At 34.4% G+C, this 72089-nt stretch overlaps 1 protein-coding gene and 1 non-coding gene across 2 annotated transcripts; one reads left to right on the forward strand and one right to left on the reverse strand.

Moving 5' to 3' along the window:
* Nucleotides 1–24320: 24320 nt before the first annotated feature.
* LOC130964489 (small nucleolar RNA R71) lies at nt 24321–24428 on the reverse strand. The gene has a single exon (XR_009080580.1). It is a non-coding gene; the product is annotated as a small nucleolar RNA R71 (small nucleolar RNA).
* Nucleotides 24429–37013: 12585 nt separating this feature from the next.
* On the forward strand, nt 37014–37691 carry LOC130962621 (transcriptional regulator SUPERMAN-like). Its single transcript, XM_057888808.1, has one exon. The coding sequence runs from the start codon at nt 37014–37016 to the stop codon at nt 37689–37691; it is 678 nt and encodes a 225-aa protein (XP_057744791.1).
* Nucleotides 37692–72089: the final 34398 nt, after the last annotated feature.

The following is a 72089-nucleotide window of genomic DNA, read 5'->3' on the forward strand; positions in this document are numbered from 1 at the left end:
TAGAACAATAACGTATACAAAATATACCATTTTGAACACCAATAATGTGAAATCATCCCTCTTGTATTAATAGAAATAGAAATTGAAATGCAGAGATTTGACCACTTCATGCATTAATTTTCATCATCCAATCTAGGGGAGTAGCCCACCTAGATGAGAATCCGAAATGTGCAAAGACGGAACAACCATTGCTTTTCCATCTTGTTCCCATTTATGTTATGAACTCATAGGAGTTAAGTTTGTTTCTCCAATAGCGGCATGTTGATCGAACACTTAAAAGTGTTCTTGTATTAGAATGATGAAATATTCTAAGCATGATCTCGTTAGAAAGGTTTCGCAGGATGACTCTCTTAGGGGGAATGTCACTCATTTTTGAAACTGAGAAGAAAAGCAAAGACAATGAAAAGAAAGAGTCTATTCATAGTTATAAGTGTTAGTTAGTTGTTTAGTTTTTTAGTATGAAATGGTAGCTCATTTTAGGCCATTTTATAGCAAAGTTTTTCACTATTTAGGTATGAAATAAGGAAAATTAAGTTAACTATTTTCATGCTTGTGAGGACTCACAAATTTTGCGTAATCATTTTTTGATAAAATGGTAATTTCTCGAAACTAAATAATGATGGCTAATATATCAGGCTTCATATAGCACATACTTCACATTTGTTGGTACCGTCTTTTAAGATCAGTCATTTCTTTCTAGTCAATTAAATGTGTAAGTCTAGTTTTAGATTCAATAATGACGGCTTATCAACATTTTGCTTCAAAGGGTTACCATCGAATGAAATTGTTTATCTGAGTATATTTTACATGATCTATAAATGGATATCCAAATTCTGATTGATTGATGGGGATCATTGCAAAGATTTTAAAGCTAATAAAGTTAAGTGAAGGTTTATATTGACATTAACAAATGAACTCCATAAATGCAATTAATAGAGTGCAGAGCCTATGTAGCAATGGTATATCTTTAAACGGCGTAATCTCTCCCTAGATTTTCCATTAATGTTGACCTAGACTGTTTATTTTATCTATCATTTTTTGTTTTTGTTTTTATCATTCTTCCCTTAAAAATAAAGTTATTCCTTATGTCAGAAAGCATAGATTTTTCATCTTCCCATTTAAAAACATACATATTCCTATATTCATGTATTGTCTATTACATGAGTTAAAATAATCATTTAGGGTTGAAAATAATATACAGTCTAATTCAACGATAAAGACCCTTATTAATTAGTGAAGAAAGTACATAGATTTTATTATAGATGTGGTTTCTGATGTTATACTTTCTATATCTCAAAAAATGTACACAAAATAAATTTGGTTAACCTTAATTAATTACATGTCATATCTTATTGTTGAATATAAACAAAGTAAATGTTTGCACTCTAATTTTTTCTATTAGCTAATAATTTCATACTACCTCGTAAAATATTTCCCAATTAACCTCGTATGGAATTTTGAACATGGGACGTTTTTATTTCACAACTATTTATATAAGATTTTAATAGCTAATGGAAACTAAATACAACTAACAAAAATATTTATCAATGTTCAAAGGCCCTTATTTTGTTAAAATATCGTTATACTTATGCGATTCCATTAAAAATAGAAAGAAAGCTAATGTGCAAAATAATATGAAGGCATAAACTCGAATTAGAGTATAAATACATTAACATGTTCAGCTTATAAGACAATAAACTATAAAATAATATCTTAGTTATTAACTATGCAGTTATGTCCAACTTGATTTTCAGTGAACCGTTTAATATAATCCCTATAAATATCTTTCCTAAAATTGGTAAAAAAATGAACAAAATAACCATAAGTTTTATTTTGTTTTAATTTTGTCCTTAAAGTTTACGACTTGCATAAAATATCTCTCTGACAGATAAATTTCAGATAGTTTAGGATCAATGCTTTCATAATATATGACAATTATATCTGATTTGCTTATGTTGATTATTGTTCTTGCATAAAATATCCCTCTGATTTACTTTCATAAATAACCTGGTCAAGATATATTTGATTCAAGTAGAAAATTTTTGGGACAAAATTAGAACAGTATAAAACTTAACGGTATTTTTAAAACTTTAAACAGAATTTTAAGGATAACAGATAAACTTTAACTTTATAAATTTAAGATGCAATTTAATATGGTAACTTAAGACAGAAGGTTCTCTTGCAACGTTTGATTGCTACTATAAAAGTTTCAAGTTTGTTTTATTGTGCACATTAATTAAATTATAGTTTATTATATTCATTTTGCATACTTTGAAATAATGTGAATATACGTTAAGAATGACATTAATTTTTACAATCTAATAAAAATATTCTTTCTATTTTGTTTGTCATTTGAATACTCTTCGTAGAAAATAGATCTTTGAAATAAATCACTACCTAATGAGAGAAAGCAAACTTTTGACTTTATCATTATGGGTTGCTTATTAATCCTTACTTAATATTATTCCCTTTCACTCTGTCTCTTTATCTGATTCTGAACAAAGTCAATTTAGTTATTCATTAATTTTTTATAACTTAATATTTTTAACCTTCTGTATAATTATTTTTTAAAATTATCTAATGCATAAGAAGGTCTCATACATTTTCTCATTTTTTTTACTTGTTAAAAAAATGTTACAACTTGTAAAATATGATTTAACTTAAATTTAAATTATCTATTACGTAAAATGTTAAATGATAGTATTCTCTCTTTAATAAGTATTTTTTAAATTATCTATTACGTAAAAAGTTAAATTTTTTCATTCATGTTAAAAGTTAAGAATTAAAATAAAATATTTTTTATCAAATTGAAATTAAAACAAAACATAAAAATAAACATAAAATTCATTAAAAAGACAGAGGAGCTCCAGAAAAAGAATAATATTAAATTTCATATTAAGTTTTGTATTCTGATTTGGGTTTACTTTAACCCACTTAATACATATTACAAAATTTTTTATCCTAATAAATATCCATAAAAATTATTAGTCTTATAAGATTATCATTTTATATCCCGCAAGTTGCAATCAACTTAAACATACATGTCTAAAGTTATTTTTTTTGTAATAAATATATTATTAATAATTGTATTGAATAGTATGAGTCATTTGCTATAATTTTTTAATATAAATGTATTAACCGTTTACCCAAGAAACAAAAATTGGCATACTTTAATCTTAATTTATTACTTAAACATACATTTCTTGTAGATTTGTTTTTATTGTAAATTATTACTTAAAAATAACTTTTTTTAAATCTTTTCAGTTATAGTAGTAATGTCGGTCAAGTAGTAAATATGATGTTGACACTCAAATAGATAATTTTAGAACTTTTTTATGAAATATTTAAAAAAAAAACTTACAACTTATAGTTTTAAGAAAAAATTTTAGTCGAAAAATTTAAGTTTTTTTAATCACTCTAAAGATACAAATTAAAATTGACGGAATTTATTGATATTATTAAAAATATGATAATTTTATAATCATTAAGCTAGTTTTTTATTTTCTAGTAATTTATATTGGCTAAAATAAACTCTACTTAAACTTCTATTGATATCTTGATATTAATCCAGACGAGAATCTTGATTTAGTGAATTATTAAGGAATATTCACTACAAGAAAAAGCGTATTTATCGACGCAAAAAGTCGACGGCTATCTCTTCCATCGATATTTTTCGATGGCTTGCTGTCGATATTTAAAAAAAAAAGATAATTAAAAATAAAATAATAAAATCGACAGCCTGGTCATCGATTTTTTGATGATGCATTAAATCCATTTTAACTATCGTCATACCGTCGACGAAACGGGGGTTGAAAATATTTTTATTTTAAAATCGACGGATACGGCGTCTATTTTATTATTTAAAATATCGACAACGTTACTGTCGATAAATTTGAATGGTCTAGATCGCTTTCTAAAATAAAATAAACAGTGCAGATTTAATGTATAAAATAGACGCTATTTGTGTTGTTTTTTTTTTACTTAAAATCGACAAATATACCGTCGATTTTAATCACTAAAAACACATTAACCCGCATCCACCTTCTTCCGCACCACCACCTCCTTCTCTCACTGTCGAAGCTTCCATGGCAGGTTGTGCCCTCGCCGGTTCAACTGCAGGTTTTGGTCCCTCTGGAACCCTTTCTTGCATATCTCGCACGCAAAACGGTTTGTCGCCATCAGCAACTTTGGTTATAGAGCTATTACTTCTGCCTCTGAATTTGCATGCTTCAATTCATCAATTCACATATATAATAACAGATTTCAAGTTATATTAGGTATTCTTTAATTTCTTGCCTGGTCTTCTTGGTTGACTTCGCTTTCTCTTCACTACTGCTGGAATTGAATTAGGATTTCGATAACTGGAAGGAGCTGCTGCTGATAAAAAACAATTGAAATTGGTGCATATATTACAACATATAGCATGCAAAAGGATGCTCATTACTTCCTCAAGTATCTCTGTTTTCAACTTCTCTGCACTCTCAGTACCTTTGATCCCGACTTCTTTTTTTCATACCCAAATCTCGTTCACAACCATATGGTTAGTGGTCAATGTTTCTGTCTTATCTGTGAAGACCAAGGTTGATCCTCTTAACTTCTTCAAGTACGAGCAGAGTATACCTTCTCTCGTGTCCAAAAGTAGCATATAGAAACCTCATATCTCAGGTAAATAAGCTGCTTTATTCTTTTGCTCCTATCTGTTATACAGTGTGTCTCTTCCATAATATTGATGAAGATATAAAATACACTATGCTTTGTATTATGACTTTGAGACTACTAAGCCATATGAAGAAGAGAAGAGAGTAGTTTACTGTTACCTAAAATTTTCCTATAACTGAATAATAAAAATTTCACTTTTTTCATCATTTTGGAGGCCGAATGTGATTCATGAAAAGGTTCTTTTCAACTTCATTGGCTGTGGATAGAGGTATGCACGGATGACATAGCCTTTTTGCTCTAAAGAACTACACAGTAATGGGCTAGTTCATGTTACTGCCCCTTCATCACTTTTAATTACGTATAAATACATAGATTTAATAAATCAATCAAAAGAGAGTTATATAGTAATTTTCTGTTTTTCTGCATAAAAGATTTGCCACTATCCATCTTCATGATGACGTGACTGAATAATACATAGAGCTTTCTACTAGATAGATAGGTGAAATTTATAAGCTCTTAAAACTAGTCAATATCCTAATGTTATAGCCCCAATCAACTAGTCAAGCTCTTAATCATTTGGCAGTCTATACAGTTTTGCTAACCTAACAACCTAACCATTTCAAAATGTATGTTCCCGTGTGTGTAAGTATATGACTTGTATGCATTAGCCATTGTGGACAGTAATTTCGTGATAAAGGCACAGCAAAAAGTGATGATGTGAAGATATTTAATTAGCAAAACACTATCAATCATTTATTATATGCTTAATGATATCTTATGTTACGGATGTAGAGCAGTTGAACAAAAATATAATGTTACATATATACTATTTAAGGTTTTTTGATATGGTAATTTGAATTTAGTGCACTGAATAATTTCACTTGGACTTTATATTTATAAACTACATTCCTTTCTTGGTGATGTCAGTGCATACATCAGCCAGCTATATTTTATTTATTTTTTTATTATTGTGGGTGTCTCGCATCACTAATCTTAAATACTTATCAAAAACCTTCTTGATCTTTGGAAGCACCTTGGATTTCCAATACCCTATCTCTCTCTCTCTCTCTCTCTCTGGGGTCCTTCATTGTAGAATGGTATACTTTTATTTCAAACCGAAGTCAGTGTTGTTTGGTTTATAATAGTCTGCTTCTTGAAAAATAATGCTCAATTTTTCATGATAATACTTTTATGTATTATTTTTAGTGTTGATGTGCCTATATATATTTTTTTTGGTAGGGTTGACATAGTCACAAGTATTATCAAAGTTGCAATGGCATCCATTTACACTATCACAAGTATTGGTAGAGTTTAAGACTCCCAGAAAAGCTATTCAAGGTTTAACCTTCTACTTTTTTATTTATTTATTATCTCTGTTAAACTATTGAGTTTTAATTTATCTTTAACTTTATTATCTCTGTTAAATTATTATGCATGCTTATCTTTACTTACTTATGTATGCTGGTTTGTGTAAACCATTCATGGTGAAAGTATAAATTATATTCATGATAAGACTTTTATTTGTTGTGGTTTCTCGTTGAAAAAAAAAATTAAAAAGTGAATATTATCCCTTTGTTATGTAGGAAATTAAATTCATTAATTATGGAAAACCAGAATCGAAGTTGGATATAAGATAGAACGTATGATCAGAGGTGGGGTCTTAAACCCAGTTTTATTAAAGAGGTAAATAAATTTGTGGATGTGTGTGCTAGAACTCATGAATTTCTCAGAGGAGGCTTAGTTAGATGTCCATGCGCCAGATGTCAATTTGGGATATTTAAAGAGTTTATCAACATTAAGATTGATCTATATACTCATGGGTTTAAACCTAATTATTGGGTTTGGACAGAGCATGGGGAAGAGATACCCACAGAGAATTAGATTAGGATAGATGAAGATATTGAAAGTAGCTCTGCATTAGGTGGTGTTACATGGGAAGAAAATTTTGATCGTTATCATGAGATGGTTGTTGATGCTTTGCAACCTGAGTTTCACATGTACATGAAACCAACAGTGGAGGAACCAAATCGATATGCTAAGAGATTTTATGACCTTTTAGATTCAGTTAGTAAACCCTTATGGAAAAATTGTATTCCATTCACGATTGTCACTTGCTAGTAGGATGCTGAGTATAAAATCAGAGAAAAACCAATCCTATGGATCTTTTGACCAGTGGGCAACTTTGTTTAGAGAAATGCAAACAACTCCAAATAAAATTCCTGCTAATTACTATGAAGCTAAGAAAATTGTTTTCCAGCTTGGGTTTAAGGAGGTTAAGATAGATTGTTATGTCAATGGTTGTATGATATATTACAAAGAGGACAAAGATCTTAGACAATGTAAATTTTGTGCGGAGCAGAGATTTAAGCTTAGGAAGGAAAAAAATTAAAGAGGTTCCATATAAAAGAATGCATTATTTGCCATTGATTCCAAGACTACAAAGGTTGTATGCATCAATGAGTAATGCCCCTCATATGTTGTGGCATCACCAAAATCGTAGAAACGACGACGTGATGACACATCCTTCCCATGGTAAAGCATGGAAATATTTTGATACCAAGTATCCTCATTTTACAAGCGAACCGCGTAATGTTAGACTTGGACTTTGTTCTGATGGATTTTCTCCTAATGTTCATTTTAGCACACTGTACTCTTGTTGACCTGTTATAGTTACCTCTTATAACTTTCCACCTCATATGTGTATGAAACACCCTTTTTTGTTCCTACCGTGCATCATACCCGGAAAAGAAAATTCCAAAGCAAAAATTGATGTTTATCTTTAACCATTGATAGATGAACTTAAAGATTATGGGATGAAGGTATCCTAACATACGACATTCATAGCAAGAAGAATTTTCAGTTAAAGACTGCATTAATATGGACAATTAACGATTTTTCTACTTATGGAATGTTGTTTGGTTGGAGTACGGAGGGAAGATTAGCATGTCCAGTATGTATGGAGGATACCAAGGCCTTTTGGTTAGATTATGACGGAAAGAATTCATGGTTTGACTGTCATAGGAGATATTTACCTGAAGGTCATCCTTATAGGCGTAATAAAGTTGGTTTTAAGAAGAATGTTGAGGAGGATGAAGAACCTCCTATTAGGCTTAGTAGCGAACAGGTATGGAAAAGAGTAAGACACTATCCTAAAATAGTTGACACAGGAGGATAAATGAGATTGAGCAAATATGGGGTGGAACACAATTGGACCAAAAGGAGTATATTTTGGGATCTCCCATATTGGAAAAATCATTTGATTCGTCATTGTTTGGATCTAATGCATATTGAGAAGAATATTTTTGATAACATAATGAATACCATTATGGATACTGAAAGAACAAAAGACAATGAAAAGGCAATGTTAGACATGGCTGTGCTTTGTAAGCGACCAGATTTGAATTTGGTGCAGGTACGCGAAGGTCATTGGGCAAAGGCTAAGGGCAACTATGTCTTGACACTCCAACAACAAAAAACTGTTTGTAAATGAGCACAAGTGTTGAAAATGCCAGATGGATATGTTTCAAATTTACAAAGGTGTGTCGATGTTAAGGGAGAAAAATTGTTTGGGATGAAAACACATGATTGTCATGTATTTATGGAGTGTTTGCTTCCGTTAGCCTTCAAAGAGTTTCCAGACCATGTGTGGAAACCGTTGACCAAAATAAGTCAATATTTTAGGGACTTTTGTTCATCTACTCTTCGGGTTAGCGATCTTGTGCAAATGGAAGCTAGTATTCCTGTTATTTTGTGCAAGTTAGAAAGAATTTTTTCACCTGCCTTCTTCGACATAATGGAGCATCTACCAATTCACTTGGCATATGAGGCACGTGTTTGTGGACCAGCTCAGTATAAGTGGATGTATCCATTTGAGCGTGAAATAGGCACCTATAATAGATTAGTGAAGAATCGGGCTAGATTAGAGGGTTCAATTTGTCAAGCATACTTGGCTAGAGAGACATCAAATTATTGTTCTTATTACTTTGAGCCACATGTAATGTCTAAGAGAACAAGGCCGAATCGGAATGATGATGGTGGTAAAACTTCATCTGAGGCTATCCTTTCTATTTTTTATCAACCGGGTGTTCCTGGAGGAGCCAACAAAGATAGATGGTTAACTAGTATGGAAATGAAAGTCGCTCACTTACATATCTTGTTGAATTGTCCTAAAGTTGATACATTTAGAAGTCAATACGAGCAGATCCATGGGAGCAATAATTCTTTATCCAACTTTTCATTATGGTTCCATGAGCATGTAAGTTATTACATTCTGTTTACTGTATCAAAATATGTCAAAGTAAATCTTATTTTGCTAAATACTATATTTTGTTTGACAAAATCAGGTAAAAAATCCAGTAATGGCATAACTTGTCCTCATTTATTGAGTTTAGCATTCGGTCCAAAAACTAGGCCACGGGTGTTGGTATGTTCAAGGTCAACGGGTATAGATTTCATATTCCTGAGCATGCAAGTGAAAATAAGACAGATAATACAGGCATATATGTTAAAGGTGATGAATGGAATGATGCATCTGACTGGTACGACACTGTTAAATAGATTTTGATTGTTGAGTATCTAAGTCTTGTTAGTTTGAGAGTCACCTTGTTTTACTGTGAGTGGTATGACCCTACGAGGCCTCGGGGAACGCGTAGACATAAAAACTACAAAATAATTGAAGTATTACTCACTAGGAGATATGGGAGTTATGATCCATTCATCCTTGTGCAAAAAGCTAGACAAGTGTATTACATGCCATATCCATAAGGCTGTAAGTCTAATTGGAAAATTGTGATTACATGTAAACCACAAAAAATAATGGAGGAGGCACAAAATGAATCTAAAATCGGGGTGTATCAAAATGATGAGCCTCTACATGCTAGGATCATTTCAGAAACCGAGTTTCTACCATCATTAGGATCTACGTCAGGAGATGTTGATATGATACAACTTCAAGTAGCTGACCTCCAGGTTTCTAATGTAAATAATGAGGAGGACGATGACATTGAGATCTATGATGATGATGATGCTTACATTGATGATGATGGAAGTTCAGAATTCTCGGATTGAGGTTTTAGTTGTAAATTCTTAGTTTGCAAATTTGTTAATTTACTTTAATTGCATATTTCTAATAAATTTGTTAATTTGTTAATTCATATATTTTGTATCGGTTATGTTATGGATAATAACTTACTTATTTTAATGTCTACAGGATATGGTTGGTAGAGACGGAGATCGCAGTCGTCGTCGTGGCCGTGGCCGTGGCCATGGCCAAGGCCGAAAGGGGAGGCTTAGGCTTTCTACCAGTCACCCCCTTGACTTGCATGCGGATCCATACTTTCTCGTTGGGTCATCACCTGGCATGACTACTCTGACCAATGGAAAACCACCACCTATTGCTACTACTACCCCCTCTCGTCAAGAGCCTCAGATACACATGATGCCTACTCCGGGTGTGCTAAGATCATGCACTCAACAAGCCAGTGAACCTTCCAACACTGCCTCACATGTTGTGCAGAGTGATCCAGCTATTATAGCTCCCAGTCGAGCAGGATCTTGTGAGGAAAGACACTACATCTAATAGTACCCAAGATGCTCAGAGTCAAGGAACATCCACTGCCACTGGTCACTCCAGCACAAGTGCTCCCAAGCTTAGATATGATGGTGCCAAATGGTTTGTTATTTGCTTTAAATTTTATGAACTAAGCATGCACTTTAAATGCCAATATATTCTGTTATACTTATTGCAATTATTGTGGTTGTGTTTGATTCGATATGCCTATCTTCTTAGTTCCTTTAGTTGTTATCAAAGCTAGCTTAACTATTTGCTTCCTGTGTCCAAGATCCATAAATTTAAATGGTGTGCTTTTATTTGTTTCTTTGAATTGTCGTTCCTGCACATTCACCTTTTCAGTTTGCTTCTCTGTTTGTACTGTTTGAGGCAACTAGTAGCAATGCGTGCAGTATTATTTGTCAGGATGCTGCTGCTATAGTACTTGTCAGATGGTAGAATTATACTTACATTGCAGTTTTGACTTGTTAGTATCTGATGCAGTTTTTTCGTGCATGATTAGGCTAATGTTGTTTTGTTTTTACGTGGTTTGTAATCAAAATTTCATGCTTTAGTTCTTTGATATTTTTGTTACACTTTAGCTTTGGTAGTTTGGACATAGATTTCATATATTAAGATATTTTGAGATTTTTGTTACACTTTTACTTCTTTCATGTCAGTTCTAAATTTTATAAATGGTGACATTTGGTTTTTGATGTAGTTGGCACCCACCTAAGCCTGAATTGAAGCATATTTCTCAGGTTTTTAGGGAAAACTACAACAAGTCTTGGCTGAGTTTTGATGAGGCAGATGATGATACTCGAAAAATATGATGGACTGAGTGGAGGGTAAATTCTATCTCCTTATGCTCCTTATGAATAGCATTCTTTGCTCATTATGTTATATATATTCTGCCTTCTTGTTATTCTCTTTTTCTTTTTTTAATCAATTAAAGTGTTGTTATTCCCAATGAGGAATTGTTACGAGCTTGACTTTACAGGATTTTCATTTTGTTTACTACAATAATATTAATTAAATAGAAATTAATAATTAAATAGATCTGTGTATGTCTTAGTGTTAGAGTTCTCAAGACACATACCCACAATAGAAGGGATTGGATCAACTAAGATATATATCAGTTTTGTTTAATTAGTTTCGGGCCGGTGTGAGTTAGAAAGTGTTAAGTGAGTCTTTCTTTTGCATTCCCTCTCACCTCGAAAATGAATGATTCATGGAATTTTCATTATGGAATTCTCTATAAGAGCTGCGAAACTAACTACTCTATTAGAAAGTAGAATTTAATTACTATAGCTGTTTAATTAAACATTAATTAATAATTAAAAACTGCCCTGCATAACTAGTTAATGTTTTCTTTATTAGAAAGAAAGAGAGGAAAATTAATTAACATACATGCTGAATCTATATTATATAGAAATCAGTAACAGTGTGTCATATTGTTTCTCTCATTATGTAGAATCATTCGCTTGGAAGACCATCATATATGGATGAATTTTTTGAGCACACTTATACTCGCAAAGAGGATATGACTCAATGGGTTGATGAACACTCCTGAAAGACAAAGGTAACTTACCTTTATTCATTGTAACTATTTTGTTATCTAATTGTTATGCATTATTAATACTTATAGTAGTTTATCAATCATTTTTTCACATTGTAGGATATATTTCAAGAGCATATGTTTCAGGCTGAGCAAGAGCGGTAGGCTACTATAGAGGCTGGTGTAACTGATCCACCGCCTGTCTCTGAGGAAAGCATATAGATTGAGACAGTGGGTGAAAAACGAAAAGGTAGGGTATATGGCATGGGTGAGGTAAGGGACTCTTCCATAGGGCGACCTCGAGCTGATGGGCCAACCATGACCACCAGCACTGATGTTTTGGATCTTAGAGAATGAATCATAATACTCAATAGGGAAGTTGAACAACATGCAGCTAAATATAGAGAGCTTGAAGACCGCTACCAAAGGAAAAAAAGAGAGTGGCAACAGACTGTTGAATCCTTGCGTGAGAATCTCAACACCAGTAACTCACAGATGGATCAGTTTAGTCATCAATTGAGCAGCTTGACTGAGTATGTGAGGGTCATGGGTCCTAGTAGTTCTAGATCACGTGTTCTCCCACCTCCTCCTTTTACTTTTCCAAGCTCTCAGAAAAGCACAGCTCCAGCCCAAGTCCTAATTCCAGCCACAGGTAGAAAACTCCCACCTATTCTGCAGCGGCCAGGACAACCATAGAGTTCTCAAAGGGAGGATGATTCCGACGATCTTGATGACTCGGATGATTATTTAAACGAGTATGAGTAGGTTATTTAATTACTTTACTTTAAATATTTTGTATTATTAGTGGATTGCAATTTAAACAAATATAAGTCTAAGTTTAGTTATTTATCTTGTCTTGAGTCTTTATGTTAGAGGATTATTTATTATTTTGATAAGTTTGTAAACTCATTATCTAATATTTAGTATAAATTTTATTTTTATGTTTAAAAGTTTATTTGTCTTGTTATCTATATTATGTATAAATTTTATTTCTATATTTATTTGTATTAATTGTTTACTATTTTTCAAATAAAAAAATAATTAAAACATATAACTATTAAAATCGATGGAATAGTTGTCGCTTTTTAATTTTAAAATAGACAAAAAAAATCAAAATATAGTCAAAGAATTTGTCGGTTTATAAATAATAAAATCGACGGCAACTATGTCGAATTTATTGGATCAAATATCGACAGCAACTTTGTCGATTTTAGTCAGCATATTATAGACGAAAATGTTATCGATTTTATTGAATAAAATATCGACAGAAATGGCGTCGATTTTACATAATAATATTGATGACAACGTTGACGATTTTAATAAGAATGTAAAATTCTCAAACTCATATTACGGACAGAAACATTGTCGATTTTATTAAATTATTATCGACGGCCACACAATCCATCAATTTTATTAAAATTTTGAAAAATCGACAAGCTTAATAGCGACTACCTCCGCTGTCCATTTTGCCGTCAAATTTAAATATTATCGACGGCTAAGCCATCAATTTTAACGATGTTTCTTGTAGTGATTGGGTATACTATTTTAAGCATTTAACTAAAAAGGGAGTTATTTGGATTCCTTAAAAGTAACTTTATACATATTCTAAACTTTGCAAATGTAAATACAACTTAAATTTTAGGATGATTTTAAAACAATCATTCGTCTAAATAATCATAATCAAAGACACTCAAAGCATTACATGCAACACATGATAACCAAATAAGATACATATAGAATTGCACATCTAAATTTGCTAAACTGGAAAAAGCATATCATGATTGAAATTCAGAGATTTGACAAAGATGGAGGATGGGTGCTCCATGGTGTAAACATGCCTCCTACATGAACTTTCTTGACCAATAGCAGTAAATGTCATCTCTGAATTCTTACCACCATTTGGAGTCTTCATTGTTGTATTAATCTCTTTCAGCAAAATTAACTCCTTACCATTAAACAGTTGAGGAGTTTCTGAAAATTCAACTGATTGGCCTTCCATACAATAATGTCATGAGTAGCTTCCAACATTCTCTACAATATTCTACATGAGCCACCTATATTCATGTGTTTGATTGTATTTGGCAACATAATACAGGGAACCATTACTAACCAACAACCTTTGAAACCTACACCTTGCTTCTAAAGGAATGAGTATGTATCCAAATTCATGATTTAGCACAGAATAATGTATGATACACTGGGTCTTTGTAACTCCATAATAATTTCAGTTCAACCAATAAATAATGCCGTTTGACATAACATACCTCGGATCAAGACCTCGGACATATGGTGGGCGTATACAGTGTCTATCCCACCGACGGGTGACTGATGAATATAAACTAAACCAAGAGTTTGTTTTTTGCTTAAATATACTAACCAAAATATAATCGAAAGAGTTTGGAAGATAAGTGAATGTATAAGAAACTCCACAAATACTACAATGATATTTTATAGGATAAGGGATCCGACTAAAGGTTCTCATCAGTGGATTCAGCACAATTATATTAGCTGGCTTACCTTTGCATGAGTACTTGATTGCCATATTACCATTTTGGCATCCAATGACATGAAACTGACCTCTATTTGCTTACCAAAATGGAATTCTAATAGCTTCTCTTTTGCCAGTTTTTGCATCAAATTGAATAACCCAGCTACCACTTGACCTAGAACCCTTCATAGCTAGGTGTGCCAAGATGGAACCATCTTTTTTATTCGAATGGTTTGAGTGCTTTAGGATGAATTCTCGTGTTAACAAAGCTCTCCTCCAATACGTAGATGTTGTTCTGCATCGACTGACCATTTTAGTATTGGTTCTACTAAAGATTTCATAAATGATATCATCTGGTATAAGGGACAGCAACCTTCTCCTGGCCGGTGAGTTAGATATTTGTATGGTAAATTGTGGTTTGGATAGTGCAGAAGATACAATAAGTTCTTTAAAGTGAAAGTTTAATGGGCTAAAAGTTCTCCATATCTTAAACGACAAACACTGGATTAAATAATATATTTTTTCGCAGTTGAGATCTGGTAAAAAAAGAGTATTTAACTTTATTTAGTCTGACAAATGTAATTTATTTGTTTGCCTAAAATACTAAACTAGTTCTACATGGTTACACAGTACATATGGACAAAATTGATATTGTTGACAAAATTATATATTAACATAACCCAACAAATATATGAACGTGGTATTGTGGAATGGTTAAACTATTATGCATGGCTTCTTTTCTCCTTATGTGATTTGACAAATTAAAATTAAATAAAAAGATTTTTTAATGCTCTTAAAAAGGCTTGTGTCACTTTTATCAACAAATCAATTAACTCAAGTTATGCATAAACTTGATTAGACATAATTGACTAAAAAGAAATATGGTTGGTTCCCTAAATAAATGTCTTCTGATTGAAAATTCAATCACTTAACTTCTTGTGAGATAATGTATCTTTGAAAGTTGATGCACTTCTTTTAATGAGTAGGCTCAATTTATTGGTGTTCATTCTAACACCCCTGAATTTAAAATTTAATGAAAAGCAAACAAATAGAAAGGATAATTTTGTTTACCAATATACTGATAATGAGTTTTCTCTTGAAGCTTATATTATTTAATATTTAAGATTGTCAAAAATCAGTTATTTCTGAATACAATTTCAATTACAAACTCCATTAAATTTTGTTCCATACGATTAAAATTTAGTTTTAAATACATGAAAATAATTTGATCTCGCAGACATATATAATAATAATATAATAAAGATTACCAACTACATTTTCAACTATAAATGGAACTAATTTCAGAAATCATGTCCTTTTAAAATATAATTTATAGACGTATAATAAGGAATTCTTATTCCATGAAAAAATAGTTACAAAATAAATTCAATACTTACTTACATTTTGTTTGTATGTATATTTTTTTATAAGTGTATTTTTTCTGTTATGTCCTTTTTGTAAAATTAGCTTAAATCTTGTCATTTTTGGTGCCATAATCTATAATGACAAGAATGACGAAATTATTAAACATTTATAGAGAATTGACAAATTCTCTATGAAATTAGAGGGAATAGTACTTTGAATCAAGAGAATAAGTGCTCTATTAGTTACTATATTTTGACTTAATATGCAGATAATTCGCTATATTTGTTTAGCATTGGGTTAATTTATCTATAACTTAATACTATTACTATTTTAAATTAATATTTAACCTAAGATTACAACTGAAGTAAAACAAACGTAAGATGTAACCTTCATAAGTTACACCATTTTATATATATTCATAAACAATAGTAACGTGAGTACACAAATTTTTTACCAAAAAATTCCTGTTTTCAACCGTGCATATATATATATATATATATATATATATTAGAGTGATACTTATAAAGTTGTATAAAAAGTTTATAATTCTTTTTGGGTAGGCAGTTGCATAACTTTTTATTATTAGGCTATTGCTTCATTTTCATTTAGCATGATAAGAATCCTATTTTAAATTAATGTTGAACTTCGAATTTCAACTAAAATAAAGCAAAAGCAACATGTTTCAGACATAGAGTTTATGAACATAAGTGGCAAGTAAATGTTATAGGTGTGGCCAAAATTGGTAAGTTTTCATTGCACAGCTGTCTCTGGATTAACCTGTTGAATATATATATATATATATATATATATATATATATATATATATATATATATATATATATATATATATATGATGTAATAGAAGGTATATAAGAAATAACATTTTTACATAACATGTTTACTTCAATAACATTTAACCATAAAGGCTTACACTCAAGAACACATATTGATACCAAAGCATACATGGTTAACGCATTACTTCATACTTAAATAAACAACACTAAGACATATAAATTTGAAACATTAGCAAAAGACATTTTTCTGGGCTCTAACATATGACCAACTACATCTAAAACTATAAACAACAATGACTATAATAGATTTTCACTCAATCTTTCTTTTTCCAACTCCACATCTTGTGGTCTTGTTGCTAGAACCTTGCACATCTGGACTATCCATCCCGACAATTATTGCAGAATGCGAAATAAATTCAACATCCGTAGGCTTGGCAAGAGTTTCAGGTTTATCCATGAAACTAGTAACTTTATCCATAGATTTACCAAAGAGGGTACACTTCATCCTATTCTGCCTAAACAATGACATGATGATTATTCACAATGATAAAGGAATTTTGGTTAAGGACATTATATATAAACAAACTCATTAATAACACAAAGAAACTAACTCTAAATCCTCCAGGTAAAGTGCAATGCATTTACTCTGCTGGCCGAATTTTGTAACCATAGCTTGAGCATCTTCCTTACCCACCACATGAACAATGAAGTATGTAAAATGACAAAAAAAAACCATAATTAAAACCAAATTATGAAACCAACATAAACAAATGGATCGAACACAACACATGATAGAAAATTACCTAACAGGTGACACCGATTCATTCCAACAATTGCCTCAATTTCAGAAATATAAAGAAACTAAAAGAATTAAAAACAAATGTATCACTAGGAAGAAGGGAAACACGTCTTCATGTAAAAACTCAGTTTATATTTGTGCCCTGTTATCTTCACCAGTTTGTTATTTTCTTGAACAATAAAATTTTCCATCGAGTATATTCCATTCTCACGTATCAAGGTCTTGAACACTACGATATTTGCTTTTGGGATTGAACAATGTATCCGATCATCCTAAAAACAGGAAAAATTACTAACAAGACAACAAATACCAACCAACTTTATAACCACAATGCCAAGAAATTACAATCAGCACAGAAATAAAATACCTATTCATCCTGCAACACCATCTCTAAGCTATAAACATCGGCAGGATTGGATTGGCTACATAACTCGTATAAACGGACAACACCAACCACTAAATTTCAAGCTAACTTTTTTGGATTGATATCTGCAATACGATCAATAATTTAATTCATGCTACTCCTTGGTTAACTCAACGACATTTAGAATTTAAAAACCTAGAAGCCTCCGTTTTCAAACCACTTATGTGAGTAGAAGATACACACTATTTTGAAATGGTGAGGTCATTGCATAAACGACATGCTCCATTTATAACCTTGAGCTCATTTTGAAAACCACGAATGCGCGGAAAAAGAAAAGCATCATTTACACCTTATTATCCAATCTTACCAAAAGGATTGAAATTCGAAAATTTTTTAAAGATCCTCGCTCAAAATTGTTGAAACTTCTTCCCTTAATCCTATTAACCAAAGATTAGAACAATTACCTGGGAGATAATTACTCGGCCATCCTATGTTTATACCACGAAACCAATCACAAAGCAACATTTGAACTTGAAATAGTAATTTAAGGATTACTGAAACCAGCTCTGTATTTGATCCAGCAGATAAAAAGGGACCTTACAACAATTCAAAATATTGCAAGAAAAAGTTTGAGAAATAGGTAGTTCCCTCACCTTTTTAGCTTCAAATGGGTTAAAAGAAAGATAGAAAAAGGGCAGAGGTTGTAAATAACAATGGATATAGTGGATGTAGTTTTACTATTTTGCTAGCCATCTCTATAATTATAAATTGATAGATAAATATTGTTTCTTTATTGTACTATTTTGAAACACATTCTCAAGATATCATTTTATCAAATAATATAATAGTTCAATATGCAAAATATTATCATTATTGTTTGTACTATACTAAACAATTAATAACCTTTGATTACTTAATTGTTATTTAATAATATTGATAACATTAATATTAATATTACCAATTTATAAATACCTTCACAAAATCTAAAACTCTAATGGCGATAGAAATACCTAAAAGTGAAAAGAGCGATAATTAGTTAAGGCTGTATGTAGAGGTAAAATGTTATGCAAGTAAATAAATTAAGTGTTAATTTGCAACTAAACTCGGACAAACAACTAACAACTAATAAAATTTGGAAGAAAAAAATGTCAGAATTGTTTCATAATTGAATGTTAAGATTTTAAATAAACATATATATAATATACCTATTTGGTTTATCACAAAAAAAATTATTATATTATTGTAAATAAATTTAGTTATTAGCCTATGGTAAGTTTTATTATTTTGCTATGACAAATTTAATAATTCTAAAGATTACTTATTTAGTTTAAAAATTTGTTAATTAATATGCATAAATATACATAGATACATAATAAATAATTTAATGAGTGATTTTTAATGTAGATCATCAACTAATATTGTATAGAATTACTTAAAGAAATAAAAACCTTAACTAAGAAAATATTATACTAGTTGTATACTAAATTAACTATTGAGATATAAAATTTATGTTAGAATATAAAATACACATTAAGAATGAACTAAATAATATATGTATTTATATATAAATAATACACAGTGCTTGATTTTGGTGTTAATATAGGCTCCACTTTTCTAATATAAAAAGTTTATTAGTGTTTGAATGGGAATTGGAGTTTTTGGTGTATTTACATGTTGGTGGACATGTCAGATGAGCAGCCTCACCACGTGGAGGGCGTGTTGCTGACGTGTCAATGTCTGATTCGAGGGCAGCTTCAACAAGTGGGGGATGTGTTCATGACGTGTCGCTCTTTGATTCGGTGGCGATGCAACACGTGGTGTGCGTGTTGAGTGCTCTCTTTATATAAGGCCAAGCTCAATACCATTTCATTGTGAAGAGAAGAGTTGTTGAGTGTGTTTCTGGTATGATGGAGGGTACCGTAAACTTGGTAGTGTATCGCAACAATGAGATTATACGGAATACTCATGAGGGAGTGAGGTTTGTGTGTCAGAATCCATTTTTATTTGTGGTTCCATGCACCATGACGTTCATGGAGCTTCAAAACGCTCTATGTCAAAGCATGGAGAACGGTATGTGAGGAGATTGAGCAGTATTATGTACCAAAATTTCGTTATAATTTTTTGTGGTCTAATACAGTTTGATATTATGCCGATCATTGACGAAGAGAGTATGCAGGATATGTTTCATATTCATCGGCAGACTCAGGTGCAACAGCAAAGATCAAGTTGTATGTTGAGTTTAAAAATCTAGAGGTAGATAGGATTCAAAAAGATTCATATATAGAGGATGATAGAGCTAAAGTTTATGAAGGAATGAATAGTAACAGGGAATAGGACTTCGAAGCTACATATGAACCCGGCCACAAAGATGAGGATGGTGATGTGGGAGTTGAGGCAGCAGTGGAGAATGTAGTGGTTCCTTCCGCAGTTAGTCAATCGATGGACGTTCCACCTTTTATGCGTAACTTGGATCTTGACGTCATGCATGCACCAAAATTTTTGAAACATGCAAATATAGGTATGTGATGAGTGAATAATATGTTTTTCTTAATTTATATTTTGGATGGATCAATGAATGATTATTTCTGCTTTCTATAGGTGTTGCTGGTCCTAAGGATGGAGAGTTCAGGATTGGAATGGAATATAGTTCTAGAAAGTCGATCGTTGCAGCAATTAGAAGTTACACTATCTCTAGAGGAGTCGACTACAATATGTATGAGTCTGAGCCACAGACGTTCCATGAAAAATGCAAGATGTATGGGCATGGGTGCGACTGGCTTATTCGAGCTAGCTTGATAAAAAAGGTTGTTGGGAGATTGATGAGCGGATAATTTGTACGCTTTTTGGCATTGTTTTTAGTATGTTTTTGGTAGTCTTAGTTGAGTTTTTAGTATATTTTTATTAGTTTTTAATTAAAAATCACTTTTCTGGACTTTACTATGAGTTTGTGTGTTTTTCTGTGATTTCAGGTATTTTCTGGCTGAAATTGAGGGATCTGAGCAAAAATCTGATTCAGAGACTGAAAAGGACTGCAGATGCTGTTGGATTCTGACCTCCCTGCACTCGAAGTGGATTTTCTGGAGCTACAGAAGCCCAATTGGCGCGCTCTCAACGGCGTTGGAAAGTAGACATCCTGGGCTTTCCAGCAATATATAATAGTCCATACTTTGCCCAAGATTTGATGGCCCAAACCGGCGTTCAAAGTCACCTCAAGAAATTCCAGCGTTAAACGCCGGAACTGGCACCTAATTGGGAGTTAAACGCCCAAACTGGCACTAAAGCTGGCGTTTAACTCCAAGGAGAGTCTCTACACGAAATTGCTTCATTGCTCAGCCCAAGCACACACCAAGTGGGCCCGGAAGTGGATTTTTATGTCATTTACTCATCTATGTACTAGTTTTCTATAAGTAGGACCTTTTACTATTGTATAGAAGGAGGACTTTTGGTAGCTATCTTTGTTTTATGCTATCTTAGACCTTTGGGAGGCTGGCCATTCGGCCATGCCTAGACCTTATGCTTATGTATTTTCAACGGTGGAGTTTCTACACACCATAGATTAAGGTGTGGAGCTCTGCTGTACCTCGAGTATTAATGCAATTACTATTGTTCTTCCATTCAATTCCGCTTGTTCTTTGTCCAAGATATCACTTGTTCTTCAACATGATGAAGGTGATGATTGACGCCCATCACCATTCTCACCCATGAACAAGGTGACTGACAACCATTCTTGTTCTACAAGCATCTGAGGCTTAGTGAATATCTCTTGGATTCCTGATTGCACGATGCATGGTTGATCGCCTGACAACCGAGTGCTCGCCTGACAAACGAGCCAACCATTCCGTGAGATCAGAGTCTTCGTGGTATAGGCAGGAACTGATGGCAGCATTCAAGAGAATCCGGAAGGTCTAACCTTGTCTGTGGTATTCTGAGTAGGATTCAATGATTGAATGACTGTGACGTGCTTCAAACCTGTAACCTACTGGGCGTTGGTGACAGACGCAAAAGAGTGATTCTATTCCGGTAGGGGAGGGAACCAAACCGGTGATTGGCAGCACTGTGACAGAGTGCGTGCATTAGCTTTCACTGCGCGGATGGGAGGTAGCTGCTGACAACAGTGAAACCTTACACGAGCTTGCCATGGAAAGGAGTAAGAAAGGATTGGAAGAAGGCATTAGGAAAGCAGAGAGACGGAAGGGAAGGCATCTTCATACTCTTGTCTGAAGCTCTTACACCAATGATATACATAAGTATCACTATCTTTATCTTCTATGTTATTTTCGTTCATCATCATATACATTTGAGTTTGCCTGACTAAGATTTACAAGATGACCATAGCTTGCTTCAATGCTAACAATCTCCGTGGGATCGACCCTTACTCACGTAAGGTATTACTTGGACGACCCAGTGCACTTGCTGGTTAGTTGTGCGAAGTTGTGTAATGCCATGGAATTGAACCACCAAGTTTTTGGAGTTCATGACCAGGGATTATGAGAGTTGTGAAAAGTATTGTTCACAATTTCGCGCACCAAGTTTTTGGCGCCGTTGCCGGGGATTGTTCAAGTTTTGAGCAAGCTTTTGGTAACAATGCCTAGGATTGTTCTAGTTTGGACAACTGACGGTTCATCTTGTTGCTTAGATTAGGTATTTTTTTTCGAAATTCTTGAAGATGAATTCTAGAGTTTCATGATGATTTGTTGAAATCTGGCTGGCTGAGAAGCCATGTCTAATCTGATTGGACCGAGGTTTCAACTTATCACCACAAGAGCTTGTTGATTCTCATCAATTTTGCTCTTGGAGCAGTGATCTGCTAAGATTTGGCTGACCTTTGGTCATGTCTAGTGTTTTGGACCGAAGCTTTCCTTGAAAGCTTGGCTGGCTGTGAAGCCATGTCTAATTCCTGGACCGGAGTCTTAGACTAGCATTGCACTGATTCCTGGAATTCTCATCAAGGATTTTGATACCTTTTCCCACTTAATTTTCGAAAAACACAAAAAATTTACAAAATCATAAAAACCAAAAATATTTGATGTTTCCTGCTTAAGTTTAGTGTCTCATCTTAAGTTTGGTGTCAATTGCATGCATTCATTCATGTGTCTTAAGGATCCTCAAGTAATTCTTGATGATTTTTGTGTTCTAATCTTTGAATTCTATTGACTTGAAGCATTTTGTGTGTCTCATATGCATTCTCATATTGTTAGTGTCAGTAGTATACAAACTGCTAAGTTTGGTGTCTTGCATGCATTGTTAATTGATTCCTTTTGCATTTTGATTATTAAAAATCCAAAAATATTTTTACTTTGTGTCTTTTCAAGTCAATGATACAAAAAATTGAAGATTCAGAACATACTGCAGAGGAATTATACAGAAAAAGCTGAGCATTCAAAAATGCCCAGTGAAGAAGGCAGACTGGCGTTTAAACGCCAGCCAGGGTACCTGGTTGGGCGTTTAACGCCCAAAAAGGTAGCATTTTAGGCGTTAAACGCCAGAATGTATACCATTCTGGGCGTTTAACGCCAGGATGGTGCTAGGGGGAAGATTTTGTTTTCAAATCAATTTTTTTCAAGTTTTTCAAAACCAAATCTTTTTCAAATCATATCTTTTCAATCAAATGTTTTCAAAATTAATTTCTTTCCTTTTTCAAAGATACTTACTAACAATTAATGATTTGATTCAAAATTTCAAGATTGTTACCTTTTCTGTTGAGAAAGGTTTAATGTTTGAATCATATCTTTTCCTGTTAGGCAAGTCATTAATTTTAAAAATCATATCTTTTAAAATTGTTTTCAAATCATATCTTCTCAATCACATCTTTTTAAAACCATAACTTTTCAATTAAATCTTTTTAACCACATCTTTTTCAAAATAGTTTTCAATCAAATCTTTTTAATTTCTAATTTCAAAATCTTTTTCAAAAATCACTTGATTTCTTTTTCACTTTTAATTTTCGAAAATTATCAATCAAATTTTCAAAATGTTTTCAAAATCTTTTAAATGAATTTTCGAAAATTCTCTTCCCTCCTTCCCACATCCTTCTATTTATGGAGTACCACTCCTTCTAAATGCACAATTCGAACCTTATCTAATTAAAGTTCGAATTCTTCCTCTCCTTCTTCTTTCTATTTCTCTTTTCCTCTGACATTTCAAGGAATCTCTATACTGTGACATAGAGGATTCCACACTTTCTGTTTCTCTTCTCTTTCATATGAGCAGGAGCAGAGACAAAGGCATTCTTGTTGAAGCTGACCCTGAACCCGAGAGAACCTTGAAGAGAAAGCTAAGAGAAGCCAAGGCACAACTCTCTTTAGAGGACCTGACCGAATTCTTCAAGGAAGAAGAACACATGGCAGCCGAAAACAACAACAATGCCAACAATGCAAGGAAGGTGCTGGGTGACTTTACTGCACCTACTCCTGATTTTTATGGGAGAAGCATCTCTATCCCTGCCATTGGAGCAAATAACTTTGAGCTTAAGCCTCAATTGGTTTCTCTAATGCAACAGAATTGCAAGTTCCATGGACTTCCAATGGAAGATCCTCATCAGTTCTTAGCTGAATTCTTGCAAATCTGTGACACAGTCAAGACTAATGGGGTTAACCCTAAGGTCTACAGACTGATGCTATTCCCTTTTGCTGTAAGAGACAGAGCTAGAATATGGTTGGACTCTCAACCTAAAGAAAGCCTGGACTCTTGGGAAAAGCTAGTCAATGCCTTCTTGGCAAAGTTCTTTCCACCACAAAGATGGAGTAAGCTTAGAGTGGAAGTCCAAACCTTCAGACAGAAGGATGGAGAATCCCTCTATGAAGCTTGGGAAAGATACAAACAATTGATCAGAAGATGTCCTTCAGACATGCTTTCTGAATGGAGCATCATAGGTATTTTCTATGATGGTCTCTCTGAACTATCCAAGATGTCTTTGGATAGCTCTGCTGGAGGATCTCTTCATCTGAAGAAGACGCCTGCAGAAGCTCAAGAATTGATTGAAATGGTTGCAAATAACCAATTCATGTACACTTCTGAAAGGAATCCTGTGAACAATGGGACTAATCAGAAGAAAGGAGTTCTTGAGATTGATACTCTGAATGCCATACTGGCTCAGAATAAGATATTGACTCAACAAGTCAATTTGATTTCTCAAAGTCTGTCTGGAATGCAAAATGCACCAAGCAGTACTAAAGAAGCTTCATCTGAGGAAGAAGCCTATGATCCTGAGAACCCTTCAATGGAAGAGGTGAATTACCTAGGAGAACCCTATGGAAACACCTATAATTCTTCATGGAGAAATCACCCCAATTTCTCATGGAAGAATCAAGAGAAACCTCAACAAGGTTTCAATAACAATAATGGTGGAAGAAACAGGTTTAGCAATGGCAAGCCTTTTCCATCATCTTCTCAGCAACAGACAGAGAGTTCTAAGCAGAATACTTCTGACTTAGCAACAATGGTCTCTGATCTAATAAAGACCACTCAAAGTTTCATGAATGAAACAAGGTCCTCCATCAGAAATTTGGAAGGACAAGTGGGTCAGCTGAGCAAGAAAGTTACTGAACTCCCTCCTAGCACTCTCCCAAGTAATACAGAAGAAAATCCAAAAGGAGAGTGCAAAGCCATAGACATGGCCGAATATGGAGAGGAAAGAGAGGAGGAGGACGCCACTGAGGAAGACCTCAGTGGGCGTGTACCAATCTCCTCTGAGTTCCTCAATGAGGAACAATGGGAATCTGAGGCTCAAAATGAGACCATAGAGATTCCATTGGACTTACTTCTGCCATTCATGAGCTCTGATGAGTATTCTTCCTCTGAAGAGGATGAGTATGTCACTGAAGAGCAAGTGGCTAAATACCTTGGAGCAATCATGAAACTGAATGACAAGTTATTTGGAAATGAGACTTGGGAGGATGAACCACCCTTGCTCACCAAAGAACTGGATGACTTGTCTAGGCAGAAACTGCCTCTAAAGAGGCAAGATCCTGGGAAGTTTTCTATACCTTGTACCATAGGCACCATGACCTTCAAGAAGGCCTTGTGTGACTTAGGGTCAAGTGTAAACCTCATGCCCCTCTCTGTAATGGAGAAATTAGGGATCCTTGAGGTGCAAGCTGCAAGAATCTCATTAGAGATGGCAGACAATTCAAGAAAACAAGCTCATGGACTTGTAGAGAATGTTTTGGTGAAGATTGAGGACCATTACATCCCTACTGACTTCATAGTCCTAGAGACTGGGAAGTACATGGATGAATCCATCATCCTTGGCAGACCCTTCCTAGCCACAGCAAAGGCTGTGATTGATGTTGATAGAGGAGAGTTGATCATTCAAGTGAATGAAGAATCCTTGGTGTTTAAGGCCCAAGGACATCCCTCTATCATCATGGAGAGGAAGCATGAAGAGCTTCTCTCAAAACAGAGCCAAGCAGAGCCCCCACAGTCAAACTCTAAGTTTGGTGTTGGGAGGCCACAACCAAACTCTAAGTTTGGTGTTGAACCCCCACATTCAAACTCTAAGTTTGGTGTTGGGAGGTTCCAACACGGTTCTGAGCATTTCTGAGGCTCCATGAGAGTCCTCTGTCAAGCTAATGACATTAAAGAAGCGCTTGTTGGGAGGCAACCCAATGTTTTATGGTTAACTATTTTCTTTTGTTATTTTATCTTTTTTGTAGGTTGATGATCATAAGAAGTCACAAAAACAATGAAAAAAGTAAAAACAGAATGAAAAATAGGAAGAAAAACAGCACACCCTGGAGAAGAAGAAGCTGGCGTTCAGACGCCAGTAATGCTAGCTGTTGGGCGTTTAACGCCCAGTCTGGCACCATTCTGGGCGTTTAACGCCAGAAAGGGGCACCAGACTGGCGTTAAACGCCAGTAAAGGGCAACAACCTGGCGTTAAACGCCAGGAATGGGCACCAGCCCGGCGTTTAACGCCAGAAATAGCTCAAAACGTGATTTTGAGCAACATTTGGTGCAGGGATGACTTTTCCTTGACACCACAGGATCTGTGGACCCCACAGGACCCCACCATCATTCTCTCTCTTCTTCCCCCATTCACCAATCACCTCAATACCTCTTCCCCAAAAACCCTTCACCTATCAAATCCCATCTTTCTCTTCACCACTCACATCCATCCTTCATAAATCCCCACCAACCTCACCCTTCAAATTCAAACCACTTTCCCTCCCAAACCCACCCTCCATGGCCGAACCATTACCCCCCCCCCCCCTCTCTCCTATAAATACCCTTCTCCAACCCTTCATTTTCACACAACCTAAACACCCTTTCTTCCCCTTCTTGGCCGAACACACCACCTTCCCCCTCTTCCTCATTTCTTCTTCTTCTACTCTCTTCTTTCTTCTTTTGCTCGAGGACGAGCAAACATTTTAAGTTTGGTGTGGTAAAAGCGTTGCTTTTTCATAACCATTTATGGCATCCAAGGCCGGAGAAACCTCTAGAAAGAGGAAAGGGAAGGCAAAGGCTTCCACCTCCGAGTCATGGGAGATGGATAGATTCCTCTCAAGGGTGCATCAAGACCACTTCTATGAAGTTGTGGCCTTGAAGAAGGTGATCCCCGAGGTCCCCTTTTCACTCAAAAAGGGTGAATATCCGGAGATCCGCCATGAGATCCGAAGAAGAGGTTGGGAAGTACTTACCAACCCCATTCAACAAGTCGGAATCTTGATGGTTCAAGAGTTCTATGCCAATGCATGGATCACCAAGAACCATGACCAAAGTGTGAACCCGAATCCAAAGAATTATCTCACTATGGTTCGGGAGAAATACTTGGATTTTAGTCCGGAGAGTGTGAGGGTGGCGTTCAACTTGCCTATGATGCAAGGAGATGATAAATACCTTCACAAAATCTAAAACTCTAATGGCGATAGAAATACCTAAAAGTGAAAAGAGCGATAATTAGTTAAGGCTGTATGTAGAGGTAAAATGTTATGCAAGTAAATAAATTAAGTGTTAATTTGCAACTAAACTCGGACAAACAACTAACAACTAATAAAATTTGGAAGAAAAAAATGTCAGAATTGTTTCATAATTGAATGTTAAGATTTTAAATAAACATATGTATATAATATACCTATTTGGTTTATCACAAAAAAAAATTATTATATTATTGTAAATAAATTTAGTTATTAGCCTATGGTAAGTTTTATTATTTTGCTATGACAAATTTAATAATTCTAAAGATTACTTATTTAGTTTAAAAATTTGTTAATTAATATGCATAAATATACATAGATACATAATAAATAATTTAATGAGTGATTTTTAATGTAGATCATCAACTAATATTGTATAGAATTACTTAAAGAAATAAAAACCTTAACTAAGAAAATAATTATACTAGTTGTATACTAAAATTAACTATTGAGATATAAAATTTATGTTAGAATATAAAATACACATTAAGAATGAACTAAATAATATATGTATTTATATATAAATAATACACAGTGCTTGATTTTGGTGTTAATATAGGCTCCACTTTTCTAATATAAAAAGTTTATTAGTGTTTTGAATGGGAATTGGAGTTTTTGGTGTATTTACATGTTGGTGGACATGTCAGATGAGCAGCCTCACCACGTGGAGGGCGTGTTGCTGACGTGTCAATGTCTGATTCGAGGGCAGCTTCAACAAGTGGGGGATGTGTTCATGACGTGTCGCTCTTTGATTCGGTGGCGATGCAACACGTGGTGTGCGTGTTGAGTGCTCTCTTTATATAAGGCCAAGCTCAATACCATTTCATTGTGAAGAGAAGAGTTGTTTGAGTGTGTTTCTGGTATGATGGAGGGTACCGTAAACTTGGTAGTGTATCGCAACAATGAGATTATACGGAATACTCATGAGGGAGTGAGGTTTGTGTGTCAGAATCCATTTTTATTTGTGGTTCCATGCACCATGACGTTCATGGAGCTTCAAAACGCTCTATGTCAAAGCATGGAGAACGGTATGTTGAGGAGATTGAGCAGTATTATGTACCAAAATTTCGTTATAATTTTTTGTGGTCTAATACAGTTTGATATTATGCCGATCATTGACGAAGAGAGTATGCAGGATATGTTTCATATTCATCGGCAGACTCAGGTGCAACAGCAAAGATCAAGTTGTATGTTGAGTTTAAAAATCTAGAGGTAGATAGGATTCAAAAAGATTCATATATAGAGGATGATAGAGCTAAAGTTTATGAAGGAATGAATAGTAACAGGGAATAGGACTTCGAAGCTACATATGAACCCGGCCACAAAGATGAGGATGGTGATGTGGGAGTTGAGGCAGCAGTGGAGAATGTAGTGGTTCCTTCCGCAGTTAGTCAATCGATGGACGTTCCACCTTTTATGCGTAACTTGGATCTTGACGTCATGCATGCACCAAAATTTTTGAAACATGCAAATATAGGTATGTGATGAGTGAATAATATGTTTTTCTTAATTTATATTTTGGATGGATCAATGAATGATTATTTCTGCTTTCTATAGGTGTTGCTGGTCCTAAGGATGGAGAGTTCAGGATTGGAATGGAATATAGTTCTAGAAAGTCGATCGTTGCAGCAATTAGAAGTTACACTATCTCTAGAGGAGTCGACTACAATATGTATGAGTCTGAGCCACAGACGTTCCATGAAAAATGCAAGATGTATGGGCATGGGTGCGACTGGCTTATTCGAGCTAGCTTGATATGAAAAAAGGTTGTTGGGAGATTGATGAGCGGATAATTTGTACGCTTTTTGGCATTGTTTTTAGTATGTTTTTGGTAGTCTTAGTTGAGTTTTTAGTATATTTTTATTAGTTTTTAATTAAAAATCACTTTTCTGGACTTTACTATGAGTTTGTGTGTTTTTCTGTGATTTCAGGTATTTTCTGGCTGAAATTGAGGGATCTGAGCAAAAATCTGATTCAGAGACTGAAAAGGACTGCAGATGCTGTTGGATTCTGACCTCCCTGCACTCGAAGTGGATTTTCTGGAGCTACAGAAGCCCAATTGGCGCGCTCTCAACGGCGTTGGAAAGTAGACATCCTGGGCTTTCCAGCAATATATAATAGTCCATACTTTGCCCAAGATTTGATGGCCCAAACCGGCGTTCAAAGTCACCTCAAGAAATTCCAGCGTTAAACGCCGGAACTGGCACCTAATTGGGAGTTAAACGCCCAAACTGGCACTAAAGCTGGCGTTTAACTCCAAGGAGAGTCTCTACACGAAATTGCTTCATTGCTCAGCCCAAGCACACACCAAGTGGGCCCGGAAGTGGATTTTTATGTCATTTACTCATCTATGTACTAGTTTTCTATAAGTAGGACCTTTTACTATTGTATAGAAGGAGGACTTTTGGTAGCTATCTTTGTTTTATGCTATCTTAGACCTTTGGGAGGCTGGCCATTTGGCCATGTCTAGACCTTATGCTTATGTATTTTCAACGGTGGAGTTTCTACACACCATAGATTAAGGTGTGGAGCTCTGCTGTACCTCGAGTATTAATGCAATTACTATTGTTCTTCCATTCAATTCCGCTTGTTCTTTGTCCAAGATATCACTTGTTCTTCAACATGATGAAGGTGATGATTGACGCCCATCACCATTCTCACCCATGAACAAGGTGACTGACAACCATTCTTGTTCTACAAGCATCTGAGGCTTAGTGAATATCTCTTGGATTCCTGATTGCACGATGCATGGTTGATCGCCTGACAACCGAGTGCTCGCCTGACAAACGAGCCAACCATTCCGTGAGATCAGAGTCTTCGTGGTATAGGCAGGAACTGATGGCAGCATTCAAGAGAATCCGGAAGGTCTAACCTTGTCTGTGGTATTCTGAGTAGGATTCAATGATTGAATGACTGTGACGTGCTTCAAACCTGTAACCTACTGGGCGTTGGTGACAGACGCAAAAGAGTGATTCTATTCCGGTAGGGGAGGGAACCAAACCGGTGATTGGCAGCACTGTGACAGAGTGCGTGCATTAGCTTTCACTGCGCGGATGGGAGGTAGCTGCTGACAACAGTGAAACCTTACACGAGCTTGCCATGGAAAGGAGTAAGAAAGGATTGGAAGAAGGCATTAGGAAAGCAGAGAGACGGAAGGGAAGGCATCTTCATACTCTTGTCTGAAGCTCTTACACCAATGATATACATAAGTATCACTATCTTTATCTTCTATGTTATTTTCGTTCATCATCATATACATTTGAGTTTGCCTGACTAAGATTTACAAGATGACCATAGCTTGCTTCAATGCTAACAATCTCCGTGGGATCGACCCTTACTCACGTAAGGTATTACTTGGACGACCCAGTGCACTTGCTGGTTAGTTGTGCGAAGTTGTGTAATGCCATGGAATTGAACCACCAAGTTTTTGGAGTTCATGACCAGGGATTATGAGAGTTGTGAAAAGTATTGTTCACAATTTCGCGCACCAGAGATACACAGATACAACGGTAGGCACACGTGTACCATGGGAACAATTTCATAGGATCATTTCAAGTTGAACTCGGATATAGCTACTGAGGCTATAAGGCCATTGGTTGAGACCGACCCATCCATCAAGGTGAAATGTATAATTGCGGAAGTCCAGTCAAGGTTTAACTACACCATTAGTTACTGAAAGGCTTGGTTGGCAAAGCAGAAGTCTATAGCCAAAATTTTTTGTGGTTGGAAAGATTCTGATCAAGCTTTTCCATGGTGGTTCTCAGTCACGGTTCAGAAGATGCCTGGCTTAATTGTTCAAATAGAAACACGACCCTTGTATAACAGCAATGAGGAAGTAAACGGTATCAGGATACTTCACCACATATTTTGGAGTTTCAACCCATGCATTAGGGCATTCAATCATTGCAAGCCTCTGGTTCAGGTTGACATCACACACTTTTAAGAAAAATAAAAATGTGCACTTTTGGTTGTTGTTGCACAAGATGGTAACCAGAATATTGTGTTTATCGCTTTTGCCCTCATGGAGGAGAAGATTGCTAATGCATGGCACTTTTTTCTTAGTAATTTCTGATGGTATATTGTCAGAAGCGACGGTGTGGGTATATTCTCAAACTGACATGAGTCAACGGGCAGCAGTAAATCGTTTCGGAAGTGATTGGCAACTTCCAAGAGTATGGTGGATTTCTTTTATTAGGCACATCAGTAGCAACTTCTTAAGGGCATTCAAAGTTCCTCACTTGTAATAACTAGTTGTCAACATTGGGTATTCAAGGACGGTGGAGGAGTACAACATCAACTATAAGAGGTTGCAAGAGTGAGGAGAGACATATGCTCGGTGGTGCAATGCCATTGGACTTAGAAACTAGGTATTGGCATTTGACAAGAGACATCAATGGGGCCACATGACGACAAACCTTGTTGAGTGCATTAATTCAGTACTAAAAGGTGCCTGAAACCTTCTCATGTTGACGCTTGTCCAAGCAACATATTATCAATTAAACGAGCTATTTACACGGAAGAGTGCCGAGGCTTACGATCACAAGCGGGCTGGATTTACTTTCTCTGCTTTTGCATAACAGCGGATAAAAGCAAATATGCAACGTGCTGGAAATATAGTTGTGCATCGGTTTGATAGGTGAAATGAGGTGTTTGAAGTGCGTGAAATGCCTAATGAAAAGGCGTTGGCAGTTGATATTGCGATGCGAACGTGTGACTATGGGCACTTTTAAGTGGAACAACTACCATCTCGACATGTTATTACTTGCTATGCCAATCAACGCCTCAACTGTCAGTTGTATGTCAATGATGTGTATAAGATGACAGAGGTTCGTAAGGTCTATAGATTTGAGTTCGTACCATTAGGCAATCTAGAGACATGGCTTGCTTATCCAAGACCGACATTAGTCGCTATCCCCGCCTTGCAACGAACATCGAAAGGTCGCCCCAAATTGACCCAATACCTCAATGAAATGAATTCATGAAAAATGCGTGGTCTTCGGATATGCCGTCTCTGTGGTAGATAGGGTCATAGTCGGGGTTAATGTCTTTAGTGTGCCGAACCGAGTGGAGTTGGTGATGATACTAGACCGAGTGGAGTTGGTGATGATGCTGGACCCTAGATCATTGTTGGTCATTGTGTTGTATTTTTAGGGAATTTTATCAGTTAATGTTTTTGAGGTTTGTTGTGTTCATATTTTTAAGTTAATTTTATCAGTTAATGTCTGTGTGCATCGTCATGTTTGTATTATTAAGTTACATGTTAACTTCTGTGAGTTATTACAGTTGACAATTTATGAGATGATAATTTTAAATTTCATACATTTACAAAAGGTTAATTAAAAATTATATTAACTTAATTCTGAATTCATAATTTAAAGTTTGATAAGGTAAACTTACAAAAGATTAATTAAAAATTAAACTTAATTACTAAACCCATGCTTACTTCTTTCGAATCATCCAATCAAGTCCCTTCTCCATCATGCCCTGACTAAAATGTGACGGAGTAAACCTATCAGATGGATTCTTTTCTGTCCGTAAGTTATACGGATGATCCTGAACTGACTCATCGACATCTGAGGTGGCCGACCCACCTGCCTCTGCCGGAGCAGATGCACCGAAATTGTACTCCTCAACAACCTCATGCTCAAAAGTGCTTGTCCCAGTATCTAGTAGATTGAGACGAGCAGAGTCGAAAATCATATGCGGAGTAATAAATTACTCTATCGAGAATCATACGACACCCACCCTGAAGTGCAACCAAAATCAGACCCTTGTCGACCAGACTCTACTGGTGTAGGGATAGTGCTGAAATCTACAAAATGATTAACACCAGTGTCAACCCACTATTGTATATGATGATCCCTATCCCCATTAACGAGAATCTGCGATGGGATCTGTGAAAAGCCGGCCCGTTGCTGTCCGGGCGGAATGTATTGTGTGGGTTGAATGTGGTGGATGGACTAACTTTGATGGCTAAGCTTGCCGTGATCGTTGGACTGGCTGTGCTGACTGTGCTAACTGTATCGGCTGCGACAGATTGGATCACTGGATTGGCCGACGTGACTATGCTATCTATGCTAACTGTGTCGGCTGTGATGATTGGGCTCGGCGTGGTCACTAGATTGCCTGTGCTGACTGTGTTGAGTGTGTTGACCGTGGTCTAGTTACTGTAGGAGATAATATGCAAACAGTTCAAACATTCGATACTAAGGTAGTTCCTGAGGTGCTGGTGGATGAGGTGCTGGTGGCTGACGTGGATGTTGAGAAACTTGCTCCGATAATCTCATCAGATGCCCATACGACCCCACATACCAATCACATTACTCAGTCGACGGTTTAAAGTCCCAAGTCAGAAGGGGGTGCCCATCCCGCAATCGAGTGTTACGACGGATGCCCCATTCTGCTATATACCCTGCATGTAAAAATCTCCAGTCATGAAGCTGCACTCCACAAAGAGTTATGCAATGTTATTCCAGTAGAATGACTCTTGCTACCTTTGGGGCAGGTTGTGCATACCCGAACTAATGCATCACTCGGTTCGCAAGACGCCATTCAATATACTTGAACAACTATAACAGAGCAACGGTGTTATACACCCCAAGGTGTCCATGTAGCTCGTCAAGTATGATCTCTCCTTCACAGCTGCCACACAAATTGCAACATATATTAAAAAATTAGAAGCCTAATATTAATGTTGGATATTAACACACATAAAAAAAACATTTACCTCTTTCATGTAGTCTATTTCTTGCCTAAATGTCGCCGTGGTCTTCGATAACCACGCTACGGTTTGTTCGGAATGACTCCACCTGAAATATGTAACATTGAAAAAATTAAAAAATGTGCCGTTAAACAAATATGCATCGTCAATAGAATACACAACTAAAATAGGAACTGTTACCTCTAAGCAACCGGTACGTCAGCCACTGGAAGGTACTGTCTCTGTTTGGGTGCAATATACGGCATTCGCTTCCATGTCCAAACAAACAAAAGATTAAGAGGGCTGTCCATCTCCTTAGTATAATACTGTGATACACGGAATAGTACCCTGTAAAGATGCGCGAGACATACTGATCCCCAATTGTAAGTGTGGATCGAGTCAAAATCGCGGAGCAACGGTAGATACTTCGCGTGGGCATATACCATCGACTTATCTACGAATAGGGTCAAACCCAACAAACAAAAAAATTGGCATCTCACGTATCTCTAAATAAACTCTAAAGTATCCAATGCCTCTGTGTCTCTAATATGGCGAATCCATGCCAGCTTTATATGAGATTTGGAGGAACTACTCACAACGGGTTTGCAGCCGAAAATCGCAATGCTCTAGCTCTGCAAAAATTTACCACTTCTATCTATCCAGTCGCTCACAAGTTGTCCATCAATGGGTAGGCCAAATAATATATGAGCGACATCTTTCAATGTTACGGTAACCTCGCCCATCGGCAATACAAAAATGTGAGTCTCCTACCTCCATTTTTCTACCAAAGCAGATAGCAAATGGTAAAATTCTCTGATCACCCCAATTCTAGAAGTATGGTTGAATTTCATGCTCATAAAGTGTCTTCTACCATCGGACTTCACGTTTCCGATGGATCCAGTTTACGAACTATAAGATTCCTGTTAGGCTGGTATAATAAAAATATATTTATTTATTAAATATATCTATTAATTTTAAAAAATAAATTATTTAATTGTACTACTTTACATTAAACAAATATATTTATTCATTATAACAAAAAATTATTTAATAAAAAATAAAATAAAATATAACAATAATTTGATTGTACTACTCTACATAAATAAAAAATAAAATAAAATATAACAATAATTTGATTGTACTACTCTACATAAATAAAAAATAAAATAAAATATATTATATTATACTATACTATTTACTTACTAGTTTAAATAATATAAATATGGTCATAAATAAAAGATAAAATAACATACAATAATATTATTATCCTTCATTATTATCATAACAAATATCCGAACAACTTTTTTTAATTCATATTATTTATTCATTTTCGCAAATAAAAAATATTCATCAATATTAACATTTAAATTATTTATTAAATCTATAAAAAAATAATCACATCATAACAAAAAAATTCAAAAAATTAATAGGACCTGTACATTTATGTTATTTCTTTGTTTACTAATTAAAAAATATAAAATAAAATAATATATACTAAAACTTATATTATTTTTTAGATTTAATATTTACAAACTCAATTAAATAACATAGTAATATTAAATACAAACAAAAATAATATCATTATCTCATATTAACTCAAAAAAATTAATATTAATTAAAATTAAAAAATTAAAAAAATTAAGTTAAAAAAATTATCAACTTATATAAATGGAATGATCCAAATAATTGATAATATGTTCTTCAGATACAGTATAATTACTTATCATTTTTTATTAATACAAACTAATAATTTTTTTTATGTATAATTACTCTTTTTTTAAACACACTACTAACTCTCTTCTTCTTCTTCCTCACTTCAGTCTTCATCTCTCTCAACACGCTACCAGAGCATGAAATGGGGGATAGTTGAGCTCCATTTATAGAGCTTCAACCCTACGTTGCTGATTATCAGAGGAGGGGACTATCCGATCCCCTATATGTAGACCACCTCTAATGTTAACACGCCCATCTTGTGTTGCTGCAGCTTTTTGAAAATGCGCAAAAATCTTTGCAACGCTGGCTGGATTCAGAGGCAACACACCTTTCGCGTGTTGGCAGGATACTGCTACGCCGCTAACGTCGCCAACTCACTACGTCCCCCCGCGTGTTGACAGGATGCTGCCACGGCGCTGACGGAATCTATTCACCACGTTCACCACGTTCCTCGCATGTTGAACCTGCACCTATAAACCGGCAAAACACCCCAATATCAATATTGAGCAAAAACATAATAAAATTTTTCGTATAAAAAGTAAATTATGTAAAATATAGCATTTTTTATAAAAGAAATAGTGTTAAAAAGATGAGCACTGGAGTGTAATAGTATGATTATGTTTTTTAAGAGGTGCTCTCTGCCACTGCTTGTTTCCAAGATTAGACAAAAGGGAAAAACTACTTTTCACAGAGATAGTTAGTTCCTTGCTCCATTATTTCATTTTCCAAGCATCAATATCCAAATACAGTATTAGTTCATGAAGTACACCTGCATGCTCCAGCTTAGATCAGATCTGCTTCAATTCTCTTCATCGCCTTCTCTTTCTTTCTTTCTTTCTTTCTTCCCCTCTTTCTTTCTTTCTTCCCCTCATCACAGTACATCATCATCAAACTCAAGCTACCCATTTTTTTTCATTATTAGTTTTAGTTATCTCTCCCTTTAATTTGAAGCCCTATTAAAAAGGTAATCTCTTTACTTTCTTGTTACATTATCTTTTTTTTTCTTAAAATAATTTATTGTTTCTCTCTCTCTCTAGCAGGTTTTGGAGTGAAAAGGACAAGACAAAGGGCATAAAAGAGAAATTAAAGCATCATCATCATCAGCATCACCATGGAAGGGAATAACTATTATATGAAGAACAAGAACACTAGTAGTAGTAGTACTCATAATAACAATAGCTTTGAGGAGCATTATTCATGGGAAACTTCTTCATCAACACGGCCATCAAGAAGCTATGCTTGTAGCTTTTGCAAGAGAGAGTTCAAATCTGCTCAAGCTTTGGGTGGACACATGAATGTTCATAGAAGGGATAGGGCAAGATTGAGATCTTCATGGATTTCTAATCACACCCCTAAACCTAACCCTAACCCTAATCCTGCAACAACTCTTGTTTCTTCATCGTCATCTCCTTTATCTAATGATCCTATCAATAATTGTTCACATATTTCTCCAATTTATAGCCCTAATTGTTGTCTCAATTTATCTTCTTCTTCTTCTTCACCCTCCCCTAATTTAGCTTCCATCACAAGAAGTGAAGATAAAAAACCTAGACTCATCATATCTACTCCACAAGTTCTTCCTCTTGTGATGAATAGTCCTCAAAACATGGTGATGATGATGAGTAAGAAAAGCAAAAGTGGTGATTTTGTTGGTGGGGTTGATGATGATGAGAATTACAAGGATAATGTTTTCAAGCACAAGAATGAGCATAACAACATTACCTTGGAGTTGGGAATAGGATTGGTTAAGCACAAAGAGCAGAAGTTGGATTTGGAGCTTAGACTCTAGCTAGCTAGGTACCATTTTTAATTATTTTGAAGAGAAAATTTCGGAGATTTCACTATAATTATGTTTATTAATCCTAATCTATTATTCAAGCACTTTTTATATTATAATTATATTATGCATTTCAAGACTCTGAGTTTTTATTATGATTTATTTGTATTTAGTTCTATAATATATATTGGGGGTTGATTCTTTTGGTCACCCTTGGAATTAATATGTATATGGTTGATCTGAATTTCATATAAGACCAATTTAATCTGCATTGGTGTGCTGGTTATGTAGTAAATTAAAGTTAAAAGTTCACAAAATCGCAAAAAGAAATAATGTCCCTAATATATATCTTTCAATATTATATATTTTTTTAATAAAAGTTGTATAAATTTCATGATTTGGATTCAAATTTTGCTCTTAATCTTTCTTCACTCTTTACCATAGGAGATCTAATAGCAATTGATAGATAAAAGTCCTTCTTGATTTGATTGAATATAAATATTGAATATATGATTATATATTACTATACTGATGAATTTCGTCAGCTATACCCTCTTTAGGAAAAAAACAAAATGCGAGTCAATATTATATAAAATTATTTTTCATAATGTCCGTCTATTCTTTTGGGTATATGAAACCGTTTCTTAAGGTTCATGCTCTTTCTTAAAAACATCCTTCCCGTAGTTTTAAGTTGTAGTTGCAACTATAATTATAATTGCAATATCTATTATCTATATTATATACAAAGAAAATATTAAAATAGTACTATAATGAGTCACCAAAAAAAAAAAATAGTACTATAATGAGCTAATAATACTTAATAAGTTATTCACTTTTTATTTATAAATTTGTGATATCAACACAAACTTACTTTATAACAACATAAAAAAAGTATTTATATAAATAACCACAATTATAATATTACAAAAAATAATATTTATATAACCAACCAACTATCATTCTCATATGATTTCCCACGTTAAATTATTTTAATCAATTCATCTATTATTATATTGCAACTAACTATTTGGAGACAACATTTTACTAAAATTGTAATTAGTTCATAATCTTGACGTAATTCTAATTAATCCATATAGTACTTTGCCATATATCATACATAATTAAAAGATTTTAATAATGACAATAAAATTTGAATACCCGTTATATTTGTGGGTGTGAAGGCTAAAGACATACTATATATATGGAGAATTTTGTGTATTTTTATATGAGTGGAGTTTAAAAAAAAATTAAAGAGCTTTTTTTATGTCATTATTTGAATGTTATACATATTCTATATTAAAATATTATAAAATTCAAGTAAATTTAAAAATTTTAGAATCAACTTTAGGTTCATATTTAAACGAAAAATAAGAGTAACATTATATTATATATATTTATATAAAATATATAAAAATATATGTATATAAATAACATTTACTGATCGAATTTTTAAAATGTTAATGATTCTATAAAAAGGATTGATAAAAAATTTAAATTACTTTATTTACTAAAAAAAAAGAATATTCTTGTTTTGTTTCTAATATTTTTCCATGCATGCAATTAGTACTAAGTACAAGTAGTTTTAAATTCTATTTACAACTGTAATTATAATTACAATATCTATTATCTATTATATACAATGTAAATTAAAGATTGAGAATTTTATGTACTTTTATATATGAGTGGAGTTAAAAACAAAAAGAGTAATTTTTTTATGTCATTATTTGAATGTTATACATATTCTATATACTAAAATATTATCAAATTCAAGTCCGTTCATATTATATATATATATATATATATATATATATATATATATATATATATATATAATGTAACATTGGCTGATGATCTTTTTAAAATTTTATGATTCTATAAAACAAATTTAACTAATTAAAGAATTTTAAATTACTTTATTTTTTCTAAAAAAGAGCGGAATATTCTTATTTTGATTCTTATATTTTTCCATGAAATACGGGCTAAAATCCAATTAGTACCAAGTACAAGTATAGGAGCATTTACAGATTATAAGAGTATTTATACCCAATAATCTGCAAGATTGACCATACATGATCAAACTTGGATGAGTTGCGAGACTCTAGTTTAATTTCAGCCATTTTCAAATAATCCCTAATGCTTTTCTACTTTAATTTGAAACAAAAGGGGTTGTTCTCTTGTGTTGGATCACTTAATTCTGTGAATAATTTTCCATTCATTTCTAATGATTGTACATGTTACTACCAAGGAAATCTAGCAAATGAACTTTAAGTTTAGGGTTCAACGACACTAATATTGCTTGACAATATAATGGTTAAGCTCACCACGCACCTTATTCATGGTTCAACAATGAGCTCATCAGTGAATTCACCCTTAATGGTTTTAGAGGTCGGTTCCAATAGTTCTCTATGAAGGTTGTTAGGAGTTATATATGCAGTAGCAGCAACTTAACTCAGTTTCTCAGTTCAATAGCTTTCCCTCTCAACAGTTAATTCTATTAATTCTGTTTTTTGTTACAAGTTTTGTTAGTGTGGGTCCTAACTGATTCAGCAGCAGCTTCTAGTAACTTATATAGTCTGTTACAGTTTCTTAGTTTAGTTTATGAGTCAAGTCAGTGTTAGTTAGCTAGTTGTACATATAAGTTACAATTCCTCACATGCTGCAAGATTAGTTACTCAATTAAATGCAATTTCACACTTTCTCAACTTCTCTCTCTCTCTACTCCTCTATTTGAACTTCTCCTCTGAGGCCTAGTACCTTTCATGGTATCAGAGCCTCCAAGCTTCGCCGCTCATTCAACAATGGCACAAGGATTCATAGCAACTTCTATATCGATGAAACTGGATGAGGACAATTTCCTGCAATGGAAGGATCAAGTAATCTCAACAATAGAAGGGAACGATATGCTGAGCCACGTCCCAAGAAGAGGAATTCCTCCACAGCTAGTGCAATCGAATGATGAAACAGATACTGTAATAAATCTAGAGTATCAACAATGGAAGAGGCAGGATGCACTTCTCAAATCTTGGTTATTGGCTTCGATGAGTAAGCCGTTCACCACAAGGATGGTAAGGTGTGTGTTTACGCATCAAGTGTGGAAAAGGCTAAAGGATCATTTCTCCTATCAAATCAAGGTTAAGGTGATGCAATTGAAGAACAAGCTCAGCACGCTCCAAATTGGAGGATCTGTGACTGAGTATATATTGATGATTAAAGGCACAATTGATGCCTTGGCATCTGTAGGGGAGTTAGTGAAGGAAAGTGATCATGTAAATGCAATCCTACATGGTCTATCTGAAGAATATTCTTCAGTATATATGTATGTGCTTCCAAGATCAGAGAGCATAACTGTTGCTGAACTAGAGGCATTGTTGCTAGCTCATGAAAGCATGTTAGCGAAGTTCAGAAAACCAGAGATGTTCATGCAAGCAAACATAGCTCAATTTGGAGGATACAATCAACAGATGCAAGGAAGAAGATGAGGCTTCAGAGGAGGATTCAGAGGAAGAGGATGAAGAGTGCACAGAGGTAGTAGAAATTTCTCCAATGAAAGAAGAATGATGCAAGAATCTAATATGAGCAGATAGGTCACAAGTGAGGGTCAATTCATGAATGAAAGAGGACAATCCACCAGAGGAGGAAGAGTGTACAATTCAAGAAGCTATGAATACGACAGGCCATAGTGTCAGCTATGCAACAAATTCGGCCACACTGCAAGAACTTGCTGGTACAGATACAATGAAGATCAATATGAAAACCAAGGTTATGGTGGAGAAGATTACAACAATGTTAGCCACAATCAGGACACTCAACCACAAGCAAATATCTACAATCTGATAGCAACACCAGCAACAATTCAAGACTCTAATTGGTATCCTGATTCAGGAGCTACATATCATATGACACATGATGAGAAGAATCTGACGAAGAAGGAGGAATACTGTGAAAATGAACAAGTAGTAGTTGGCAATGGAATATGTTTACATATCTCTTTTTTTTTGGAAATTCTTATTTCAAGACTGACTTGAGCTATAAGCTACTGCACATGAAAAACTTGTGTATGTGCCTGAAATTATAAAGAATCTAATGAGTGTGTATCAATTGTGCTGTGACAATCAAATCTTCTTTGAATTTCATGATGATAGGTGTTATGTAAAGAGTAAAGACACTGAGAAGATTGTGCTTCAAGGTACTGTGGAAAAAGGCCTCTCTAAATTTTCTAGTGTTAACAAGCTGCAAGCACCAGCTAGTTATGCTACTGCATATGCTACTGCAGTAAGTAATAATAATAAAAATGATTCCCTTGTTGGCATGCTAGGCTAGGACACCCTAACCATGCTATATGGTCAAAAATATTAAAAGTCTGTATGCTTTCATCTATACCAGTAAAAATAAATTGCTCAGCCTGTTGTATTGGCAAATCTCACTAGCTCCCTTTCCCTTCCTCACAAACTGAGTACACATACCCCTTAGATCTTGTATACTCAGACATTTGGGGCCCTACCCCAGTGACAAATAGCAATGAAAACTGGTATTATGTTAATTTTGTCGATGCCTTTTCAAAATATACTTGGCTTTATCTAATTAAGTTCAGGGCTCAATTAAAAAGAGTCTTTGAAAATTTCAATAAAAAGTTGAACTGCAGTTAAACACTAATCTTAAAATATTGCAAAGTGATAATGCAGTCGAGTATAGAAGTTTGTCAAAAATTCTGCAGGATAAAGGAGTTCAGCATAGGTTTGCTTGCCCCTCATATTCACCAATAAAACAACTCTACTGAAAGGAAACATAGGCATGTGGTGAAAATGGGACTAACCTTATTGGCAGGAGCTTCAATGCCTACAAGGTTCTGGGGAGAAGCCTTCTGCACAGTAGCAAAAGTAATCAACATCCTTCCAACACCAGTTCTAAATGGTGTGTCTCCAGCTGAGAAACTGCTTGGCAAGCAACCTTTATATGACCAACTCAGAGTGTTTGGATGCCTGCGTTTTCCACATCAGAGACCATATAACAAGCACAAACTAGACTTTAGGTCCTCTCCTTGCACATTCCTTGGGTATGGAATTGATCAGAAAGGCTATAAATGCCTTACTCAACAAGGAAAGGTCATTATCACACCAAATGTTGTGTTCTTTGAAGATCAATTTCCATTTCAGCAAGCCAGTCAAAGCCTCAAGACAGCAACAACCTCAGCTCCTCAACACTCAATTCCAATAATTCCAAGGCTCTCAGCATCTACTCAAGCTCCTTCTACTAACCACCAACTTCAATCCTCAAACAATCTCTCTCAGTCCACACCACCTCATAATAGTTCCATGAACACCTCAGCACAAGTATCTTTTCATCCGTTAAACAACCAGCAACAGCCTTCAACAGATATCAACCCTGCTTTCTTACAATCATTAAACCCTTCTAGTAGCCTGCGAGAAGTCATAGTACCAGTAGCAAGTTCTTCAGTCCCAACTCCTATTCCTATCAATGACATTGAAATTGTTCTCCCCCTCATTGATTCTGAACCTAGAAACACTGAACTCATCCAAAACACTCATCCAATGATTACTTGAGGTAAAGCAGGAATTGTCAAGCCAAAGTTGTTCCTAGCAAGTGTAGAGTCAAGGAATGTTAAACAGGAACTTAAATGCCTTGAATGGAAGGCAGCAATGGATATGGAGTATGAGGCCCTACTCAGGAACAATACATGGAAGCTGGTTAAGCTCCCACCTGATAGAGAGGCAATTGAAAGTAAATAGGTGTTTAGGATTAAGTATAACGCAGATGGTTCACTTCAGAAACATAAAGCCAGGTTGGTCGCTCAAGTTTTTTGCTCAAAAATCAGGCTTTGACTTCACAGAAACCTACAGTTCAGTTGTTAAGCCCACCTCTATTAAACTGCTGCTTTCAGTAGCACTATCAAGGTCTTGGACAATCACGCAATTAGATGTAAACAATGCCTTCCTGCATGGTAATTTAGTTGAGGAAGTATATATGAGGCAGCCCCAAGGATATGAGCAAGGAGATCCTTCATTTGTATGCAAACTTAACAAGGCTTTGTACGGCTTGAAACAAGCACCCAGGGAATGGTACTATAAGCTTGCAAATGGTTAAAAGAACTAAGTTGCAGCTACAAAATCTGACATAGCAGTGTTCACTCGTGTTGCACATCACTTAAAAACATATGTCATAGTATACGTAGATGATATGATTGTTACAGGTGAATGTGATAAAAAAAACTATTTAGGAAGTAATCAAATAGTTGAACAGCAAGTTTACTTTAAAAGACCTAGGTGATTTGCACTATTTTATCGGAATTCAAGCTACAAAGACTAAGAGTGGAGGGTTAGTGTTTACTCAGCAGAAATACATTGAAGAGGTAATGAAGAAGGCTGGTATGGTAGGATGCACAGCTTGTCACACTCCTCTTCCCTCTACAACAAAAATCTCTTTTCTTGGAGGTTCAAATTTCCATGATCCAAGTCTGTATCATTCTGTCATTGGAAGCTTGTAATATCTAACCATTACCAGGCCTGAAATCAGCTTCTGTGTCAACAAACTTGTTCAGTTTGTTCAATCTTCTCTGGATTTACACTGAAAAATGGTGAAGTGTGCTAAGGTACCTAAATGGTACATCATCTCATGGCCTGCATCTTAAGAAGGACTCTAAAATGAACACTGCTATCAAGATCACTGCTTATAGTGATTCTGACTGGGCTGGTGACCCCGATGATAGAAAGTCAACAACTGAATATTGTGTGTTTGTTGGCTCAAATCTGGTGTCCTGGGCTTCGAAGAAGCAAACGGCTGTAGCCAGGTCCAGTACTGAGGCCGAGTACAGGAGTATGGCAGAGACAGTGGCAGAGCTAGTGTGGATAAGGAATCTAATGGCTGAGTTAAAACTAGCTATCTCTAAAGCACCTATGGTGTATTGTGACAACTTGAGTGTTGTACTGTTGGCAGCAAATCCAATCCTACATTCCAAATCCAAACATTTCGAAATAGACCTTCACTTCGTTAGAGATCATGTCACCAACAAGGAAGTTCGAGTGAGTCATATTCCAGGCTCAGCACAAGTTGCCGATATATTCACCAAAGCAATACCATCTGAGGCTTTTCTACACTTTCAAACCAGGCTGAATATTTGTGATCAACAAGCAGTTGCAAGTACTCAAGAAAGGAAAAACTAGAGATGATGTTAGGAGTTATATATGCAGCAACAACAACTTAACTCAATTTCTCAGCTCAATAGCTTTCCCTCCTAACAGTTAGTTCTGTTAATTCTGTTTTCTGTTACAAGTTAGTTAGTGTGGGTCCTAGCTGACTAAGCAGCAACTTCTAGTAACTTCTATAGTCTGTTACAGTTTGTTAGCTTAGTTTATGAGTCAAGTCATTGTTAGTTAGCTAGCTGTACATATAAATTGCAATTTCTCACATGCTGCAAAATTAGTTACTCAGTTGAATGCAATTTCACACTTTCTCAACTTCTCTCTCTCTCTCTACTCCTCTCTTTGAACTTCTCCTCTGAGACCTGGTACCTTTCAAAGGTGATTTTCAAGAGATTTTACATCAAACAAGGCACAAACAACTTAGTCAATTATTAATTCTAAACTTTCCAAACTCCGGACGTTTATTTAAGTGTTCATGAACAACAGTGCTAGTGCATCATGCTGGTTCAACTGATGAGGTATTCAAGGCAAAATTAGGTTTTGAGCAAACCGGCAAAACAACAACAGCAACAATAATAATAACAATAAAATTATTATCCCACTAGATGAGATCGGCTAGATGAATCAATGGCACTATAGAATCTTATAATGTACTATATTTATTCTAAGATTATTTATACGTAGATCTATTTTGATCATCTTGTGTATGGTTTTTTAGGTTTATCTCTAACTTTTTTTTACCAATCTATCTCTAACTTTTTTACCTATCTATCTTTTATCTGATTTACTCTCCTAACTGGATGCTCTGACAATCTTTTTTTTACATGTCTAAATCACTTAAGACGAGATTCTACCATCTATTCAATAATAAACTTTGTTCTAAAATTTTCTCTTTTATCCTCATTTCTTATTTTGTCCATAAATGTTTGGGTGCTAATCTATCTAGACATCATCATATCTAACACACTTAACTTATGTTCATACCCTCTTTAGCAGCGTTTGTTTTGTATCCATTGTTGAGTCTAAGAAAAATAATACATTTATTTGATGATGATAAACATTAGTAATTTGAATTGAAAGTCTAATAATGTGTGTAATTCGTTTGTTTATTGTGTAAAAAAAATATTATCAAAATAGGTCCAATTACAAGAACCTGCACTTATTCTCTTGCCTGGCTCGTAATCAATGTGTCCTATTCTCTAACCGAGCATTCACTTCTCTCTTTTGTCCATAACCCACGTTACTAACCTTAAGTCAAGGAAGAAAAGAAGTTTCACAAGCAAAAAGTATGTTCAATTCGGGTTCAAGCAATGTGAAAAAGTAGATCACCAAATCTTGGAATTGAAAAGAAAAAAGAGGAAAAAGTTAAAGGTTGGAACCAAAGAAAAAAATTAAATCTGATTCGATGCAGAAAAAAATAAAAGAAGTTGAGTTACCATCTTTGTGCAACCACTTTAGTTTGTCAAAACTACCATCTTCTCAGCAACACATTTTTAGATAAGAAGAAGAAATTGGATGTTATTTTTCTATGCTATAAATCAAAGGTCACAATTAAAACTTGGAGCCAAATAATGAATCAATGGTTTAGATCTTTGAAGTCAAGAGAAAAAGAAGAAAGAGAAGAAGTTAGGTAAGTATCCAAGCCAACTATAATATCTTTGAAAATCATTAATGCTACCATCTCTTCTCTGCATCGCTGCTCTGATTTATGGAGAAGAAGAACAAGATCAAAGGTGTTCAACCAAACTCAAGTTTTAGAAACTTTACTCTTTCATAAAAGGGTAAATAGCCAGAAATTGAAGGAAGGAGAGTGAGTACACTGTTAGAGTCTTCATAGCTTTTGAGTTAAACTTTCTTCTCCTTCATGGTTTTACATTGAATTTTATGTTCTTCAGTTTTATCTTTCTTTGTTTCAATCACCACTACAAGAAACACGTTTTTTGCTACGCTTTTAAAGCATGGCGAAAAGCTGAAAAAAGCATAGCGATAGCTTTTTGCCACACTTTTTGAGCTATTGGGACGCTTTTGAAAGGGTCACACTTATAAGGGTGCCGGATGCCCTATTGTCACGCTTTTTTTCTGCCATGCTTTAAAATATTGCCACGTTTTAAAAGCCTGGCCACATGTGCCAGCTATGGCTACGCTTCTAAAGCGTGCCAATATCAAGATATGGCTACGCTTTTAAAAGCGTGCCAATATCGATACATATGGCTACGCTTTTAAAGCGTGCCAATATCGACACATATGGCTACGCTTTTAAAGCATGTCAATAGCATGGAATACATCTACACTTTGAAAGCGTGACTGTTGATGCCTACTGTACATTATGGCCACGCTTTAAAAGCGTGCCAATAGGGGGAGAAACAGCTACGCTTTTAAAGCGTGCCAATAGGGAGACATACGGTTACGATTGTAAAGCGTGGCTGTTGATTGGTACTGTACAATATAGCCACTCTTTTAAAGCGTGGCTATAAGTTAGTTCAGTAACCTATTAGCACTCTTTTAATGAATAAACCTTACAAAATCATAGATAATTTTAAAATATAAAGGATGACTACTAATTTTAAATCAATTAATCCTTGCTTCATAAACTTGTCACAAAAAAAGTGTTTGATCACATACTCTAACAACAAACCAAAAATCAAAGTCATGACAATTCCACTAGCAATTCCCTAATACATGAATTACAATTTCAACATGGGTTACATTAGCTACTTCCTGTACACTTCATTACAAAATATGAAACTTCATGATTACTGATAATCTATTTTGAGAGAAATTATTTTCACCACTGCCCTGCATAATTTTAAATATTGTTGTGTGTTAGTGCATCTTATATCAAACAAAAAATGAGAAGGCATATATTACACATTAGCAATGTTAGTAGCTAGTATGATGGTTTTTAAATCCAAAACAGATTTCTTTAGTAAGTCGTAAACAAAGTAAAAAGCAAAGCCAATCATAAAATCACTATGATGGTTTTTTGACAAGATAATTAGAGGCTTGGTCCAGAAAAAAATTAATAAGGACAATTTTTTGTTTAGCAGCTGAAGATCTTGCGCAACGAACCAAAACCCAAGGAGGAACCCTTACAAGAGTGCAATCTCATGATCCAAAATTGATCTCACAAATCACGACAAGGAAAACGGCATCATCAAATTCGAAGCATGAACATGTCATAAATCTTCAAACAAAGTAGACATGAAAATAAAAACACGAATCATGAAACCCCAAATATTCAAATTACAGTGCGCTTTAATACAAAAAAAGGAACAATCTTTTTTCTTTGCAACTTGCTTAACCAGCTCAACATGACAACACTTAAACCGATTAATCAATTCAACAAAGCTTCCCTTGAATCATTAAAAAAACACTGATTTCGAACGAGGAGACAAAAATCACACACTAAGGAAATGAATAAAAATCACATGCAAAGACGAAGTATATGAAATGAGACAGAGAGAATGAAAGATGAAATTACGAACCAGTGAGGGCTTGGCGAGCGACACGATAAATGCGGCAAAAACACCCTTATCACTGGTCTTCGTCATCCCGGGCTTCGTCACAATGTAGCCATCATATTTGCTGAGCGACCAGGTGAAATAGGAAAAGAAATAAAAGAAAGGAATAAGAAGAGGACTTACAAAGAAGCAAGAAGCTGGAAGGGAGTGGCGCGGAATGGGTTAGGGGGTTAGGGGTTTGCAGCGACGGAAGGGAGCGGCGGCAAAGGGGAGCATTCACGGCGGGTGAACAGAGGGAGTCACTGCCAGAGAGAGTCACCGCAGAAGGAGGGTTTGGGGTGCCGGAAGAGGGATTGCCGGCGGAGGCATTGCGAGCGCAGCGACGTTCTTCACGGAGTGTCGTCGAAGTGTAGTCGTCGCGGTAAGGGCGATGCACAATGAAGGAGGAGGAGTTAGGGCACAATGGAGTGTCGTTGTCGCATTGGAGCTTTTGAAGGAGGAGTTAAGACAGGGCATGAAGAAGAGAAGCTTTTTCTCTAAGTCTTTAAACGAAGAAGGAGCTTTTTTAATTAATTCTAGCATTTTTTTGGGGGAACCTTTTGGCCACGCTTTTGAAGCGTGCCAAAAGGCTTGTAGGAAACGGCTACGCTTTTTGAACGCCGCAATAATAAAATCATGTTGCTACACTTTAAACGCGTGCTAGTTTCTCTCAACGGCTATGCTTTTTAAGCATGGCAAATAAAAACGTGGACAAAATCTCGCATCAATTGCCACTCTCATAAAAGCGTGGCCATTAACACTTTTTGCCACGCTTTTGAAGTGTAGCAAAAAAACGTGGCCAAATCTCTATTCTATCACCACCCTCATAAAAGCATGGCCATAGACCACTTTTGGCTACGCTTTTAAAGCATAGCAAAAAAAGCGTGGCCATAGGCCTTTTTTCTTGTAGTGCAATGAAAAAAGGCAAATTTGTGAGGTATCAGTAAAATCTATTGAGAGAAAAGGCAAAGAAAGTAATCTTGGAAAAAAGCCAGAAAATTATTTTGATATCTTTTGTATGTATTTTTGTTTTATATTCATGAATCTGAGAGGTTTTTCTTGTTAAGTTGGGTGAGCAATTAGTGGTTGAAAGTTTATGGAGTGAACCTAACCAAATTAAGCTTGATGAGAAGTTTAGTTTGTCCCTGATATAATTATTAAGTTGAATCCTTGGGAATTGGTGTTTATAAATCTTTGATAAAGATAGTGAAAATTTTAACACAGTTGTGGTGGAAACTGGATGTAGGCCACATTGCACATGGTGGTTAAACCAGGATACATGACTGTGTTATTTATTCTTTTCTGCTCTGTTTCTGGTTTCATTCGATCTAAAACAAAATAAAATTGTTTTCTGCATAATCAATCTTGCAGACGTCATAGCAACTAAGTATATTCAAAAGTAACTAGTTTGCTCTGTTATTGATAAATAGTTAAGAGACAAAACAAAATTGTCTCCTATATTACCAACATTGTAGACTCAACAGCGATTCAGATTTAAATCCAGTTTGAAATTAAAGTGTAGAAGTTTAAAAGTGACCATAGATTTAACCCCCTCTTATCTAGATCATTGAGAACCTTCATCCATGTTCATAAAAGCATGCACACGATGGCACATATCTACTGTTTGGTTGTTGAGACACAAATTTTGAAAGACACAGTGACACGTAAATAGACATAAAATACATGTATTTAGTGTCCTAGCTCCATCCTTTTTTTCTCAATCTTCTTCCCCCTTTTCTCTTTTCCTTTTTCAGATGATCTACTTTTCCCTCCTTCCTCCTTCATCTTCTTTCTTCCATTGTCGTCTTTCCCCTTTTCTGCTCCCATTTTCTTCATGAGGCCTCTTCTTTCCTCTTCCATCTCCCTTTTCTGTGCGTTCTATCCTTTCCTCTGCTCTTTGACACTATGTCTACCTTGGTCTATGACTGAGATCTGGCATAGCCTTTGCTTCGTGTCAAGTCTCTCTCTCTCTCTCTCTCTCTCTCTCTCTCTCTCTCTCTCTATCTATCTATCTATCTCTCCTACGTCGTTTCCTCTCTATTATCTCTATTTTTTTAAATCTCTTTATGATTTTTAAAAAAGATAAAAATATATAATTTTTTATTTATTTGAATTTTTATTGATATTTGTTTGATTTTTTGTTTAAATAAATTTTTTTATCAGCTGAAGAGTTGTTAACGGTGGTAGAAAAGTGGTGGTGGTGGGAATTTGGATTGTTGTAGAAAAATGGTAATGGTGAGATGATTTGTAATAAGCACAATATTGATATTTTCATAAGATAGTGATATGTACTTGTGTCTTATGCTTAGACACTAAACAAGTTGAAAAATTTGTGTTGTTATGTCTATGTCTTTTACGTGTATGTCATTGTATATGTGTCTCAAACCATACATAAACTGAACATAGTATTTTTGTTGTTTTACACTTTTTTCAAATAACATATATATTTGGTTCAATGGCAGTGCAATAAAATTTATATTTATGTTTTATTTTTGTTACATAAAACGAGGCACACTCCATCAATTTTTTATTTTTTCATTATCTTGTATGATATATCCAAGATACTTAATATGGTAAGGTGTTTTATCCAATTTTCACTTTTATATTAGTGTTTTCACCTCTCATGGCAAACTTATGCGCAATCCATATACCTTTAAAACTTCTCTCTATAAATATAGTTTCTAATTTAAATCTTTATTTCATTATCCCATAAGGGCAAAGTCACATGCAAAAAGCATGCATCATGGCATAGGTTCTTAGAAATGCTAAGTAAGTACTTCCAAAACTAATGTGAAAAGATATAGATTTGGAGATAATCCTTAGTGCAATTTGTTTCTTTCTTTGTGATTCCAAATAGTGTAAAAGTGAGTGTGTGGGTGTGTATCCGTGTGCGTTGTTAGGTGAGAGGTGGGGTGAGTGGTGGTGAGTGGCACCAATAAAAAATTCTCTATCACACTACATTGAGTCTTCACACTAGTTGTCACTCATCATATACATTTTTAATTACATGAATATATACAATCTTTACTCTATTCTTTTTCAAAACCTTTCATAAGACCTTCCTTAATACTCTATTGTATATTTTTTTTCAAATCGATAACCACTATATGTAGATCCTTTTTGTTACTCCATCACTCTTCATAGCAAGTATATAGCTACACTAACGGATGATCTATCTAGTATAAAACCAAATGGTTCTCCAAGATTTGTATCTCCTGTCTCAGCTTCTTTTCTATCACCTTCTCCTAAAATTTCGTGGTATGACTCATGAGCTTGATATGTTTATAGTTTCCACAAATTTGTATATATAACCCCTAATTCTTATGGATAGAGATCAAGATGTTCTTCCTCTACTCGATTAGCATCTTCTTAGACATTAAAATCTCATTAAAAAGTTCAGTTAACCAACCAACACCTTTTCCTATAATTTCAAACTTCATTCGGAATATTATCAAGGCCTACTGCTTTACCATTCTTCTTCCATTGTGTAATCGACTAAACCAGGGAAGAGTATTTTATTTGTCCTTTATTAAATAACTCGTAAAAGTATTTCTTCCATCTTTCAATAATGCTCTCATCTTAAACTATAACCTCAACATTCTTGTCCTTAATACAATTAACATGATTCAAATCTCTCATTCTTTTTTCTTGATTCTTTATTTGAGATTTCGTATATATCTTTTTCCCTTCCTTCATACGTAAAGGCTAATAAAGACCCTTATATGCTCTTGTTATTACTTCGCTTATTATCACTTTGTCTTCTTACCCATTTTATTGTTTTTCCAATTTTAGCATTGTAACACAAAAACTACTCTTCAAAATATTTTCTCTTTACCTTTTTCTTTTCTTGTATGCTTGTGCTCCTCCACCATGATTCATTATCTCTTACTTCAATTTTTCTAATTTAACCAAAATTTTCTTTTGCTACTTTTTAATAATAAAAAAAATTGGTTAAAAAATAAAAAATGGTCAAATCAATTCTTTTTTTTATGTTAATCGATTCAAAATAATATTTATTTTATAAAAATATCTTATTTTATTTTATTTTATCGATTCAATCTGATTGAACCTTACTTGAGTTTTCAAATCTTTAAACGACGAACCTCTAACTTTATAGATTTAATAATTGGTTCAATTTTCAAACCCTATACTAATTAAAAGTATAGGCCAAAAATTTTTTCATCCCCAACCTTTTTTTGCATACAAAATTGTCCTTAAGGTTCAAGTTGGTTTTAAAATCATCCTTTACCATTAAGTTCGTTAGTGTGCGTTACTCATTTTTTAACAAATAATAATAATAATAATAATAATAATAATAATAATAATAATAATAATAATAATAATAATAATAATAAATAGATAAATATTGAAACAAATAAATACGGAAGCAGTTTGTGAAGAGGATAACACGATCGTCTTCTTCGAAAGCTCAATAGAGAGCAGCAGCACTAGGGTTCAACAAAGCAGAGGTAGGGTTCAACAATCAGTCGTCCATAGCTTCCCAGAGTTCAAGATCTTCCCGATTTTATTCACCTACAAAGGAGTTGCTATGCGGACATGGAGAGAGGCTAATTCTGCGAACTTCATCAACAAAGAATAACCCAGGCCGAAGATTTTGGGGTTGTATATACTATGAGGTATGTTGTTGTTCCTCATTTGTGAATCTGAGTTTGGGGATTTGAGGTTTTTTCACCTACATATCTGGCTTGTGTCAGATTCAGGATGGTTGTGATTTTTTTCGTTGGGCAGATCCAGAACCTGAAGGAGCTTAGCAGGACACTGAAATTGCAAGAACCAGAACGAAAATTACAAGCTTAAAATGAAGATTGAAGGGTGTTGAATGGAAGCTTAGGATTATTGTTGCTTTAGGGATTGTTGGTTGGATTGGGTTTTTATTTTTATTGCTGTAGAATTCATATAAATTAAGACAACCATATAGAATGCACCTAAATTATAGATGATTAGTTAGGCAATTTTAGGAGATTGTTGTGTTCTATGGGTAAATTTTGAGGATAATTTGTGATGTTATAATGGTTTAATGGTGTATCATTTGTGAACTTATTTGAAGCAATAACTGAAAGTAATGTTTAGGGATGTACCATTTGTGAACCTATTTAATGGTGTATCATCTATGATGTTTTAATTTGCAATCTTAATGCAAAAGCTCAGTAAAGCAATATGTAAGAATGAGATTTGTAACTCTAGTAAGGACCTAGTGACCAATTTTAATTAAAGACAAGTTAAAACAAACACAATTCAACCCTGGATTACACAAGTCTAAGTTGATACCATAGCTTACAGTGAATGTCATACCACTGAAACAAAAAACAGGATTCAAGAGAGTATGTTGAAACACCTAATATAAAAAAACAAGACTCAAGATAGTGTGCATAAAGCATTGTTTCCAACTAAGCATTGTTTCCAACTAAGTAACACAGTGATAACAAAAAAACATAACAAGCAAAGTCTAAAGATTTTTCCATTCATTAGGAGGTAATTTTTCCATTAGCTTAAATTTCTATAGAAGAACATGTGGTGCACTAGTCTGAATGACAGAAAAATGCCTCTTTCATTCAGTTGATTGACTCAGTGACTGTTTCTTGTTGGAGGAGGTTGCTGTTGTTGTACTCTTGTTCTTGGCCAATGGTTGGGTTGAAGGTGCTTTAGGATTGGGCTGAGTTGATGCATTCTTGGGCTGAGCTACTAATTTCTTGGGATTGGAAGCTAGTTTCTTGGGTTGAGTTGCTGGAAGGTTAGGTTGTGAGGATGAATTCTTTCTCTTCCTCCCTATCTAAACGGTCTGATTAGGGGGTTGTTTGGATGTAGGCTTCCTCCCTCTCTTAGGAGCTTTGGTAGCTTGTTATGTTGAGGTTTGGGCCTATGAAGGTAATAACAATTATATAAAAAGAATCAGAAGTAAATACATAAGCAAATAGTAAAATATATACATAGCATAATATAAAATAAACTCTAGAATATAATGGCACATACACTCTTCTTAGGCTTTGTGCAGCCCCCATTTTTGTGTCCTACAGCACCACTGTTGGAGCATCTTTGAATTTGACCCCTCCGTGAGAGGTGATTTTGACTTCTATTTTCCTCATCTCCAGGCCCTCTCTTCCTCTTCTTCACATGTTTGTGACTTGGCCTCCTATATAGAGGTGGCATGACATCATCATATTGAGTTCTCTCTCATAGATCCGATCCATTCAGATGGTGTATCACCTCCTGGTAGTACTTTAGATAAGCATCCTTCTTGTAGCAGTCATCCACAAAGGATTTCAAATTAAGTCCTTTGAAATTAATGCAACTGATGGCATGAGGATGTAGAATGTCACTCATCTGCCACTTCCTATAAGAACACTTAGTAGCAATCAGATCCACAACAAATTTATCTAATCCACACATGACCTCATATTTATTACCAGCTGACCAGTATGGCCTCCAGTCCCTAGCTAACCTTGCCATTTTCTCCAATTTCTTCTTGATTATTGGCATAATATTTTTCTAGTAAAGTTGAATCCTATCTCTATTGGCAGTCCATCTAGTCATCAGATACACCCTAATATCCTCTAAAATAGTTACAATAGATTTTTCTCTTGCCTCGACTATGACAGTATTAAAACTTTCACTCATGTTATCAATAAGGATGTCACATTTTGAATGAAAAGTAAATCTAGAACGGAACCAAAACCTGGATGAAATGTTGTTTAGATGTCGAAATACTCCCTCATTCACAAGTCTCAGAGATTTCATTTCCTTCTCCCAATTCCTTCAATGAGTTGCCGTTACACACTGTCACATTCTGTTCTTCAGCTCCAAACCAAGAAATTTCTTCCTGAAATTACTATACAGATGCCTCACGTAGAATCTATTGTCCACCCCTGGTATGACCTCTTCAAACGCCGGTAACAATCCCAATGTAGTGAAGGTGAGCATACATTTCGTTAGTCCACAAATCATTGTATCTAATTTCAAACAACAATTATTTGTTAAAGCACAATAATAGTGTAAAATGTATCATTACCTTCTGCTAATCAGACATGAATATGCATTTTCTAATTTTATCCGGCCCCAAATTCTCAACAAGATGGCGCAGAAACCAAATCCATGATTCCTTTGTCTCGACTTCAATAACTGCTTAAGCAATTGGAAGAATCTGGTCGTTCGGGTATCTTCCAATTGCAGTCAATAGTTGTTCACCCTGAGGAGTCTTTAAGAAGCATCCATCCAAATTAACAAACGGTTTATAGTATTGGAAGCTTTTCTTGCATGCATCAAAGCATACATAAAGTCTCTGGAATACACAGTAATTTATCAAGCTTGGGTTCTGGATCTCCTGAGCAAAATCTGGGCACCGAATCACTTTTAAGTAGACGGATGATCCTAGATTTGCTCTTAAAAGTTTAGCACAATAATCATTAATCCTTTTATACTGCTCCCTAAATGTACCCTGAATTTGGCTCAATGTCTTTTGCTTGGTTTTTGCTACCATTGATGTAGTCACAGACAGATTTCATTTTTTGTGTCTCTTTGCCCCCAACTCCTTTATCTTGATTCTTGGTTTGGACTCCACCTTCTTCTTAAACTAGTCGCCTAGCCATTTGGAGTGTATTATGCTAACCCTATGTGTCTGCATGCAAGTGTGTTGCAAATTTATGCTTATTGATTGTCATGTTGATTCCTCCCCAATCCTGTGTGCATAAAGCCAAGAAAGACACTCTTTGTGACAAACAGCCCTCACCCTTACCAAGTCACACTTCTTGAACTTGATATTCCTATCTGTCTGAACTACATAAGCTACCATAGTATCCTTAAACTCTTGCCTAGATTCATAAAGTGTTTCCACCTCCTATTTGTAGTTATCCATGTCCTTGAGGTTTATGGACTAGAAACCTTTGGCCCTCATATTTTGATCCACCATCAGCATCCTCCTTTGCATCATCAGTCCCCAAGTCATCTCCACCAATCATATGGTCTAATTCTAATTCATCATTATCTGCCTCTTCCTCATCACTTAGCTCACTTATAATAATCCTCTTACCCTTAGCCGCAGTAGCCATTTTAGCACAGAATAATTTTTTTCAAATCCATTATCATATTCATACTCTTCTTCACTATCAGTGAAGTGGATGTCTTTGACAATATTCCCCTCCTCATTAGATGGCAAATATTCAAGGTCATCATTGTGTTCATCACTACTTTCATGGTGATCTCCTCTAATTTGTCCTTTACCGCCTAATTCTACTGAAACACCCTTATTCTAAAATTCTGTTTTAACCACATCCTCAACTGCATCAGTCACAGGGTTATCATCCTTTGCTATCACACTCTTTTCATATTCTCCTTCAAATACTACTATCTCAAGCTCACCACCATTAAGTTCCTCACTTTCAAACGCCCCTGGTATTTCCCCTTACGTCAATATAACCAACTTCCAGAAATCATCATGCACCATAAACAAATCCACCAAATCCCTTATCTCAGCTATTTTACACATCGAAATTGCATCTGAGTCACCTTTTAACATCTTCAAGTTATTCTCAGAATCATCCGCAGTTAGATCTTTATACCATAATGCTGCAATGGTGAACTCCAAGTATCCAAACTGCCTTAACTCTTCATATGCCTCAAACACAGACCACCGATTGCCATCAATTTCTTCGATGATTATAGTTTACCCCCCTTCAAATACTTAAATACACCGTTCTCATATCCGAATGCACCCCATGATGCACCCTCATGTTAAAGTACATCATTTTCTACTCAAACAACCCTATTATTTAACACAATACATTACTAAAACAAATAAGAAATAAATAAAATAGATCATCACAAACCCTAGCTTTATCCACTGTCAATGCAGCCTGCATTAAACCCTAGACAACTTAGATGCATCAACATTGTTCTAAACCCCAAACCACCAAAATGCAAGAAATAGTTGAGGTAAAGTGACATTGCATGGATAGCAAACTTACCTCAACAACAAGTATCTGCAGCAATAAAGATGAGTAACGAATATGATAACACAACCTCGATCGAACTCCCAACAACACGATATCTTCAACCACTAGTGTGGATCGTCCTTGCAAGAACGCTTTTGTAGGGTATGACGCAAACGTTTCAAAGACCAAGTGTGTTCTCAAATATTGTGAGTTATTTGAGGAAGACGAAATGATTTCACGGAAATGACATGAAGGAAAAGAAACCATTAAGGACAAAATTGTCTTTAAAAAGTATATTTTTTTTGTCCGAATGATGATTTTAAAACCATCTCGAACTTTAGAGACGATTTTATATGAAAAAAAAGTTGAGGACGAAAAATAATTTTCAACTTATACATTAAGAACTAAAATCGCACTTAACCCTTTTATATATTATTCTGCCTAATATGCAGATTTACTCTAATTATTACTGTTTAATTTATATGATCACAGCTTATAATGATATCACAGTTTTTTGTATTTTAATGCAGCTATGGTCGCATCTACAATTTAAAACATTGATATGACTTCATGCATGGATCAGTTCGTTGAAAGCAAATTAAAAACATTAGTTATTATCATAAAATTCTCAATATGCATAAATGCACTGTATGTCATATATCGTTACAAAACTAAGGGTGATGGTTTTGATATTGATTTAGGATTTTCCCAACAATTAACATATAACAACGGAAAGTATTTATTAAAACAAAATAATATTTTTAAGCTTTTAAATGTCTAATAAATTTAATATCATTTTTGTGCTGTTAAAATTATTTTTAGACTATTACTTGTTATCATAATTTCAATTTTGAGAACTCATCGTTCTAAGTTTTAAAGATATTTAATATATTGAAAGTTTATTTCGCTATTTTTACTGATACAAAATCTTACCTCTTTTTATTATCATTGTAACTAGATATCATTCTTTAAAAATTATTTATTATTCAACTTTTAGAAGAGAGAAAAATACCAAAACATAAATAATTTTTTATAAAAAAATAAATAATTTTTTATAAAAATAAATATTCAAATTAATTAAATAATATTATTTAATTTAAAAAGCTGACTACAAATTAAAAATTTAAACGACTAGTATTTTCGTTTTCTTAATTAATATCTCCTAGTGGTCCTTTTCATTAAGTTTCCTTTTTATTTTTAAAACTTTGACCAATGGATTTAAACAAAACCAACAGTCAAATAAATTTAACTTTAATTATTACAAAATGAGAATAACTACTAACTAGTCATGACAAAAGATTCATAATATCTACCCACAGATACACATTTGATTTGAATATCATGTAGTTAAAAATGGGATTTACGTAAGCACAAATAATACACAAAAAAGGAGTAGAATAATGAAAACAAGACCTAGAAATGAATAATGTATGTCAGGATCAGGAACATTCAAAATGTTATGAAACAGATGTCTTAGTCTCTGATAGAACAACGTGTGTACTGTACACAACAAAGAGAATGGAGAAACAAAAGGTCAGAGAGAGAAAAAGACATCACAATGCTTTGTAGTTTGTAGAGTCTATATAGCTTCATAGATGGATATATAGGATAGATCATACATATATGGGAAACAAACTCAACTCCTTTTCCCTTGCATTCTCCTCTTTAATGAAAATTGAGGTGTTCTTTGGTGTCTGTAAATATCTCATGAAAATATATATATATATATATATTTGCATGTTTCCTAAAGTATATTTAATATAACCTTTAAAAAAGTATCATTGTTCGGGTGATGCTATATATGGTGTTTACAGTGGTTATAAAAATATTGTTAAAATTAAAATAATATTTTTTTATTATTTAACAATATTGTTTAATTTAAAAATAAAAGAAATAATATTATCAAAATATAAAAAATATTACTTTCATTTTAACCACACTTGTATAGTTATTATAGTGACCATAATGATAGCCATCACATACTCCACTTAAGTGTTGTTCACTCTTATTTTATATATATTTGAAATCATACGTATATTTTTCTATTAGAATAAAAGTTTTATAGAGTATGGCTTTTTTTAAGGGGATGTTTTAAGATTGATTTTTCATAATCAGGACTACTTAAATGTTAGACACAACTAATTAGAGAAAATTAAAAAATTATTTACTAATTAATAATTTGGGTAAATCGCACAAACAAATCAAATGAGAATTAATATTATAGCAATGTCCTAAAATAAAATAGATTACATGCATGTTTTAAAATAATTATATATAAATTAAATTAAATAAATTCGATTTATACTTTTTAATATTGATTAAATTTATTATATATGTCATATCAATAGTAAATCGAATCTAGTTGATTTGATTTATTATTTTTGCAACATATACATATAAATCGAATCTAGTTGATTTGATTTATTATTTTTGCAACATATACATATAAATCAAATCTAGTTGATTCGATGTACTATTGATACTAATTATTGACAAAGTAAATATCAATAATTTATATCAACAGTAAATCGAATCAACTAGATTTGATTTACCATTGTTATAACATATATAGTAAAATCGAATCCAATTAAAAATTATTCAATTTACATACAGTTACTTTAAGACATGTATGTAACCTATTTTATTTTAGGATATTGGTGTAATATTGGTCTCCATTTAATTTGTTTCTGTGATTTATCCTAATAATTTAATAGATCTTATATGGGTTATTTTTATATAATTTTTAATTATTATAAATATAAATTTTTTTTGTTAAGAATATTTATTGAAGTTAGCAAAGAAAAAATTTCTTATCAAATAGATAAAAGATTATGAATTTAATATAGGTTTATTGTGTAAAAAAACGTTTTTAATAATATTCTTTTAACTTAAACCAAATAATAATGATTAGTTATAACTGTTTATAAAACATATACATTAAACCAAAAAATAAAGTAACCACCAAATTCTAATTGCATAGCATTGTGTTTCCCAACCAAAGATCTCTTGCATGTTCCCTATACATACGTGATGTGATCATGTGGCTCCATACTATGATGACCTTTCCCTAAATAGAAATTATTAGTTTCTGACAGTACCAACCAAAACAAGAAATGAATCTTTTTTCTCCTTCTCTCTCTTGATTGTACTGTGGAATTCAGTACCAAAAGATTAAAAGACCTCATTATTAATTTGTTCTCAATTTTGTTTTTGTTGGATGAAGATACAGACAAAGTTGAAGTCTTAAAATAATAATACAGATCAACAAAAGTAACTTAGTAATTAAAGATAGACAAACTCTTAAAAAGACATCATATTTATTAGTTTTGAATATCAATAAGAAAATTTAAAATTTAACGAATTTTTTTCTACAATTATTATGATACTACTTATTCTAATAATTTAAACTAATAAGAAGAGACAATATAAATGAATATATTTTTAATAATAAATTTGCTCTTATATTATTGCTATATATGTGTAAATAATTTGTAAATATTTATATAATTAAGTGATTTAATTTTTTAGTTCTGATTGGAATGAAATTTCTATAATGTATGTAAACTTTGATCTATCAAAAGAAATCATTTTTTAAATAAAATAATATTTTATTATTGTAAACTCCATAATGAGATATATGGGAGGAGAAAGTAATTAAAGATTTTATTTTAATGCAAAATAAAGAAATTAAATATGAGTCATTGATAATTTATATATTATTCTTGTTTAATTTTCTTTATTCTTACAACAATAACTATATAAGTTAATGGCTTCAATCTCTAAATAAAAAATTTAACCCGTAAAAATAGTCACCGATATAATTATCAGTTAAATTAAATTAACCTGTATTAATGCGAAATTTTTATATATCAGGTTATATTACCCTTTTATACATGTACATCTTATCACACTTCAAATCTTCAATTCAATTGCATGTTGAAACCTTGAGAACCATTGGCATTGAAAAATATAATTGGAAGTGATGTACATAAATAGCACAATGATGTCACAAAATTAAATTAAAGGAATGAATGAAGGAAGACCATATACATGTATAGAACAACTTCGCTGCCAAAGTGCAATTTTAGTGAAAGAAGGAAGAATGGGATAAAGTGACCTAGTAGGCGCACGTCACACCATTCATTCATTTTTCCTCATTTCTTTTCTCTTTTATTATTATTTTTTTTATTAACCAAATTTTAGGTCTATCCACCAAGATATAAAATTAGGTAAATTATCAAATTCATCTCTAAAAATCATTTTTTTAATTAATTTTAATTTTTTTAATTAAATTCATTTTTTAAAATTTTAGATTAATCATGTTTTCTTAAATTAATTTTAATTTTTTAATTAAATTCGCTCTTTAAAAATTTTAAATTAATCGCTATGTTAGTCCTTCTGTCATTTCTTTTGTTGTCACCAAAATTTATTAATATGACATGTTAAATGATACTATAATACATATATACATAATCTTAATTGACTATTAGCATGATAAATTTATAAAATTAGATTAAATCAAAACCTTAAAAAAAATTTAAGGCATTAGAATCTCTCAATTTGAGATTGATTTGATCTGATTTCATAAACTTATCATATTAACTGCCAATTAAAATTATTAAATGTATGTTGTGGTGTCATTTAACGTGTCGCATCAACAAATTTTGATGCCATTAACAACTAACAGAAGTAACAAAAAGACTAAAATAACTAATTTGAAATCTCTAAAAGACGAAATTTGATTAAAAAATTCAAAGACTAATTTAAAAAATAAATAATCTTTTAAGAATTAATTTAATCATTTACTCATAAAATTATGTTTCCAGCTTAACAAATACATGTGCAATTACTTATAATTGTCTATTAAAGAAACTTTCATGGTGCAATAATTTAAGAAAATTTGATTTTACGTATTTTTAAGCATAATTAATGTTTTTTATGAGTAATGCTACATATTTAAGTTTTTTTATAAATTAAATATAATTAAATTAAATAATAAAATTTAAAATAATATTAATTAAAACTAATTTTTATCATGTTAAATTAATTTGATTAGACTTAATTAAAAAAAATTATTAATGTGCAGTATTATTAATGTAAATGTCAATTTATTTTTTAAAATTATAACCACTAGCTAACTCTTTACCACCACCGACATTAATCCGTTACCACTGCTTCCCACCACCACTAATCTTCTGCCTCATCTCAAATTATTATAATCAATTCTAATTCAATCACCATCTCAATGACTTAAATCTTTAAAAAAAAAAAACTAAATCAGAAAATAAATGAAGGCGAGAGGAAAGGGATGAGATTTGATGAGGCGGCTAGTGGCGGAATTTGAAACAAATTTTGGAGGTTAGATAGAAGATAATTGTTAATATATTTTTTATGTAGACCTCATTTAAGATAAGCTCGTCTAACTTCATCTCTCTTATTTAAGTGATATTACCAAATTTAAAGCTATTTTTCAAGATTTCGTTCCAAAAAATTAAGGTCATATTTATCAGATTCAACTCTTTGAACTTTAAAGGTTGTATATCACTTTTTTCATAATTCATTAAAGTAGAAAAACTATCTACAGGTGTTGATATTGTAAAAGTTATATGTTTTCCTTCTTGAATATTAGCCTTCCTCTTAAAAAATGTATCAATTCTTTGATTTTTCATGATTATTTTATATAAAAATTTGAATATATATCCTGTAAAATATGTAAAAAAAAAGTTAGAAGGACAAATATTGAAATTTATAATATTTATTAAATTTTTTTATCAATTTATACAAATACAATAATATTAATACTTATTGAATATTTTAATATTTTTTATCATATAAAAAATTAAATTAAATAAACAGTAAAATATAAAATAATATTAAATTACATAATAAAAAATACCTAATTTTTTATATTTGAACTCAAAGGTAGAGGAAGAGCCACGAAATGCGAATACACTCAGTTCAGTCCAAATTCAATATGTTTTGAATGTTTAAAACTAAAAATTATTGTGCAATAAAAGCAAGAGATGAAGATTGAACTTTGATATTTTAAATTATAGTAAAGTATTTGAACCAACTGAATTATTTTTTATTTTTAAAAAAAATATTACTAATTTTTTTAACAAAATTTAGAAGAACTATGACCCTCTTGTTTTAACTAAACTCCGTCCCTGGCGGAGACAAAGGAAGAATAGATGAAGCTGGAGACAAGGTAGAAGACGAGGATAATGATAAGGACAACTCTGGTCCATTAGAAATATTGGATGTTCTCCTAAACTATTTTTTACTATGTTGGATTTTTGACTTAAAATAGTATAGATGAGTGTACCTCTTTGCTCTTTAGAAGTAAGATTTTAGAGAATGCTCAAGTAACGTTTGTTTTCGAATGTTAGGACTTAGGACTCAAATTAAAAGGTTGAGATTTTATATTGTATTTGATAAATAATAAAAAATTAGAATTAAAATTTTAATTTTAAGATATAAAATTATAATCTATTTAATATTTTAAAAAAATAGAGACATAATTTTTTTTTAAATATCTTCGTATAATTTTTTTAATTTTTATTATATTTCTTCTATTATTTTTATCTATAAAGTACGGATTTTTTGTTGAGTTGTCGTATCAACGTGTCGAACACATTTTAAACACTTGTTTAATATGAGTATCTTTTGTGTCCAAACGTGTTCTGCTCAAAAAAACAAAAACATTGCCGGACACGTAGGACACGGCCTAAAAATTAAACTTTAGTGATTTTTAGCTTACAAAAGTGAAACGTTAAAGTCCTAAGTCCCTAACTTTTTCCCTTCCACCGTCCTACCTTCTTTGGCTCTACACTTACTCTCTTCGTCACTATCAGTCTCCCACCACTTCCGGTCGTCACCGCCACCTTCGATCGTCGTTTCCATGAGTGTTAGTCATCAATCTCCACACCTCTGGTCAACACCGCCACTTCCGCCATACTCGCCGTCGTTGCTCCCTATTCCCTGCCTGTTCATCGCCTCTCCCGTCGTCGTCTGCCTACTCCATTCCAAATAAGAGAGAATATGTAACACCCTACCATTGAAATCTTTATGCGCGAGAGCATAAGTCAATGATAATAAGGTGAGAATATATAATAGAAGGAAGTACTAACCGAGAAGCCTGAAAGGATTTAAAAAAAATCACAAGCATAACACACACACGTATCAATGAGAAGCGTTCGAATAAGCGGGATAAAATAAAACATAAAAGAAGAATAGAGTGTAAAAAGTATGAACAACACAAGGATATATATATATAATAGCTGCTAGTCACGACCTGCGAAGTTTAGGTTGGTTAAGGTTACAATCATAAAAGCAGTTGATAACAATATTTTCTATCTCTCCCAAATACATCAAAGCCTTTATAGGCAAGTTTTCAAAATAAAGTACATATACATCATAAAGTTTTCTAAAATAAAGGGGGGAGAGAAATCTAAATAAAATATAAAACAGAGCTCAAGATCACTTTGTCGGCTTCCAGACAATTCTAGCTCATTGTGGAGCACCAAAACCTGCATCTGACAAACAATATATATATATATATATATATAATGAGAACCTAGGAATGAAAATATTGAGTGTTTAAAACGATTTTGAAAAAAGTGTTGATAAGCTTTTATGAAAATTTGTAACAAAGGAAGTTAAAATGAAAATATTGGACTCTTTGTGTTGTTTATACTCTCAACCTTGCTTCTTAACTTTACTTTAAAGGACATTTGTGCAGCTAAGAATACAAAGAAGAATAATTTTGTTTACGAAAAATGCTCATGAATTACTCAAATTGTTGAAGGTGCTTCTTTTATAAAAAACTTCATTGTTAATCTTCATATGACGTTATCTATTTTCAATAAATTTAATATATTGAAGTTGCTTAATATTGCTCTTACTCAATTTGCCTCTACTATTGTGATGCTCAAAAGATTTAGGTTGTTAAACCAAGGAATCAACAAAATGGTTATAAGTGAGAAGTGGTCTTCATACAAAGAAGATAATATTGGCAAAGAGTTTGTTACAAAAAAAAATTTGAGTGAAAATTGGTGACAAAAAATTGATTATATTCTTGCTTTTATAAATCCTATTTATGATGTTTTAAGAAGTACAGACACACAGATGCACTTACTCTTCATTTGGTTCATGAGATGTAGGATTCAATGATCAAGAAAATTAAAAAAAAAAGTGGTATATATCTCTATGAAAGAAAAGATGAACAAGAAAAGTCATCGTCCTTCTACAATATTGTGCATTCAATATTAGTTTAAAGATGGACAAAAAGTAGCACACCCTTTCATTATTTAGCATATTCATTGAATCCTGTAAAACCCAGAACTCTTGGAAAATCTCATTACGAGTCAATTTCAAATTTATTTATTCATTAAGGATTTTAATTTCAGAAATTATTTTTATTAAGGCTAATTAAATCAAGTCTTGATAATTAAATTTGAATTTTTATCTAAATTCATAATTTATTGGATAATTTTCATATTTAAATTATAAAGTTTAGTAATGGTAAAATAATAAATATTTTATGATTTACTTTAAATAATTGATATTTTAGAATTTAATACTTTAATTCTTATGAATAAAGAAAATTAATTATATTATCTCTAATTACTGAATTAGAGCATTTCCTTGAAATTAATTTGTAATTTATGATCAAATAATATTTTCTTTAAAGGTAATTTTATTGGATTAAAATTATTTTTAATTACTACATTATTCCTTTTTATTTGAAATTACAAAACTACCCCTAACCCTAAACCTAACCCAACACCCACACACACTCACCAAACCCTAGCCACCCTCAAACTCACGCAGCAGTTGCAGCTGCCATCAGAATGAAACGAAAAGAAAGAAAGGGTTAGGAGGAAAATGAGATGAGAGGAAAGAGGGGAGGAACGACGCCGACGAGGAGCCACTATCGCCGCCGCCGCGTCGTCACCGAGTCTTGGAGGGAGGCCATGCCTTGAGCTGTCGCCGTCGATTCACCATGAGCCGCCATCACGGGTCAGGTCCAAAGCGAGAGAGAGAAAGATGCGAGGAGAGGGAGGCATCGCCGTTCCGTGTGGCCACGCCGTCGTCGTCGTCAAGGTCTTCTTCGTCGCCGTCCTTGGAGGTTCACGCACAGAGAGTGCACGCGCGGGGGTGGAGGACGGCGCTGCTATCACCGCCGTTTATCCTCACCATGTTGCTGTCGTGCTTGCGCCCACGAAGAGAAAATGATAGAAGAAGGTGGCGTGCATAGGGTTGGGAGAAACTGTCCCTGCGCCGCTGTCATTGACCGGCCAGGCCGCCTTGCCATTGTTGCCGCCGTGGGTTTTGCTGCTGGTGAGGAGAAGGCACTGCCACGTTTGGTTGTTGCTGTCACATCCCCTATCTCTGTCGACGCTGGGAACGCACAAAGGGGGCAGACGCAGGGAGGAAGGCGGAGGAAGGAGGAGGCGACGTTGCTCGCACTGCTGCGCCCAGCTGGCGTCCGTGGAGCCACCGTCGTCACCGCGGTTACAGGTGTTGTTACCGAGATCTGGTAAGGGTTTTGTTATTAGCCTCTGTCCTTTTAAATTCTGAGAATACTATAATCACTGCATGTTGGTTTCAGTTGTCGTGGTCGGAATTCGTCACCGCTGCCGCGTGAGGTGGCTGCCCTAGGCCGCCGCCAAACCGGTTCAGAGACTGGCGCTGCTTCGTTTTCATATTACACTAAGTATTTCTATTTCGAAAGCCCCTGCGTTAGTGTTCGGTTTCGTGAAATAAAGTATTTGCGATGTTAATGGTTTTAGGAGTTAGAATCCAAGTCTGTTTGTGGCATTTGAAGCTGTCTCTGCTTTTGAGAGAGCAAGCAGAGCCGAGGTTTTGGCTGCCGTCAATTCAGGTTGAGACGAAAAGAACTCTGTAAGGCGTTTGGGCTATGGTTTTGCGTATTGAGGTAGGGGCCTTTTCAAAAAAAAGCATATTTTATATACTAGAATTATTATATATTGAGGATGTCTCCAATGTAGGAGCTGAGGGAACAATGGAATTAAATGAGGATGAAAAGGAGGAGGTTGCAAGGGAAGAAGAGGAACAATTGAAGGCCAAGGAACCGAAAAGGAAGAACAACTTGGAGGAACACATTCCTATACCTTTTCCAACGGTGGACAAGAAGGCCAAGAAGCAAGAGGAGCTTGATCCTAACATAGTGCAAATTTTCAAGAATGTGAAGATAACTATTCCACTCTTTGATGCCATACATCAAGTTTCGAAGTATGCTAAATTCCTTAAGGATGTGTGCACTCATAAAGAGAAGATTGGTGGACTAGGAATGAATCTATTAGGTAATTCTGTTTCTTCTGTGATGGATTCCTTTCCTGAAAAATATAGTAATCCCAGTCCTTGCTTGGCATCTTGTATGATTGGTTAGATTCAACTTAAGTATGCCACTCTCGGTTTATGAGAAGTTGAACCTTACACCGTTGAAGCGATCCAAGGATAGGTTTGTGGTAGCAGACAAGAATGTAATTTCAGTTGTGGGGGTTGCTGAAAATGTATTGGTGAGAATTCAGGACTTAATTTTTCTGGTGGATTTTCATATTCTAGAGATACCTCCCATTGATTCGGATAGACCATCTTCTATCTTACTTGAAAGACCATTCTCGAAGACATCTCGCTTTAAGTTGGATGCTTATTCTGGTGAATATTCATTTGATGCTAAACAGAAGGTGGTGAAGTTCAAATCGAAAGAAACTATGAGGCAGCCCTTAGAGGTGCATTCCATTTTTAGTTGTGACATAGTTGAAGATGATGTAGTTGAAGTCTACTTCAGAAGTGATGATAAGATAAATGTCATTAAGGGCTTGGGAATAAGAGAAATTGACAAAGAAGAGGAAAATGGTCCACAACCTCCATGCTATCAAGAAAACAAGGCACGCAATCACGATCCAATTGACAAGTGGAAGCATCTCCCTTTGAAAGATGCTCTAGCCAAAGGCAACAAGGAGAGCAAGGTGGATGTCCTTGAGGATTTTCCAAAGAGATGAATTTTAAGCTCATGCCCATCCAACTTAAGGACGTTAGAGAAAAGCGTTAGGTGAGAGACACTCCACCATAGTATGATCCTCCATCTTTCTTTGTTTTCATGTGAATACTTGCTTGGATTGGTTGATTTTTGTTAGTTTTAGGTCTTTGATTCTTTGCATTCCTTTTATTTATGTGAATATTTGCTTTAGGAACTTTGTTTTGTTTGTTTAGAGTCTTAAGAATGCAGAAATTGGTGGTATTATGTGTAGGGAAGCCTCTTGGGGAGAGGAACAAAATTTGTGTTCCCAGCACTACATGCATACGCATTGCCCCAAATTTGGCCCAAGACGCGTAATCATTCCTTGTATGCGCATACATTACCCCTGGACAGAGAGCATCATATGCGTATAGGCCTTTCGCGTACGCGAATTTTATTGACCTCTAGCTTTGTATACGTACGCGACCTTTATGCATGTGTACGCATTGCCTGAATCTGGCCCAAGACGCGTACGCATTCATTGTATGCGTGCGCATTGGGGCCAGGTAGAGAGCACTTCACGCGTATGTGCTGTTTGCGTATGCGACCTATGCTCCCCATCCTTCTTTGATGCGTACGCGATTCTCTATGCGTACACGACCTATGAAACACGCATAGATGACACGTAAAAAAAGAAGCTGAATGTTGAAAGAGAATTGAAGATAGATGAACTACCCCGCGAGCTCCAAGCATTAGTGGATTCTCATATTGAGAGCCGCGGGTGGGGCTTCATGGATAGAGAGTTGACTGAAACAAACGCCCAGTAGGTGATAGAGTTTCATGCTAATTTCGATAACGTCAACCTCAAGTCTGTCCTGGTTCGAGGCAAACAGATTCCTATCACTGAAGTGGCAATTGCTGAAATTTTCCAAATCCCACCCAAACTAAAAGGGAGATGTGCTTATGCTAAGGCGCAAGTGGACCGCCAGTTGGGTGCCTTAGACTGGGATAGGGTGCTGAAAAAGATAGCCATCCCTAACTCAGAATGGGTTATGAGTGTAGGGAAGGTGCCTAAGCCAATTGGTCTTCCGGTTAAACAGCTGACTTTTGATGCTCGGATATGGCAGCAACTTCTGACCAGCTTTGCCATTTCGACCACACATGAGACCACCATTACTTGGGAGACGGTCGTGCTGGTTTGGGCTGTCTTAGAGGGTGAACGGCGGTCAACTTACCCAAGATTATTAGGACCTCTATGTGGCAAGTACCGGTATCTCTTAAGCGGAAGGCAGCCTTTCTGGTCTTGATAACTGAGATGTCGCGAAAGCTGGACTTGAATGGGATCCAAATGACTACACACCGATTATACCCAACAAGGATTTGTTCATCCCTCATGGAGACTGGCTGAAGGATTACCCTGGTTGGGCTGATGGGAAGAAAAAAAGGAGAAAGGTAACCGCTGGGAAATCAAGCCGTACAGCAACAGCACAGCCTTCTACATCAGCAGCACCACATCCCCCTACCTCAACCAGCAGCAGCATCATCTTGTCTTGGTTGCTCTGCGACTCAACACCTATGCCTCAAGATTTTGAAGCGGCTAGAGCGCTTGGAGAAGCGTGTGAATAGGAAATATGAGAACATCAAGCTGCAGAATAGAGAATGGGACTCGATGGTAGAGACAATAGACACACCTGAGGAGCAATCAGAAGCAGATGATGCATCTTAGGGCGAGGGCGTTGAGGTATCTCTGCCACCCGAGCACGAGGCTGAGGCTGGAGCCAGTGAGTCTCGTGCCTCCTCCGGCTCATGATGCTGGGCCTCCTCCTCCTCAGAATGCTCGGATGGAATGTCCGGCTCAGGTTATATCGGGGTTGCCGGAGAGGATGATCCTCCTCAAGTGAACGGAAGTTGAAAACTGAATCACAAAACAGCATATATATGAAGTGAACGGAAATATAAGATTGAATAAAAGCATGCATGAAAACCAATGTGAAAGTAAATGGGAGCAACTTCCAATCAATCAGACACATAACAGCCACTTGACTTGCTTGTTTATCAAAGATAAAAGGAAGAAAGGAGCATTGTTGCTATGCACGAAGAAAAAAAAAAAAACAGTTAAAAAGTTAATGTTAGTTGAAAAGGAAAAAGAGAGCCAAGAGTTAAGTGAAGAAAAAGAAAAAGGAAAGTTAAAAGTTATGTGAGAAAAAAGAAAATTAGTTAGTTGAAAAAAGGAAAGAAAAGTTAAAAGTTAGGTGAGGAAAAAGAAAACAAAGGTCAAAAATTATGTGAGGAAAAAGAAAGAGTTAGTTGAAAAAGAAAAGAAAGGCAAAAGTTATGTGCATAGCAAAAACGTCCCTTAATTCTGAAAATTCCAACAAATTCCAAAACAAGCAAGTTCATGTTCAATTTCTCAACAGTTCAAAATGCCAAAACAAGTAATGCACATGTATGTGTGGAGCACATAATCAAATGAATACTAATTACCCTCATTTGGCATAAGTTAAATCAATTTGGTGTTGACAAAGTTAAAACATTGAGAAACAAGTTAATCAAGGGACATTCAAACACCAAATTATAATGAAGCATAAAAGTCACAAGTTGAAATAAGAATTGAAAACCTCATGATCTATGTGACTTAATGTAAATTAGGTATGAATAAAATGAATCAAATCAGCCACATAGATTTAAAAACCTTCAAACTTGTAAGTTTATGCAAAAGAGGCTCAAATTCTCAAAAGAATTTCAAGTTTATGATCAATTGAAAAATCATTAAGGCTATGTGATACTTATGGATAACACACAATTTAAAACAAGCAAAGAAGTTCAAAAATTGACCAAAACTTGTAAGGAAGCCCTTGAGAAAATTTCCAAAACCATTTAGCAAACAAGATTCTTTTTGACACAGAAATCCGTCAAATAGAATCCTGTTGCACCAAATAAAACAATGTCATTTAATGAAACAAGGTTAAGAAAAATCCTGCAGCGTTTTAGCAGTAAATTGGCCTATTTTCCAATATTGCTCAATCAAACCAAGTTTCATATGAATCTACGAACACTAAACACACAAAAATCACATGTGAATTCATATGAAATAAACAAATAAGCCAACATACAGCAGCAAATAGCAATGCACAATTAAGCCATAACCAATTAAGCAACAAGCAGCATGCTTTCTTTGAACAATGAACAAAAATAATGGCTTAAAACACAGCACCAAAATAGCACAATGAACAAAAGTAATGGATTCAGGCAGTATTCCATTTGTTGAATTCAACAACCAATTACAAGTAAGCAATAAGAATTCAAACAATTACACCCAACTGAATCCAACAACAAAGGTCACATTGAAACAAGAACTCAGCAGCAATAACAACTTAAATTCATACATTGAGCAAAAATCATCACTGCACAAGCAACCATTAACAATATTTAGCAGCTGGTTCACTCCAAACCGCCATGAACAAAAGCACAGCAGCAAGAGACAGGGGTGCAGCAGAATCAGACAAGCCAATTTAGCATTGGGCAAATCAATGAAACAGCAACATTTCCAAATAGCAGCATTAATCAAAACAAACCTAAATCCACTATCCAGCTCAGATTCTCTAACCACCTAATCAACTAAGCTAAACTAATCTAACTAAACTAACTAAACAAACTGAATTAACAACCTGTAACATACTAAACAGAATAAACAGAAGAGAAAAAAAATTGAGACCTGGGAAGCAGAAAATTGGAGCAGGGAAGGAGAAGGAAACGTGGTGGTGAGGAATGGGCGGAGCAACCCAGCTGGCCTGGTGGTGGCGCTGGCGACGTGGCAGCAG

Source organism: Arachis stenosperma, chromosome 2 (assembly GCF_014773155.1).
Source record: "Arachis stenosperma cultivar V10309 chromosome 2, arast.V10309.gnm1.PFL2, whole genome shotgun sequence".
Lineage (NCBI taxonomy): Eukaryota > Viridiplantae > Streptophyta > Magnoliopsida > Fabales > Fabaceae > Arachis > Arachis stenosperma.

Excerpts from the sequence above, each read along its gene's own strand:
- LOC130962621 (XM_057888808.1), top strand. The coding sequence starts at position 37,014 with ATGGAAGGGAATAACTATTATATGAAGAACAAGAACACTAGTAGTAGT.